At 32.8% G+C, this 65,596-nt stretch overlaps 2 protein-coding genes and 1 pseudogene across 3 annotated transcripts; 2 read left to right on the forward strand and 1 right to left on the reverse strand.

The window, feature by feature from the left end:
- Positions 1-11,118: 11,118 nt before the first annotated feature.
- On the forward strand, positions 11,119-13,588 carry LOC148550259 (protein FAR1-RELATED SEQUENCE 5-like; annotated as a pseudogene).
- Positions 13,589-40,032: 26,444 nt separating this feature from the next.
- Positions 40,033-44,447, forward strand: LOC107609211 (zinc finger CCCH domain-containing protein 3). 2 transcript variants are annotated; one of them, XM_016311084.3, is made up of 7 exons: positions 40,033-40,535; positions 41,140-41,309; positions 41,496-41,549; positions 42,020-42,136; positions 42,269-42,535; positions 42,996-43,247; positions 43,644-44,447. In XM_016311084.3, exons 1-7 carry the CDS (start codon positions 40,472-40,474, stop codon positions 43,980-43,982), a joined length of 1,263 nt encoding a protein of 420 aa, XP_016166570.1. In that variant the 5' UTR covers positions 40,033-40,471; the 3' UTR covers positions 43,983-44,447. The 2 variants fall into 2 exon arrangements, with proteins under 2 accessions (XP_016166570.1, XP_020962854.1); XM_021107195.2 differs by having other exon boundaries at positions 40,034-40,535; positions 43,737-44,447.
- Positions 44,448-50,983: 6,536 nt separating this feature from the next.
- Positions 50,984-52,528, reverse strand: LOC107606704 (uncharacterized). The gene has a single exon (XM_088494400.1). The coding sequence runs from the start codon at positions 52,526-52,528 to the stop codon at positions 50,984-50,986; it is 1,545 nt and encodes a 514-aa protein (XP_088350526.1).
- Positions 52,529-65,596: the final 13,068 nt, after the last annotated feature.

The following is a 65,596-nucleotide window of genomic DNA, read 5'->3' on the forward strand; positions in this document are numbered from 1 at the left end:
TTCAATCGGTGAGTCACTGGTCGAACCGGTTAATTCGGTATAATTAAATAATTATATAAAATTTAATTATCTTTTTATTATTAGTATTTTTATAAAAATAATTATCATTTTTAAATTTTAATATTTTATTAATTAGTTTATATTTATTTTATTATTATATTATTATAGGTGAAAAGTCACATACAATTGTTTTTTGTGAAGTTGATATTTAAGAACCGTTGACTAGTTTAACTAAATATCATCTAGCGATTTTCAACTATCAACTTCATATGAAGACAAAATAAAATAATATATAAAAAAAAATAATATTAATAAGATATCAATTATCATATAATCATGAAAAAAAAATAAATTGTGATTAATTAAATTTTTTGTTTATCTTTTTAATTTGTATATATTTAATAAAATTTATAGTTAAATAAAATGTAATTGATTTAAAAATGAGTGACTTTGAAATTAAAATAAATTGAATATAAGTGAAAAGAAAGAATGCTATATGTATTATAATTTGTATATTAGTTGATGAGAATCACTTTAGCTTGGTGGTAGAAGCATGCTTGCTTTATCCTGGAGGAAGGGGTTTGAACCCCACTGGAAGCATTTTGGAAAATTTTTCGCTGGAGGGTTTAGAGCACGGTGGAGTTGCAGATCGATAGTCCATTGTAGATTCACCTTCAAACCGAGCGGCTCGAATCGGTCCGATTTTCACCGGTTCGTACCGATTCTCTACCTTAAACGGTTAGAAGCTTAGACCGGAGCAGTATTGGATTCGGTTTACCAGTTTTTCGGTCAAACCGACCGGTCCAGTCCGGTTCTGACAACTATGCGTACTAGGATATAGAATTTATCAATAGATTAACTAAGGATCTCGCTAGAGAGGAGTTAAACCTCAAAATGTCCTTGAGATTGGCGTCATGCACTAAAATCGTCCTTGAGATTCTAATTGCACCAATTACGTCCCTGAGATTGAAAAAAATATACCATATTAGTCCCTGACCTATTTTCCATTAACGATGTGATGACATGGCATAATAACGTGGACTGTAAGTGAAACGTGTCACTTCATGATTTGGCCACGTGTAATGGTATGATGATGTGGTGGCCAGTGACACGTGGCATGTTGACGTGGATTGTTGTGCCACGTGTCACAATGTTATTTGGCCACGTGTCTGTTTGTGCCACGTGTCGCAACCGTATTCGTCCATGTGTCATCCATTATGTCATCGTTGTATATGCACCAAATTAGTCCCTCACTTTGCATTAAGTAACTCATTTTAGTCCCTGAAATTGAATGTCGTGCACCAAACTAGTCCCTTCACCAATTTTTTCTCATTTTTTTTAAATTTAAAATTTTAATATCTTGAATACACTAATTTCAATTTTATTTTTTCATATATCATTTAAATACAAGTGCTTTCATAAAAATTTTTAAGATTTTACTTTTTAGTTTTAATTATATAATTTTTTTAATAATTTAACATTGGTAAATTTTGTAATATATAAGTATGTTATTATAAAAAAAATTATTTGATTGATTAGACACATTTTTCTCATAAAAAAATATGTGTTTTTAACAATAAATTAATAATTAAAATAAATATTTTTTTTTTATGAAATACACTTCTCGTTATGTGTAAATGAGTTAGATTGAAAGCACTTCAACCACCCTCACTACCATCTTTGACCTCTACAGTCTAGACGAAAGAGGTCGGAAATGGTAATGAGGGAAGCTTGAAATGCCTTCACGTCAACTCCAAGACGGCGGTTATTAGGGGTATCCGCAAGAAAATTTTTTTTTATAAAAGTACTGAAAGAGGTCGGAGATGGTAGTGAAGGTGCTTGAAAAGCCTTCACGTCAGCTCTAAGTAGGCGGTTAGGGTATTCGCAAGAGAAAAAATATTTTATAAAAACACTTTTATTTGAAGAACATGTGAAAAAATAGAATTGAAATTAATGCATTTAAAAATATTGAGAATTTTGAATTTATAGAAAAAAATGAGAAAAAACTGGTGAAGGGACTAGTTTGGTGCACGACATTCAATTTCAGGGACTAAAATGAGTCACTTAATGCAAAGTGAGGGACTAATTTGGTGCATATACAACGATGACATAATGGATGACACGTGGACGAATACGGTTGCGACACGTGGCCAAATAACATTGTGACACGTGGCACAACCATCCACGTCAGCATGCCACGTGTCACTGGTCACCACATAATCATACCATTACACGTGGTCAAATCATGAAGTGACACGTGTCACTTACAATCCACGTCATTATGCTATGTCATCACGTCGTTAATGGAAAATAGGTCAGGGACTAATATGGTGCACTTTTTTCAATCTCAGGGACGTAATTGGTGCAATTGGAATCTCAGGGACGATTTTAGTGCATGACGCCAATCTCAGGGACCATTTTGGGGTTTAACTCCGCTAGAGAGACTATTTGTACAATGTGTACAATGGGCTATTGAGTTACAAAATGAACATCCTTCATACTATCTAGAATAACCATTCGAGTACTAAGGATAATAAACATCTTCTCAAAAGTTCACTAAAGATCGAACTCTTGACCTTTTGAATCTAGAGCTCTAATACCATGTCATGATACCACTCATCCCAAAAGTAACACTAATTATTATATCTCTAATACTCACTAAACTTCCATTGTACACATTGTAAAAAATTTCATTAGCTCCTCATACTTTTCCGTTAAGCAATAGTAAATCTGACAAAAAATATAAATATATTTTTTTAATTTGTTGGAACATGATAATCAATAATTAATAGTCAAATCTCAATTAGTGAAAGCAAATAGTATTTTTAAAGAAAATAATCAGTTATATATAATGTGAAATATCAAGTGTATAGAATAAAAACTTAAAAAAAATAAAATATTGTCAAACAAAGCAAAATAAAACCTTAATCACTACGGATCCGGATTGTTATCGTCGTCGTCATCCCCATAATCCTGTTGAGGTGACGGTCTAGGTGGTGGTGTCGGTGCCTATCTTGGCTCCTATATAGGGGTAGCAAGCGGGTCTAAATTCGCTGGGTCAACTCGTGTAACCCGTCAAAAAAGACGAGCCGGACTGAAAAATTAGGACTGCCAAATAGCAAAAGTCCGCCTAACCCACACCGCTTAAACCGCGGGTTTTGCCAGAGCGGGGTGGGCTTCCCTGCCGGGCTTAGTGTTTTTTTGGCATTGGAGTATTTTTGCAAATTTTTTACCAAAAATCCAACTTCCCCCAACCTAACTTATAAGAGAATGGAGATGAAAATTGAATGTTTTGTATTATGTTTATTTTGCTTTGAAGACAATATTTATAATTATGTTTTGGATTATATTTATTTTGCTTTGGAGACAATATTTATAATTATATTTTGGATGAAAACTTGGTTTATAATTATGTTTATTAGATACTTATAATTACAAAGACTTCAATGTTTGTGAATATAAAAATTATATTTTTTTATGTTTTTAGAAATTATAAATTTATTAAAATGATTGTAAAATTATTATATTATTTAATAGTTAATAGTAAAAAAAAGAGGAGATTTGGCGAGTTTAACCCGTCAGCCCACAGTTAGGGGGGGCGGGATGAGATTTTAAGACCGTCTCACTAGGAGGGGCGGGGCGGGACGAGGCGGACTTCCCCGATTGCCACCCCTACTCCAGTACTCCTATGCAAAGGACGAGGAACCCTAATCAATATACGTGCATCTATTCATAGGACACCGCCATCTGTTGTTGTATCTACTGAATCTGCTCGAGCTCCTGCCTCATGAGTACCAAAGAATTTAGCAGCGGATATTAACTTTTAACACTACAAAAAAAAGAATTCAAAGAAGAACTATATAAAGGTGATGACTAATAATTTTGAGTTTTATTTTGTTATCCTTGAGCCAGTAGCTACTTATACAAGGTTCTTTCCCTATATAAAGAAGAACTATGACTATGGCATAATCATATTCCTCTTGACCTTCAACTTGATTACGGTGTCAAGCTATAGGGTTGACAATGTATTGAAGATTGCACATGACAGAATCTACACCATTGCTATAGGTTGTGGCATTTTCCTCCTCATGAGTTTGCTCATATTCCCAATTGGTCAGGGGAAGATCTCTATAATTCAATAGTTTACAAGCTTGAAGGCCTAGAAAAATCACTAGAAGGTGATATATATATATATATATATATATATATATATATATATATATATATATATATATACAATCAATTGATAATTTGCCATAATTAGCACTTAACCATGTTGAGATATGTTACAGCTTGTGTGAATGAATACTTTCATGGAGAAATTGAAGCCTCTGGAGAGGATAAATCATCTGAGGATCCAATATACAAAGGCTACAAATCATTCCTTGGTTCATTATTTCAATGAAGTATTGATGATAGAAGATCTTCTAGTAATTTAGATAGGCATTACATTTAAGTTGGGAGCCAAGGCATTCATGTCACAGATTTCCATGGCAGCAGTATGTTAAAGTTGGAGCTGTTCTTCGCCAATTCGGATACACTGTGGTTGCTTTAATGGCTGTTTGAGAACAGAAATTCAGGTAATGCATCAGTAATTTCATAAGTTTGAGCTTTAAATCTCACTGATAGAGTGATATTGACAGTTTAAGGGAGTTGCTCCTGCCATAAACTTTTTTGCATATCGTGTTGTATTGTTAATATTGGGTATTACTCTAATGAGCTTGGCATCCTTAAGCAAATAAGCACTCTAGAAGCAAATAATTAAAATGAACATGATTTTCTTTCAGGAGGCAAAAATTGGGCATGAAAATAAGCACTCTAGAAGCAAATAATCAAGACAAAAGAAGGATTGGAGTGAGGACAGAGATTATCATGACAAAGTACACCAAAAACTATGATTGAGATTTTATGTATTAAGAGCTATATGTTAAGACATTTATAATTAAAAAATTATGTTATGTTAGATACTTTATTTGTATAGAGGTTATTACTTTTTATTTTTAATACTAAAAAATAATATATTATGTTTAATATATTGTTTATGAGTTATATAATATTTTGTTTATGAATATTGATTTTTTGTTGTTGAAAAAATTTAATAAAAAAATTATTTGTTTAATTCAATAAAAATGACGGTTAAAATTTGTCTTTGTAAATGATAAAAATGTCACTTTTATTCAGTAAAAAGGGCAGTTTGTAACTATTATTTTAAACAATGTAAAATGCCATTTTAATTCGGTAAAAATGGCAGTTTCAAATGCCATTTTAACCAACTAAAAATACTGTTTTAACCAATCAAAACGCTGTTTTGTGAGGGTAAAAACGGCGGTTTTAACTAATCAAAAATGCCATTTTTTCTGGAAATAACGGCAGTTTGAACCGCCATTTTAACCAACTAAAACCGTCGTTTTAACCCTGAAAATAACGACGGTTTGAACCGCCGTTTTAACTAACCAAAAATGCTGTTTTATTTGGAAATAACGGCGGTTTGAACCGCCGTTTTAACCTATTCAAAAACCGCCGTTTTAACCCAGGGTATTGTGGCGGTTTTCTAAAAACCGCCGTAATAACTAGAATGGCGCCCAGAATTACGTCGTTTTCTAAAATCGCCGTTTCTGGTAATAATGGCAGTTCAAACCGCCGTAAATACCAAAAAAACCGCCATTTTAACCAAATTTTTTTGTAGTGTAATTTGCAAAATTCTAGAGCTTGTTACCGTCAAATTTATCTCTCGGTAAATCCGACAATAATCTTAATTTTTTTATTTGTTTAAAAATTTAATATATAATTTTAAATGGTTAAATTCAATAATTTTTAAACTAATAAAATTTAAAATTTTATAATTTTTTATAATAATTTGTCTATAATTTTTCATAAAAAGTTTACAAATAAGTTCACACATCAAAGTTTAAGAATAAAGAAGAAAAATAATAATTACTCGTGTATGGAAAAAGTAGCACTATAAACATATACTTTAAATCCAGAAAAAATGAACTTACATAAAGTTTGATATAAAAAATAAGATATCTCATGGTGGCTAAGTAAATTATATAGTTAAAACTCTCTAGACAATAAAATATTGAAAAGAAAAATTAATTATGCAAATGGTATATCTATTTAAAATTCTAAGTAATCCACTATAGTGCATATATATGACTCTCAAATAGTATATCTATTAACTTGCATATCTATAGGAGTATTTTCTGGAATAGAAAGTTCTACATCTTCAATTACAAGCTATAAACATAATCAACACACAAATTATAATTAAACAAACAAATCAAAGTTCCTATATTCAATTGCAACAAACTTAGTAAAATTAGCAACAATCAACTCAGCAAAATTAATTCAGAAAATAATTAACTCAAACAACAAAAAACTCAGAAAATTAACAACAATCAATAATAAGTCAATAATTAACTTAAAAAATTAACAAGTTAAAATTAGTTCAGAGAATTAACAACAATCAACACTAATTAACTCATCAGAAAATTAACAACAATCTAACACTAATTAACTCAGAAAACAATTAACTCAAACAACAATAAACTCATATAAACAATCAACAATAAGTCAATAATTAACTTAAAAATTAACAAGATAAAATTAATTCAGAGAATTAACAACAATCAACACTAATTAACTTAGAAAACAAACAACTCAAACAAAAATAAACTCAGAAAATTAATAACAATCAACAACAAGTCAATAATTAACTTAAAAAATTAATAAGCTAAAATTAACTCAGAGAATTAACAACAATCAACACTAATTAACTCAGAAAATAATTAACTCAAAAAATTAACAATAATCCAAAACACTATCAACTCAAAACAAACCCTAAATTACACGCTACCTAACCTAATATTATTTAATTTCTAAGTACACTGAATTAATATAACAAACCCTAGTCACACATTTCATTAAAAGTTTTAATTAATAATTAATAAAATACCTAACAAAATCCTAAACAAAAAAATATGAAAAAATATAAAAACTATAAGAAAATTATCTCTGATGGTGGTTGTAAAATAGTGGAAGCGTGGTGGTGACAAGATGCAGCAGTGAAATCTACAGTGATGGAGCTAGAATTTAGTAACATAACAAACAACCAAAAGAAAAAATGGAGAACAACCTTACCTTGGCACGGTGGACCTCAGCCACGGTTATGGCGACGACCTCCAATTGACGGTATGGAACACCAATAACGACAGCACGGCAGAGACTTTACACGGAAATTCCAGCAGCAGTGACAACGACGATCTGCGACGACAATGTTGCTTGCCGGTGGCGACGGCAACTCCAGGTGATGGTGGTGCACCCTTTTTCATTGGACCAGAGGGAGGGAGGGAGGGAGGGAGAGAGAGAGAGAGAGTGTTTGCAGAGGTGAGGGAGAAGGATTTCGCGTTTGAATTCCATCCAAAATTTACCGTCAAATTTACTGGCGGAAAAATTCAATGGTAAAGGGTTCGTCGTTGCCTAAGCGGTGCGTTTCACTAAATCCTGTTACCGTCGGAATTTTTCGACGGAAAATTCCAAGGTAAATTTGCGCTAATAAAATTAATTTTCACGCCTCTATTTACCGTCGGAATTTTAAATCCGACGATAACTTATTTGAGGGATGAATTTTCATTCATATCCGTCGAAAAATCTGTCACTAAATCCGACGGTAACATCCGTTACTAAATCTGACGATACTCAGCGTTTTTCTTGTAGTATCAGAAATTCTGTCTCTACACCATGAGCATCCCTCACTGTCATGCGTGCAAGTAGCTCATTGTACCTCTCCTCTGTCAGATGCAGTTGATGACTCTGGTCCTGAAAGTTCTGGGTGAGGCTCTGAACCTGTTCCCACAAATCGACGTCTTTGAAATTTGTAGGACTGGTGGCTGAGGTAGACGAAACTCTCAAGCTGGAGGTGCGAAGATTGTTAGCAAAGAACGACCACATCCCGTAGACACGATTCTTGTACATCTCGTATGTGATCTCGTGCCATATTGAAATAATAGGTTAAATAAAGTGATAATTAATTTAAAAAACAAAGATAAAATGAACTTAACATACTAAAACAAGTTACATACCAGTCTGCTTTTTGTTTTTATGAAGGTCGCTGACCCACCAGTATATTTGGACGACCTGGTCGATGTCCTGTTGGCTCTATTTGTGGCTCAGTGATGCCCAAACCCCTCATCAGTCTCCCAGTAGAGGGTCTTCTTGACCCAAAATAATTTACAATTTTTTTTATTTTAAGATAGATAATAAAAATTTTACTAAGGAAAGATATGATACAATTTTCGCTTACTAGTTATACATAAACATCATTGTATATAATTAATCATGATCCCTACAAAAAGAGAAGTAAGCTAAAAAGACAAAGAAAAAGAAGACGCACAACAACCTTCATCGATGTTATTTTATCACTCAATCTCCTAAATTAGAAATCAAATTAAGTACTAAGGAATATAATTTAAATATTTAAAAATTCAACATGTGAAAAGTTATGATAAATTAATTTATATGGGATAAAATGATAAATTTTATAATAAAAAATTATAAAAACTTAAATAAACAGAAAAAAAATAAAAAAATAGAAAAAATAGAGTTTAATAACAAATAACAATATTTTATCATTTATAAAAAGATATAATGTAGAAATAATACATTATAGGAGAAAAAGAGTATTACAAAATAAAAGACTAATTGATAAAAAAATGAGATTCTCTTATAGCATATATGATTTTTTTAATAATAAATAAGTTATAAAATATAAAAACAAATATAAATAAATAAAAAGGAATAAAATTATAATTTTTTAGTAAATTAAAGAAATAACTATTAGACAATTAATTGAAAGGAAATATTAATCAAAATATTAGATTTGATATTAAAATATAAAAATATAAACAATGAATAAAAATTTAAAATTTAAAATTAAAATATTTAAGATAAAAAAAGGAAATGAAGAATTTTTGGTCAACAATGATTCAAATATTAACGTGACAATAAACTAAATCAAATAGCATATATTTAAATTAATTAAATTAAGTAATTAATATAATGAATTAATTATAAGTATTTGGCTCAATAAAGTAAGTTAAATAAATAAATAATATTTTATATATATATCATGTAAAAATTATAACACTTTTAAAAATTATTAATTAAAATATATAAGACAAAAAAATTAATATAAATTAAAATAAAATTAATTTATTTTAATCAAATTAAATAATTAATAGAATTGATTGAATATAATTAATATAATTAATATGATCAAATAAAATATTAAATAATTTAATATTTATCTCAATCAAGTTAAATAAATAATTAATTATAACACTTTTAAAAATATTAATCAAAATACATAAGACAAAAAATTTAATACAAATTAAAACAAAATTAATTGATTTATTCAAGTCAAATAAAATTATTAATGCAATTGATTAGTTATAATTAATATGGTCAAATAAAATTTAAATAATTTGATATTTATTTCAATCAAATTAAATACATACATAATTAATTAAGATATTTAAATTAATCAATTAAAATAAATTAAAATTTTTTTTAAAAATATGTCACATCAGCTATGTTATTAATTGAAGAAATTTAATTTTAATAATAAATAGATTTTATTTTCATGTGTTGAATACTTGAATGTAAATAAAGTACTACAATGTGTCAAATTTTCAAATTCACTACTCGAAAAAACTGTTAAATGCATGAATTTTATTAGTTAAACACTTTATAATTATGTTAATATATTAGAATTAAACTCAACTAATTATAATTAAATAATAGAAATGTCTGTTTTGTCAATTTTAGCTATAATTTCCCTTGTAAAATGGGTTACCTAATAATATATGGATTTATTTGGGTGAATTTCTAAAAAATATTTATTTATTTTTTTATAAAATATTTTTAAAAAAATAAAAATAATTTTATATTTAAATATTTTATATAATTTTTTTTATTTATTAATTAAATTTGTGTACAATAATATAAAAATATTTATTTATTTATTATATGAAAAATATTTTTTTAAATAAAAAATATTTTTTAAAAAATATACATTATAGCTTTTTAATACTTCATTTTTATTGTTAAAAATTTGGTAAATATGTTAAAAAAAAAAAAATCAATAACTTAATGGCACCAAACGAGCTTCGTATATATATGCCACTTATTTCACGGGAGGTTTCTGGGTTAGAAATCCGAAATTTTGGTTGATGTAAGTTTCGAATCCACTCCCATCTGATTGATGGAAGAATCATCCAACAATGTATGTAGTAATTCATTCATAATTTTGGTTAGATTTAAAATCAAATAAGAAATTACCACCGTACGTGTTTTCTGGCTGAAAACGTGATTCATATGAAAAAGCATTCGTAGGATATATAGAGGTAGTGGTAACTGGGGAGATAGATGTTTCACACACAAACCAATTAAGTCTTTGTGCGTTTGCTAATCACTTCTTTATTTTTTTGCAAAGTCTTATGAATTGCACCAACTTTTACTGTGCAAGTGTGCAACGTTGTATCTGAAAATAAGGTGCTCCACTTTGATATTGGGTCGGTAAATCAAGGTTTTACTTTTACATCATCATCACTTAATTTGTTTTTCAATGGTTAAAAAAAAGGGGAAAAAAGAAAAGAAAGTGAGATCAGAGAAGTATCTATATAGTTTTATAGTTTGGTCTAAGGACGTTTCTACGGTGGGGAAAGTATATTCAAGACCTTGGTGGATCAGGTAATGAATTCAATTTTTGAAAAAGATTGGGGCCGGTTCACAAATAATCAAAAGTAGTGGTTGGGGATAGAATTAAGAAACAACCAAAAGGAGGGGGAGGAGACGAGAATCCGTTATTAACCTAAAGCCCCAAACTCCATTAATAGGTAGGTGAAAGCTGTGTTGGAGTCAGTGTGAAGGTTCGTTTGGTCGACCTGCACGGAGACGGCGGTGCACGGCGGAGGAGAACGCGGTATTGAACGGCGCGGAAGCACAGATCGAGATCTGGCTGTCTCGAGGTTCACAATAAGGGAAGAAAATGGACCACAGAGGGCAACGAGATTCACAGGTACGCTTTGTCAATGTCAATGAGGTCTTTACCGTCCGATAATGCCGCGGGGGGGAGGGGGGGTTTGCACCGAAATTGATTTCAATTGTGGGGCTCGTGAGTCACCGGTTTCCCCAACAGTTTTAACCGTTTGATTGTTGGAGGTTGCCGTTTATTATGGCACATAGCCGAATTTGATTTGTTAGTTTTTAATTTGTGTACCGAAAATCGGGGTTGGTCCTTATGGTTGAATGAGTTTTAGTTGGGTTATTTTAGGATGCCTGGGATTATAGCTACGTGTTCATAGTTACGGTTGATAACGCCGATGTTCTGCTTGCTCACTGCGTTTGTTTGAACTGTGACAGCCGAATGGATTTGTGGAGCCTAGCTACGAGTTTTCATCTAATTTTGACCGAGTCCATGCGTCGCAGGTGTGTTTGTTGCTCCTGTTATGAGTTTTTGTTGACCGGTTTATGTTGATGTGGCCCACCGCCTGTTGTAACACATGCCGCATGTTGTTCGTTGCAGGATGGTGACGATGGAATGAGCGGCGAAACCGTGCCGGTAGAGGACGCAGAAGCGATGGACTCGTCCGCCGCAGATGCAGACATAGATGCAGAAGCAGGAGTGAGGATTGTTGAAGGGATAGGATCCTTTGGCGTGATTGAATTTTCTTCCCTCACAGCCAAGGACGTCCTTACAACGGAGTTCACAAGCCTACAGGAAGCTTATGACTACTACAACGAATTCGGTCGCATCAAGGGATTCTCGGTCAGGAGGTCCAAAGTGGGTCGCAGAACAAAGCAGGGGGCGGAGGGCGAAATAATTTGGCAGATATTCGTGTGCTCGAGGGAAGGGGAGCGAGACGGGAAACACATGCAGCGGAAAGACAGGAATAAGGATCCTCGACCGATCACGCGGTGCGGGTGTGAAGCCCGAATTAAGGTCCACGCTGATGATGCCAGCGGGCGATGGTTTGTTGAATAATTCTGCGACAACCACAATCATCCCATGCTAGATGCAAGGTTTAGGGGTCTGTCGCAGTCACACAGAGCAGTCAAGGAAGGGGATTTGCACCAAATCAATTCCATGAGAAAATCTGGGTTGTGGGTGCCTACGATTTTCCTCGCGTTTGCCAATCAATCAGGAGGATTCGAGACTGTCGGGTTCGAGATAAAGGACATATATAATGCGATAGAGAAGAAAAGGCGGGCATGCGCGACAGATGCGGAGTTCACGTTGAAGTTCTTGGGAACTTTAAGGACGACTGATTCCGGGATATTCTGGAGGTACTCGCTGGATGTTGACAAGAGGCTGGAAAATCTCTTCTGGTGCGATGGTACAAGTCGTTATGACTACAGCGTGTTCGGGGATGTCCTGGGTTTTGATGCAACTTACGGTCGTAACAAATACAAGTGCCCTTTGGTAATATTCTCAAGGGTGGACCATCATATGAGGACGGTGGTGTTCGGCTGCGCCATATTGAGCAACGAGAGCGAAGCAAGCTATGTGTGGTTGCTGCGGTCATTCCTTGAGGCAATGAAGGGAAAACAGCCAAAGTCTGTCATCACGGACGGTGACCTCGCCATGAAGAGTGCGGTTAGCACAGTTTTTCCCGGTGCACATCACAGGTTGTGTAGCTGGCATTTGTTAAGGAACGCCACTGCTAGAGTTGGACGGCCGGGTTTTCTCAGGAAATTCCGTCTGTGCCTCATGGGAGATCTAGAGGTTGACGAATTTGAGACAATATGGACGGATAACGTGGCGGACCACGGGTTGGAGGATCATCCGTAGATAGTGGAGATGTATGCCAAGAAGCATTCCTGGTCCAATGCCCATATCCGATGGAAATTCTTTGCAGGTCTGAAGACGACATCCAGGTGCGAGGCTTTGAATATGCAGCTTGGAAAATTTATACACAACGGGTACAATCTGAGGGAGTTTGTGGAGCACTTCCAACACTATTTGGAGTTCATGAGGAGGAGAGAACTAGTGGCAGACTACAAGTCTGCGTATGGCGAGCCTATTGTGAAGACGAAACTCGAGGCCATTGAGCAATTCGCTGCAACGGTTTATACAAGAGAGGTTTTCGAACTGTTTCGGGAGGTGCTGATGCTAGCCAGCAACGTTAGAGTTGTGTCCACCAAGAGGACGAGCGCTTGTGTTTTGTTCGAGGTTGCAATGTACTGCAAGCAGAGATCATGGGCCGTGTCTTGGGCCGAGAAAGACGACGAATTCAGCTGTTCTTGTCAGCGGATGGAGTCCTTTGGGCTTCCTTGTGTCCACATGGTTGGGGTTCTGGTTTATCTGAACATGACAGCTATCCCCAAAGGCCTAATACTTGACCGGTGGACAAAGAGGGCAAAGCAGCCGCGTGCACCCTGCGACGGAACTCGTGTTGGGGAGATCCCAGACGCGGCATACATGAGCATGCACGCGGCGATTTCTCCATTACATTACGCTGACTATTACTGCTTTACTTTAGTGGATTTCTCCATTATTAGTTATCTGCATTCACTATGCTGTAATTAAAACGGCTTAATAAGGACCACCAAATATTTCTCACACACCAACTCCCACGTTAAGGTAAATCTTCAAATCTCTTGCGATAGATTAGCACAACATTTGCATCTGCATCAAGGTTTTACAGGTAGATGTCGATGATGTAGAAGTGCTACTTTTTTTTTGGGTACTTTGTACAAGTACTACTTGACCAGTTCTGCAGGAGGAGTTGGGGTAGCATTATTAAAGTAACGGCATAGAATGTGGCTATTTTTTTTCTCGGCACGAGTCCGGGCCTATTTTGACATCGAACCCAAAACCAACAACTTCCCTATCACCCAATTCGTATCCACCTATCGACCAAACAAAAAAAAAGGGTTCCCTCCTACACGCCGGCCAGGAATCTTTGTTTCCACCTCCATTGCCACTGTCCATTACCGACGACCATTACAAACTTCTTCTTGCCATCACCGTTTCGCGAGATAGCATCTTCATAATGTTGCTATGTCTTGCGAGTGGCCGTGTTCTGTTTCCTATCTCCCATACCAGACCCATTTCCTTCTCCATTCAGGATTTCCATCCAAGATTTGCAACGCTAACTAGTTGCCCTCGTCGGCCACTGTTGAAGACCATCAGGCACCTCCTCCATTCAATCTCCCAATATCGAACTCTCCTCCAGTCAGCCAGGTATATGGAGCTCTCCCTTAGTCGCTGCCGTTGGGATTGCAGACTCACCAAACCTCGTCTCCATTTCATCAAACCTTCTCGTCGGCATCGTTTCTTTCGCTGGGCATATGCGGTTCTCCGTCACTCGCCGTCATTGCGATAGAGACCCTTCCAAACTTTTCCCCATTCGATTGCCGGACTCAGGGTGGTGACCGTCCGAAGAATTTTGAGATGTGGGTTTTGTATTACATAGTTTTTTTGGTGGAACGATGGTGGCCCACACACCTCCTAAAACCCATGGTGAAAAAAAAAAACTAACCCATTTCCAACAAAAAAAAATAAATAAACCGGAGATTATAACTCAAACCGAAAAAACCATAGTGTACCGGTTCACAAATAAACTAAGTTTTGGGCCAAATATATAATTTTCAACAAATGCTGTACGGATCTCATCCTAACCATCCAAACGGAATCTTTCCACTTGGTCCATCATGGTCCTGATTATACTTTCTCCACCAAAGACAAAGCCTTGGTCTAAAACTATATGATTACGTTTGAAAATGTTAAAAATGATAGATGGGAATGACTCATAATTAAATTGAAAGGAAAAAAGAAAAAGTTCGAAATGGAATGGTATAGAATTATTTCGTATATGGATATGTAAAATATTTAATAAAGAAACAAGAAAATTATATAACAGGCTAAACTATTCAACCCCATATATACCTGGTATATATGCTAACCTTTCAAACCCATATTATTATGTGATACATTTAGTATAATATATTAGTAAACTATTGATTATCACATACTAATTTTCAGTTAAGACCTAAAATGACTTTAAATATAAATTAGTTTTCAAAGATTTTAGAGATCAAAACAAATGATATGCTATACGCTGTTTTAATTTAATGCTAAATTGAACCTTCACAGTCCTTATGAATGTGACCCTTGATGCTTGAAAAGTTGCTCATTTTCTTGACCTTCGAATTCATGTTGGCAATGATAATAATTTACCTCAACTTAAAAAGTTCATTGACTTATTGCCAACTGCCTTATTTAAAACAAATAAATAAAAGGATCTAACTTTTTTTTTATATATTTTTATATTTTTTATAGTTGTTTACGATATTTTTTAGTCTGCTTGACTAAAGACTAATTTGTTATGAATCTGAACCTATTTAAAGATATGTTACTGTCTAATAAATTACTAAATACACATAAAGAAATTTGAACCACTCCACACTTGTTCAAGCAGACGAGTGAATTGATCAGTACACAAACTCAAATTGATTTTCTATTTTCATACTTTAATTTTAGTCATCTCGTACATGCATGGGCCTCAATGTCGGCTTCTTCACTATTTTAGGACTCTATTTCAACTGTTGACCAAAAGCAACTAAGAAAGAAACTATAAAAAGTCATTGATGATAACCGGTAGCTAAGTGGTACAGCCAAGGATTACAACTGAATGTGAATGCTTATTATTCTTTTTATTTTCTCTATATTTTTATCTATGCACAAATAATACTCTAACTAAATTCATAAATTAAAAGATAATAATAATTATTTAGTACTATGTTTTTCAAAGACATACTTTGCAGTTTAGAACATGGCGTGGATGGTGTTTTGTTTATGATGATGAGCATTTTGGCAATGAGATGCTATATCCAAAGTGAGATGGCTTTCCTGAGGAAGAAATGTTAAAAGTGATAATCTTTGTGGGATTAGATAGAATGAATGCAAGAGATTTTAGAAATATGAATGAAGTGCATTGAATAAAAACAATAAAATATTTCCTAAAAAGGATAGATCTTTGACTAGCTACAGCCTCATCTTGATAGTATATTTGGTTAAACTTTATGATTATATATAGTTTCATTTGTCTGATTTTGACCAATAAATATGTTCCAACATTATTCTTTTAGTTAAGTATTTGATTTTCACAGAAATAATATTCGACAGGAATAGAACAAGAGATCTAGAGTTAGTTATTAGTAACATCATTGACAAGCAATCTATAGTAGAATCAATTATTCGTTTGTTAGGCTATATTTGTTGTTTAATGTTGATATGGTTTAATATATTACATTATTGTTGTGTTGTTCATCATCTGCTGAGATATGTGACGCCCGCTTAAATTTAATATGAACCCAGTATAAAATTGATCGACTCGAATGGTTAAAAAAATTATTGGGTCTAAAATCGAAAAAGAATTTAAAAAATGAATCCAGGCATAATTTAGGATTGAATTTAAGTTGAGTCAAAATTAATTTTACTTGACCTATGAACACTTCTATGATAGACAACACAAAAAAAAAAAAAAAAAGAAGAGAAGATACGAAAAGACAGAGACAAATATAAATATAAAAAGAATAAAAAATAGAATAAAATCAACCATCATAAAAAATTACATAAAATTTATAAAACTACTATTATATATTATACGAAAACTTTAAAGTGTATCGATACATTGGGATTTTAGTAAATTTTAATCGTTGATCTTAATTATAAAAAATATATAATATATATAATTAAAATTAATAATTAAAAATTACTGAAACATCAATATACTTATATATTTGAAAGATTTCCTATATTATATTAGTAAAGTATATGACATGACAATATACATTTAATGTAAATATAAAACTATATGTATATTAACAACGAATAAAAGTTAAATTCTTAATGTATATGTCCAATTAGAATAATTTTTGAAAATTTTTAAAAAATAAAAAATTGTTAAAAAATTAGAGTACCCCACTTAAAATTTGAGACTCAATTTAAATATGAGGAATGCTAGGGCCAGTAATTTTTGTGATTTGTAGCCATTAAATAGTCATCAATAATGATTTTAATGGTATGAGATTAGTGTGAAATTTCATTCAATGACTCATTTTTCTTTGCTGGTTACATGCTGGCCAAAATTTAATAAAATTGCTGGTCCTCTAGACTTTTCCATTAAATATTTACTCAATTGTATTATTTGCGTCATTTAATGTACAAGACTACAAGCTAATTGTTTGTTTTGTAAGTTAAAGCCTTTTAACATATTATTAAGGGCCGTTTGGGAAACTCTAGAAGTAGCTTTTTTTAACTTTTGACTTATGAAAAGTAATAGTATTAATGTCGGGTGCAATTTTCAAAACCAAATTGCAACTTTCTAAGAAGTTATTTTGGAGCTTATAGAGAAGTTAAAAAAAATGATTTCTCTCATAATACTTCTACTTTTCATTACATTTCTTTAAAATAAGCACTTTTAGAGTTAAAAATCCAAACACAAAATAACTTATTTATAAGTTACTTTTAACAGAGTCATTTATTATTTAAGTTATTTTATCAAAAGGAGCTTAATTAAGTTAGTTACCCAAACTGGACCTAAGAGTAGTTTAGCTCATAAAATAGAGTTTAGTTAGTTCCAAGCCTATGAAGCAAAGAAAAGCACATGGAACCTATAGATTGTAGTAGCGAATGTATGTAGCTAAAACTGAATAGGGTCATCATATTTGTTGACTTTCCAGCCCTTCCACTGTTGCGCGAGTCCACCTGATGCCTCCCGTGGATCCAATCAAATCTTACTCTTTTTGAAGAGTAGGCCATCTGAACACGTGTCTAGACACTAGTGGTCAAATTGGAACTGTTACTACGTAACGCAGGACCACGAAATCTTACGTTGTCTGTGTCGTGAGAGTGAGAGTTACATGACACTGCATTCGCCTCGATCGCCGTACCGCATTGGCTGCGTATCAGACGCTAATTTCTCATGGGACCCACTCAATCCCTACAACATTTTCTTTTTCCTATTTTTTTCTTTTTCTTCTTCTTTTTGTAGACCGGAATTTTTATGATACACTTGTTAGAAATATTTGCTAGCATATGTATTTGAGGTAAGTTTCAAAGTGGTTTTTTAAATTATACTTAAATTTTATGGTAGTTCAATAAATTAATAGTTATTCATATACATTTTTAAAATTGTATTTTAAGGCTTAAGATTATCTTTTAAATATTTTTCGTCAACTAAGTGACATCAGAAATTGAAGTAGACTTTCTTTTAATATGTTGGCAAGTTTAAAATGATACAATATTTGGTTTAGTGTTTAATTTGGATCAAATGATATTGTTTTATGGACAGAAGATTATGAATCATTTATTCAGCATTTTTTTTCTTTCAAACTAGAAACACAAATTTCTTCCTTCAAAATTTTCTCTTCAATAGCGCTGTTCTAAATGACGTTGCTATAGCATGTACTTTTAAAACTCAACTGATTTTTATACTTAGCTTTTTTGTCGTCGTCGTCGTTTGTGAAAAAAAAAATCAGATAAAACACCTATACTTATCGTTAGTGCCTATATTTTTTTATTTTTACAATTGATTTATAGATTCATCTTAATATCAATAGCGATTCTTATGCATCTTCCCCTATATTTTTACAGTTGCAAGTTTTCGAATTCAATAAATATTATATTGTTAGGATTGGGAGTGGCTGTTGTGGAATTGGTACCTTGGGTTCTATTATTGTTGTTATTATTGTTGCCACTAGTATTGTGTCCTCCACTTTCATCATAGCTTCTGGTCCATTATCATTGCCTCTTCTACCTCCTATATAGCCGTTGCTACAAATCTCCTCCAGTTTCAAGTCAGCATCACTTGATCATCTGTAAAACTCATGGAGTTTTGATTAGAGCGTGAATTTTTTAAGTTCCCAGCTACGTTGCTCGCACTAGCTAGCCATAGCCATTTAAATTTGAAGATGAAGAGGAGAAGGTCTGCGAGGTTAGAGAAGAGAGAAAAATGGATGTAGATAGTGATCTTTAATTTTGGGAATTACGGTTTTTAAAATTGATTCAGGGACTAAATTGCCATCAAAATATTTTTTCTTCCACATCACTTATCCGTTATTTTGTCAATGTGTCAAAAGGGAGTTCACTTCACCTTTCTGATGGCGTCTAGTTGACGAACAATGTTTGAAGGACAACTTTGAGTCTTAGAGTGCAACTTCAAGAATACATATGGGTAATTATTAATTTCAGAAACTATTATGAGACTCGAATGTAATTTGAGGGACTACTTTGAGACTTACCTCAATTTGTTTTGATATTGCGAAATATTGTCTGAAATATATATACATTGTATTTTGAGAATTGACAATATATTTTTTGTAATTGATAATACCTATATGTAGATTATATTTTTACGAATAAAAAATATTTTTTATAATATACTTTCTATAAATTAAAATACTTTCTGCAGATTGTATTTTATAAATAATATTTTTTATAAATTTATTAAATACCAAATCATTAAATATTTAAGTGATTCATCGATATTAAAATAATATATAAAAAATTAGCCTTATTTGTTCTACTTCTTGCGTTTAAATAATATTTTTTCTAGGTATTGAATAAATTTGATAAGATTGAGAATACTTATTGTTGATACCAATATTATGCATAAACAAACGAAATTCTTAAAAAAAAAAAAAGACAAAAAGAACAAAATCACATATATATAATCAATATTCTATTAATTCTATTACGGAAACATTTAAGAGAATAATAATTTATGAATATTAACAGTGTTGGAGGGGTGAAAATAAATCTTCTAGTGCGAACAAATTATTTTGAAATTAATTAAAAGGAATTATTACAAATATATTTATTTTTGATAAATTTAATTAAGTTAAATTTTTATTAGGGGTATAATAAAAATAATAATATTAGAAAAATTATCTAAGTAGATTATTTTCCTTTCAATTTTGTTAACAGGATGTTTGAGGGTTAAAAATAAAAAATTTATATTTATATTAAAAAATAGATAAATATTTATATTTATTTTTTAAATTTAAATATTACTTTTTTCATTTTAACCAAGCAACTATTTTGAGTAAGTGTTTAGTGTCCTAAGTAAAGCAACATTAATAAATTCATCATTAAATATACCTATTAATTAGAATAAGGAGATTGGATGAGAGAAGAGGGTAATAATTTTTTGTGACAAGAGAACAACAATAAAACAAAACAAACAAAAAAGAAAAAAAATAAAGAGATGTGGATATCTCCTCTGATACTAGAATGTTGAGACTATTTCAGGGTTGGAGCCATTAACTGTAGTAGTGTTTGTTCTTTGCCACAATTTGAGCCATGTGACCTGCTACAGAGTTTGTGGCGCGCTGAATGAGACTAACATTCACCATCCAATTCGTATTAAGGATTTTGATACTTTTCATGATAATATTTTTGTCCTCCTTATCAATTATGCATAAACCTTATTTGGCCAAGCAAAATACCTCAAGACAGTCAGTGTCACAGATTACTTCTTTACAGCCACATTTTCAAGTCAGAACTAGACCTCGCCAAATTACAAATAATTCGCAGCAATATATACTCATCTTAGGAATGGTTCTAGTACATCTCTTTATCCACTCACCTCTGCTGGTTCTCTGCAAACAATCAAAGCCCGCAAAATCATCGTTAGGGAGGAGGCTAGCATCACAGTTGACCTTAACGATAGTGCTTGGAGGAAGTTCCCATAAGAAGCTCAAGATGGTAGATGTTAAGTTCTTTTTATTTGACAAAATATTACAAAACTTCCGAGTTGTATGACGTGCGAGCATAACTATTTTTCACGTAGTCCAAGGGTCATTACTATTAAAAATGTCATTGTTTCTATCACGCTAAATGCACCACAAAGTACTTGCAAAGAGAAATTCATTTTTCTTAGCATTTTCTCGAATACAACCATACAGGTCTAAGTTCAAATTATTCATAAAGGAGTTACCATCTAAGTGATGCCACACTTGAAGAGCTTTGAAACATGTTTTAAGACAATGTTCTATGCCTTGAATACTAAAATTGCACCACTAACAAAGAGGGGAGGAAGTGAGTCCTCTTCGAAAAAGGAAGTCATGAGTAGGCAGCCCATTTTGAAAAAGCCACCAAATTAGAAGCTTGATTTCTCAAGGATTCTCCAGAGTAAGTTCGAGACGAGGAAGCTTCCCAAAACCAAGAAGGATCTTCGCTCGCCGAATGATTAACTAGGTTAAAGAGTTTCAACAAATTGCAAATATAATCCGAAACAATAGTGGAAATAGTGTGCTATTGCCACTAACCGTTAACCCAAACACCATTGATAGTTAATTGTGTGTCAGAAATGTGAACAAAAGAAACCAGATTGATTAAAGGGTCATAAGGAAGCTAATTGCTATACCAAAAGCTCTGGTCCAAAGCTCTGGTCCAAGCTTTCCATACACCAACCAAAATCATCTTTGATTTTTGACATAGCTTTTGAGATATCCTTATAAATACTAGAAGCATTAGAATTTGCTTTGAAGTTTGGATTTAACTCTCCTTTTAGATATTTAGCTAACATGATCCGAACCCAGAGCTTATCTTGATTTCAAAAGAGGTTCCAAACAAGTTTTTTCATCAAAGCCAAATTAGAATACATAGTATGCCTAATTCCAAGACCCCCAAGCTTCTTCAGTAACAAAACTATATTCCAATGAACCAGATTTAGACATCTCTTTCCAACCTTATCTTTCCAAAGAAATTGCCCATGAACATAATGAGTCTTCTTACAAAAAAATAAGGGAAATAAAAATACCGGCATTTGGTAAATAGGAAGGAAAAAAACAACCGACTTGATAAGGCACACTCTCCCTGCTTTATTTAGCAGTCTCCTTTTTCAGTTTGCAAGTCCGCTCTTAATCTTTTCCAAGAATTCATTAAAGGTAGCTCGGGAGGATTTTGATGGCCAAGGTTGACCCCAAATACTTACCAATATCATGAGTGAAACAAATATGCGAAACACCAGATAAGACACCCTTCTTCTATTAGAAATATTTACAGAACAAACAGCTTTTGAATTATCAACGTTGACTTTTATCCCTGATGCTTTAGAAAAAAGGAGCATAGTGTGCATGACATTTTGGACCTAGCTTTTAGTAGCTTTACAAAAGTGTAGAAGGTCATCAGCAAACATCAAATACGACACTCTAGGACCTCTCCTCGAAACTGCCACCGCCTCCCAAGCACCCTTTTCCACCTGGTTTTGAATGAAGCAAGCCAACCTCTCCATACAAAGAACGAAAAGATACAACGATATGGGATCTCCTTGCCGCAACCCTCTCTTTGGGTGAAAGCTACGCAATTTATTCCCATTCTATAAGATAGACAAATTGGACGCCTAAACACAATTCATGATAAGAGCAATGGTTCTTGAAGGGAAGCCAAACAAGGAAAGGGTGTGGGCTAAAAACTTCCAATCGACTCTATCATAAGTCTTTTCTAAATCGATCTTGAAAGCCAAGACCCCTTTCTTAGACTTAGTTTTCTTGAGAAAATGAATCATTTCCTGAACAACAATAATATTGTCTGGAGCTCCCCTGCCATGTATGAAACCCCCTTGAGTTGGGCTTACAATGTAAGGGAAAAGTCTATTAACAAGTACCTTAGTCACAACCTTGTAAATCACATTGCAAAGGCTTATGGGCCGAAACTCCTTAAGAGTATTTGGAGAATCACATTTCGGAATGAGAACGATCAACCTTTCTACCAGGACACTACTTAAAGGCTCCCCGCTTAAAGCTTGCTAAGCTATTTTTCAGACATCTCGACCCACCATATTCAAAAACTCTTTAAAGAAGAAGACTTGAAAACCGTCAGGGCCCGGTGCTTTAAGCGGGCTGTTGATTTAACTTGAAGTAGAGAAACGGGACTGGTGAGAGAATCGCAAGCTTCTGTATTGAGAATTGGCATGGGATAATTACTCATACAATTAATATCCTCCTGTTCAGTAGAACAAAATAAATCTTTATAAAAAGAAAGCACTTCTTGTTCAAGACTTCAGCATCGTAAAACTAGCTCCCATCACTAATCAATAAACCATGCACTTTATTAGCTTTTTTTTTTAATAATTATTTGCATATGGAAAAACTTAGTGTTCTTGTCACCAAAATGAACCCACTGCTCTCGAGATTATTGATACTAAAGCATCTCCTCTTGAGATAACACAATATCATAATCTACCTTAGTTCATCTGCTCAATTAAATATGGGTCATTGAAAAATTCTAGCTTCCTTTGGAGCTTATCAAGTCGGCCTTCCATCTCTCTCTTGCGTAAGAAAATGTTACCAAAGGTTTTGGAATTAAAATTCAAGGATGCTTGTTGAACCTTTAGCAACCTTGTTTAAATGTAAGGTTCTGATTGGCACCATATTCTGTTTATAGTCAGGGTGCGTTGTTCATACTGCCTGCAATCTAAATAGTCTCGACCCCTTCCTCATAGGAGCTCCCTTGCAGCGAATTAATAAACAGCAATAATCAGAGTGGAGGTGGCAGAGAACTTCCACAAAGGCTTCAGGAAACAATAACCTCCATTCCCCATTATTGCAAGCTCTATCAAGCTTTTTAGCCACGTCCCTATTCCCTTGAACCCACCGAAACCAAGTAAATCTTCTTCCATTGGTAATCAAATCAAACAGACCACAAGAGTTCAGAGTAAGAGAAAAATTTTGTGCGAGAAGTGTAGAATTTACCACCTTTAACCTCTTGATTACTTATGATCTCATTAAAATTACCTAAAATAAGCCATGGATCCCGAATTGACAAGGAGATTTCCATCAAATGATTTCAAAAATCATCCCTGGTCTTAGGTTGCGGACTCCCATAAACAACACTACACACTCAAGATTTACCGCTACCATTAATCTCCACTGTTAAACATTAGTGAAAGCTCCACAAAATAGAACAAGAAAATTACGGAGAGGACAGGAACCAAATCCCCCCGTTGTGACCATCATCTTCTACAATCCCAATAGAGTGAAAACCCAAATTCTCCAAAAATCTCTTCATTGAATCATAAGTGACATGAGTTTCAATGAGAATGAAAAAAAAGGTTTATACTTCTTTATTAGCTACGGGACATTTTATTCGATGCCTTTCTTACATTCCAACATAAAATATTTAAAGGCACACAATACAAAAAAAAACTTAAAATGTTGGAATGTAGCATACATTGACTTTACGCCGTAGGTCTCTTATCTCTGGGATGGTACTCCTCGCTTTCCTTGGCCTCATCTTCATAACTTTTGTTGCTTTTTTGAACTTTAGTACAGTAATCATTAGGTGAGCTCTGAAGAGAAGCTAGTCTCCTTCTCTTATGATTAGAAGTCACATATGGAGTTACTTGCACTTTTTTAAAACCATTCTTCCTCTCCGCAAATCCAACGGAGAATAAAACTCCATTCTTGTTAGAAGGAGTAAGTGCGGGCTGGGTTTGGGACGAAATGACCCACATTGATGTTTTTTGTGGCCCAAGTACTTTTCTTAGGTGTACTGATTTCTTTGAAATCGATCCCACTTGCTTATCCTCGGCCCACGTTCCTTTTTCTTTCCTGGTCATGTGAGTCCAACCTTAATCCCCTGTATGATTCTCTCTCTCTCTCTCTCTCTCTCCATAACACCTCCATGCAACATTTCTTCCGCGATTTTCTTTCCTTCCGTTTTGGAAGAGAATCCCGCGTTAACACCATATTCAGAAAATGAATTCCCCGGCGTTGGCTCTTCCACCGCCCCTGATATCGGCGTCGGCTCTTCCACTCGCCTCATGTTCTCTAAAGATGCTTTCTCTTAGTTTTCCTGATTAATAAAAGCCAAAGTCACCTTGTTACATTCTCTAATGACATGACCAAAGCAATGACACTTGCCACAAACTAAGTTTAAGTGCTCATATTCAATAGAATAGATTACTCCATCCATTTTGATTTTAGAAATCACAGGTAGTCCAACATTGATTGTCACACAGACTCTTGCATACTTGCCCCACTTTGTAGATTTAGTTGCTAGATCAACTCGAATCGGAATGCCCATTGCTACCGCAATTCTCATCATGGCCTCTTCTTAATAGAATTTGATATTTAAAACTGAGATTCTTATCCATAGCGATGTACATCCAAAAGATTTCCCACATTTTACAAACTCAGGACTCCAAGGTTTCACCGCCACATGTGATTTGCAATCATTCATAGTCCACCGAGAAGGACTCTCTCTCCCTATCTTTTCACAGGTCGAACTTAACAAAAAAATACACAAAACCAACATCTAAAACTTCATAACCTCCCTTCGTCCTCCAAACACCCTTGAGCTTATGAACTATAGCCGTGTAACTAAAGTTTTTGTCCAAAACCTTAATTACAGTGGCATCTAAATACGACATTGCCAACGCCTCTCTCGTTTCAGGCGTGAAGGTAATACATGGTATATCTGCATCACCTTACTTTCCTACAACTGTTCCATCTTCTCTCCCACAAGGCTTTCAAACACCCACAACTCTTTGGCCGTAGATGTACCCACCACATTGTCTCTAAAAGAGATCCTTGAGGGTACCTTGTCATGAATCTTTGATGATCCCTCACCTGCTATAGCCCGTGTGATACTTTACATGTTCCTTCCGCCGCCATAATCTACGATTCTCTCCAATTCTACCTCTCTGTTGTCTCCCCGTTCTCTCCACTTGCCCCCATTAGTCCCATCACCTAAAAAAAATTAATAACTATAGTTAAAAGAGAGTAACAATTAACAACAGAGTAATCAATAAATGTAATTATTACATTTATTTTATTTATTTTAATTTATTGTTTTGTTCCATAATATCAAGCACCTATTTTACTAATTATTTTTTAACTAATAAAAAAATTGTTTAATGATTTTTAAATCTTAAATTTTTTATAATAGACTCATCTTTAGACATTTTTTATTAAGTAAAGAATACTGTAATTTTTTAATTAGCAAATCTTAACATTTTATTTATTATATTTTATATCAATGACTCATGTTTAAAGTTTAAAATTTACAGTTTAAAGTTTAAAAAGAATGGTATTTTGTATGTTTTTAAAGTGTATTTAAAAAATAATTTAAAATTAAAAATAAAATTTATTCTTCTGATTCTTAGTTTTATTTTAATTAAAATTTTATATTTATTTTAATTATTTTATTAATATAATTATACAAATAATACAATTTTATTAGTTTTTTATTAAAATAATATTTTATTTTTAAAATAATATTAATTTTATTTTATTAATCAATTTTAATACAAATTTTAATTTTAAATTAAGTTATTTTTTTTAAAATATTAAAAATAATATTTTAAAAATATTCTATTAGAAATACTCTAACATTTTTTTATGAAAGTTATGCAATTTCATTATTAAAAATTGGTCTAATTTAGACTACAGGCAGAATTGTAATAAAGAGAATAGAAAATTTCAACTTTAATAAAATGACTTAAACATAAGAAAACTAAAGAGGTAAAGTATAAATTTAAAGATCTCATCTTCTCTCACGCACGTTTTTTCTGGCCATCTCCACCATAATTCTTAAAGAGGTAATTTTATCTTCAAATAGACAAAAATACTCTAACATTCACCGAGATTTAGTCTACAATAATAATAATAATTTATTATTAAGTATGCTAATTGATTTTGTATTAAATTATAAATATTTGATGAGTGAGATGGCAGTCTGCAGAAGATCTAAAATTAATTTTAATTTTTTTTGTTGTTAAAAAGAATGGAATACATGAATTGTGTTGATATTGTTGCGTCATTGATGATGCAAAAAATAGGCATTGGTAATGTAGCTTTGAAAATTTGCCGACAAGTTAAAAATGGGACCACAACTGACTTTTTAATCCAACGGCTGATTTTCTTCCACGTTATCACCGATAGAACCTCCCAATAGTCCGCTTTAACGGCGACGATTTTTTGCAACATCCATACTTTTCGAATTTCGATGCTGCAATTTTTGAATATTTTCAGATATCTTAACAGGCAACAGTATTTCAAAATGACATTACTACGGCAAATTTTTTTACGCATTGTTCGGATATATTTGAAAAAAAAAAATATTATGTATTATTTGGATAAAAAAAAATGAATTTTATTTGAATAAAATAAATAAATAAATAAAAATTATAATAAAATAAAATTACATTAATATCTTTATTTATATTATATATAAATTATAATTTATTAATATATTTAAATCATTTTTCAAAAAAAATAATCATCTAAATTAGTTTTTAAAATTTTAATATATTATCTTTATTAACAAAAAATATCTTTTTAAAAACTAAAGAATAAGAGAGATGTATTTTGAGATTTCAAAATTGATAAATTTAAAAATTTTACTATCTCTATTAAATAAAGGATAAAGTTATAATTTTGACACGTTGGCACATTTTTTATTCATTTTCATTTTATGTATGAATAGAAAATAATTAAATAGACCCCACATCACTTTTTTTCTTTTTTTTTTATTTTTTCTGTTCTCTCTTAAATCAAACAATAAAAAATTTAATTTTTCATTTATTTTCTTTTTCTACATTTTCTTTCCACTTATATTCCTTCAAACTAAACAATGTGTTAATGTTGAGATGCGATGTGTATTTTTTAAAAATATGGAATATTTTTATAAATGTAATAAATATAAAAATTATTAGTAGATAAAACAAATTATTATTAACGTTCATAATATAAAAAAATCGTAAATAATGATTCCATATATTTAAAATTGAAAATTTTTTTGTATATACAAATTGTGAATAATGTTTTCAAATTTTATTTATTTATTTTATTTTATTTTATTTTATTTTTTTGCAAAATTATTCATTAACCTTATGACCATGAACCTTTACTATGCTTTTATAATTCTAGAGTATTTTTACACTAATTCAACTAGGTATCCTTTAAAAGTTGTACAATATTTAGTCTTTTATTATAATAATTAAAAAATAATTAAAACAAACATATCTAAAAATTATAAATAGATTTAGTGTCTTTTTAAAATTAAATACATATTCAAAATACAAACTAAATAAAATTAAAATTTTAAATTTAAATTTCAATTTTAAATTTCTTTTTTAGATTTAATATATTTAATTATTAATATATTACAATTTAAATATACATAAAAAAATCAAATTAGTTAGAATTCAAATTTTCGAATTTAAAATTCTAAAATAAATCTTAAACCATCTTAAATCATTAGTAAAATCTTCGCTCCATAAAGATCCAGAGCTGCAGCGCCTCCCCCTCCTCATCTGTGGCCGCTTTTGTCTTCTCCCGCGATACGCACTCCTCTGCGATGATCTCTGCAATGATCTCCTCCTTTGGCGACGCGCTCCTCCCCGCAACGCGCACTTCCCCGGCGCACACCCCCACGCCTCCTCCATCGATGGGCTCCTCCCTATCCCTGGTCTCCTCCCTCGCGCCACGCACAACCGCCCCCTTCTCCCGTGCTTCCCCCTGTCTCCTCCCCCAGGTCGCACTTCCTTTGTCTTTGGTAGTTCTGCTTGCAAAATTTTAAAAAAATTTAGTTGAGTTTATTCATAAAGATATGTTATCCCTTTTTTTCCCGCTTAATAAAAAATTCTATTTTTTAAAATTTATGTATAATATTAGAAGTGTCTGTATTTTATTTTTCTTTTTAATGTATTTGTAATTTTTTTTTGCACTCATATATTTGATTTGGGAGTTGTAATGTTAACCTAATTTGGATGTGTCAATACTTAATTTTGGATGTGTTTATGTTGTTCATTATGTTCTTATGTACATATATAAGTTTTTTACATAAATTTTGGATGTGTTGATAAAATATTTAGAATGCATTCTTATAATCTTGGATGTGTATTTGAGTTTAATTTTTTCTGTGTTTAACATGTAATTTAGAACTACAATGACAATAATTTATATGTGTTAATACATAATTTGAATGTGTTTATGTTGTTTATTTAATTTTAGATGTGTTTTTGACATGAATTTTGAATGTTTTGAATAAAAAAATAATTGAAGTGAGTTTAATTGATTTTGAAAACTTCACTGATTTTTTTAAAATGGGTACACGAAAAGTTGTTATGAGTTTTATAATTTGGTTTGCAAAAAATTAATGCATTGTAAGTGGTTACAAATTTTACGGCGATAAGTATTCACAATAAAAGTAATTCCTTACAAATAGAAAATATGATTAATTAAAAAATTAAAATAATAAAATATTAAATTTAAAGATTGAATAAAGACTAAATTTTGTTGTACAAATAGCATTTTTCTTTCTACACTAGTATTACTAATTTACTACACAGTCTACACTATACGGTATACAGCTATCCCTCGCTCTACACGAGGTGTGAACTAAAGAACGATGACGACGAATTTTGTGCATATATCGAGATTATCGTGAGATTAAAAATAATTTTACGTAGTGTAAATGCATTTAAATACTAATTCTAATATTTTAAAATTTAAAATTAAATAATTAATTAATAATTAAATTTTTTATTTCAATTTATTGTTCACAATTAACATTGTTTTTTTATACTTTCTCTTAAACAATTTATTATTATTTTTTAAACAAATCGTTACTTACAATTTATACTAAAATTACTTGTTAGATTCACTTGATTTTGAATTTTCTGTTGTTCAAAGTCATTAATACCAAATTGGGAGTGACGAATTGATGTGCACAGCAACAAAAATTAATTGTTAGTCACGAATCACGATTTGTATTAATTAAAGCCACTTTTTAGAATCATACATACGTATACGTATTACATTATTTTTAGCCAATATCTCGGTATTATATTTATACCGAGTATACGCCCATATATAAAATAAAAAATTTAAATTCTCTAAATTTTAAATTTATATTTTAAAGAATAAAGTATGATATTTTATTTTTGAATAATTTCTCTCCCATATTTATTATTGATCCCACCTACAAAATAAATAATGAAAAATCACATTTTATTCTTTAAAATAAAATTTAAACTTTAAAAAATCCAAACCTAATAAAAAATGTGCGCTTTAAATACCCTCATAACCAGCCCTAAGCAACAAACTTCAGCCTCAGTATGAACACAAATGCATGGCAGACCCACCCATAATAATTGCTTGGTTCATTTATCATTTATTTTTTTGGAGGTACAATTTTTTATCTCTTCTTTTTCCGATTAATTCTATATAAAATTTGAATTTTTTTAAAATTAAAAATAACATATAATTATACTTTACAAAATAATAGATTATATTTATAAAATATATAATCAAAAATTAAATATATTATTTTTTAAATTACATAATATATAAATATAGTTGATCATTTTATATAAAGTATAACTATATGTTATTTTTAATTCTAAAAAGATTCAAGTTTTAATCCTATGACACTTTAGAGGACTATATTTTATATTAACTTTTCAATATCAAAAATTACGGTAATGATTCTTTAGATGCCAATAAATCAAAAAATTATTTTTAATGAATTTTTAGAAATAGTTTATTATTTCATTTTAAATTTATAAATTTATAAAAATGTCGATTTTTTTAAATTTGAACTAAAACACAAAAGTTGAATTTCTATTCTTATTCGTTTTTATTTTTTTATATTTTATTTGAATCAAAATTAAGATATTTTTTTTATTGATATTTATATTTTAAAGTTAAACAATTAACTTAAAAATAATAAATATCAATACTTTGTACAAGTAGTAAATCGAATCAAGTCGATTTGATTTATAAATTATATATATGTTTGATTTACTACTACTACAATATATACATGTTAATTGATTCGATTTATTACTTAAATTTATAAATTAAATTTAATTGATTAGATTTATATAGAATTATTCAAGATATGTATGTAAATTATTTTGTTTTAGGATATTAGTATAATATTAGAGGCTATTTAATTTGTTTATGTTATTTTACCTAAATGATAATTGAAAACGTTTATATTTTAATGAGCAATTTAACCTCTTTTTTTTCTCAAAGATAGATATTATTTTATTATTATAAAATAATAATATTTCCATAAGGAAGTACAAAAGAAGTTGAGTATTCCCAATTATCACCATATGTGATTGGAAGACAACTAACTTAAGAAAGAGTAAAGTAAGAATAAAGAGAAATTATTAGCATTAATCAGGTATGGCTATTGAGTTTACGCACTAAACTGCTGGCTTCTTGTACTATCTCCGGTGCTGGGCTTATTAGCTTCTCAAAGACACACCTATTCCTCGCTTTCCAAGTGTTCCAACACAGCGCCGTAATGAAAAAGATCTTTTGTCTACCTTCGATTTGAGCCGCTGCCCAAGATAAGGCTCGTTGCCACCAATTGATGAAGGTCTCCTCTTCTCTCGGCCATAAGTCAGGGATTATTAAACTTAAACTCCAGATTATTGAAGACAGAGGGCATTGGAACAAGGCATGAGAAATTGATTAATCTTCCAGCATGCATCTTAGGCAAGTGGCAGCGGTGGATGCAAACTGGCTATGGATTTGTTGCAAAATCGGAAGCTTTTCATGAAAACTCTTCCATAAAAAAATCTTAATTTTATGAGGTAATTTCAATTCCCAAATGCTATTCCATACTCTGTTGTTTTGTATGTTCTGAGGCATCAATGAAGTAGGAGAATAAAAGAATTAAAGAACCCATAAGCAACTTTGTATCCTGACCCAACTTCGTATATACCAGATTTTGTCAAGCACCAATTAACTTCATCTTCCTCCTCTATTGGTTTGTTGGAAAAAATTTTATTGCATATATCAACTGAAAAAACTGACTCAATCAGGTTTCTGTTCCAGCTTCTATCAGGATTTAGTAGCGCACTAACATAATACACTTGCAGATTCGGTGGGATTGTCACTGCAGCTTGAAGGACATTAAAGGGCAATGGTGGTGGGAGTCAGGGATCATGGAAGATGCAGACATTAGCACCAGAGCCTATTTTCCATAACAAGCCTTTCTCAATCACCTTGCGGTCTTCAAGAACACTTCTCCAGCCCCACGACGGTATGCTTCCTATCTTTGCATATAAGAAATCTGTATATCTGAAATATTTAGCTTTGAACATTCTTGAGAGTGTAGAATTGGGGTATTTCATTAGACACCAACATTGCTTGTCCAATAAAGCCAAATTTTGTGCCATTAGATCTTTGATCTCCAACCCTCTATCTTTCTTCGGTCTCGTCATTGTGTCTTATTTAATCCAAATCATTCTTCGTTTTGTGTCTTTTTGATCCCACCAAAATTACGAGAGCATGCTATAAATCTCAGTTAACAGCGTGTCCGAAAGTTTGAAACAAGAGAGTATGTAAATAAGAATCACTTCCTCCACCACTCTTAATAGCGTGTGTCTGCCACTTGAGGACAATAAATTTCTTTTTCAATTCATAATCTTCTTATGAACTTTATCTTTAATAACTTCAAAGGTTACTTTCTTTAATTTCTGAACCTTAAAAATGTACCATGTCAACATATTAGACATTATGATTATTTGAATAAAATAGTTGTTTATAATCAAAATGCCAGTTAGACATTTCTCCTATTTTGCTACAAAATCTCGGAATAAACTTTAAACTATTAGAAAATAAAATTTCACAAGGTACAAGTTATGATAGACAATTATTGTTGTAGCAGGTAATATAATTATTTAGGATATAAATTAAATCCTTAATCTATATATAGTTATATAATAGTAACCAAAAATAAAAACGTTACTTAAAAGACATTTCAATGACTACGTCATGGTATTAATAAAGTAACCAACTAATACTCCATTTATGTGGCTAAGAGTAGAGATCAGATATCTTTTATTTGTTAAAGAAAAAAGATATATCTTCGATGTATAATAATATATAGACTATAATTTTTTAAGTAAATATTCAATTCGATCATTCAAATGATTTGTATGCATCGATTTGGTTATTGAAAACTAAAGTATCTAACTAAATCTCCGAAATTAAAAATCATGAACCCGGCTCATCAGTGAAGCTTTAAGAAGTGCATGTATGAACTTTAACCCTACATACATCAGCATCACGTAGACACGAACAGTAATAATAGAGTGAAGACTGAAGACTACAAAACGGACAAAAACTAATGGAATGGAATTTATGTTTTTAACTTTTGATCAACTTAATTAGAGATTTTAAAATTTATTATATATTATTAATTTTATAATTAAAATGTATCCTATGTTTTTTTATTGTATTTAAAATTAAATATTTTCTCTAAAATAAAAAAAAATTCCTCTCTCTTTTTTTATCTTTTTCATTTTTTTATTCACTCTATTTTTTTATATCATTATTAATGACTAATTACAAATTTGATAATCAAAATATACAACATAACATTCTCTAATTACATTAAATTAAATTAAAATTAAAATATAACTATATTATATATTAGATTAAAATAATAAATTGGTTCCTATGTTTGGACCTAATCCTATTTTAGTCCTTAAGATTTAAAGTGTCCTATTATTTTTGTGACTATTTAAGGTGTCATATTTGAATCCAAAAAAATTTCATTTAACTTTAATGTGATCTTTCCGTGAAGTCAATGTTAAATAATTAACGAAACTCAGTTTTTAAATATGAAAAATTTATATAACCAAACTCTTCGGTTGCTAAGAAGAGTTTTCCGTGGTAGAGATGACGATGCCCTTGTCCTTGTCGCCACCGACGAACTTCTCTGCGAAAAGCGAGTTTTCGAAGATGCTCTCCATGTGCTTGAACCAAGGCCAGTGGCTCGCAGTGATACATCCGTTGTTGATCCTGTGCCTGTCGAGTTTGTACCTCCTCAGGAAAAGACATTAAGGTTTAGTAGAACGATAACGTTAATTATTTAACATTGACTTTTTTAGCAGGACTACATTAAAACTGAATAAAACTTTTTGGATTCAAATAGGACATTTTAAACTTTAGGGACTAAATTAGGATTAGGTCCAAACATATGGGACCAATTTAGTACTTTACCGTATATATTATACATTACTAACTAATTTAATAACCAAAATGTATTACATTACACTCTCTTATTAAAATTAAAAAAAATTATTTCTCGCTAAAATTAATAAACTACATTCCTACATTCTCTCATCTACCTCTCTTTCTTTTTCTATTTCTCTCTATCCTTCTTACTATATTTATATTTTATATTAATAATTTGTTAAATTAAAATGTGTCACCAGATATTTTTTATTACAATTAAAATATATTTTTTTTTTTAAATTAACAAACTCTCTTTCTTATTCTTCTTTTTCTTTATTTTTCTCTATCTTTTTTCTCATTCTTTATTTTTTTTCTACCTTTCTGTTCTAAAAAAAATTAACAAAATAATATAATTCAAATAAAATAAATTATTATATACATATTTTTTATTTTGTTTTAAAATTTTACTGTTTATCTTTTTAATTTATATTTTTACTTCTCTTCCTTTAAATATTTATTATATATAATTTGGAGAAAATATTAATGTTGTGAATAAAAGTTAGAATCAAAATTCAATTATTTAAAAAAAATTAATTTTGAGTTAATTTTATAACTATTAATATAAAATTTTTTTATGCTAATATCTAATTATATTTTTATATACATAGAAAAAAATATTATTTTTAAATAGAAAGCATAAAAATTAATTATTTTTATTTGTGCAACAGATTTAACACGTAATCAAATATAAAAGTATACACGTTAAATTGTTTCAAATTTTAGATATCGGATGTTAAATTTAATTATTAGTAAAAAATTAAACTCCTTCACATGAAAATAATAACTAAAAATCTTATTATTTATTTTTTTATCTAGGAATACCCTAGTCTTTTTAGCCGATGAAGACTTTTATCCCCTAAAACTTTTTTATAAAGTTATTTGATTCTATAAATTTTTTATACAATAATCTATAATATCATATGACAAAATCAATATAATTTTAAAAGGTTTATATTCTTATAAGGTGATTACTCCCATATCCCAAAATTTGTGAAAGAATTCATACCCTATTTATGTAGACCAATACAATATAAACATGTGGTATCATTAATCCCAATTAATTAATAATTAAATAATTTTAAAAAATAAAATTTAAAGTATTTTAAAGGGTTAAGTATGATTTTGGTCCCTAACGCTGAGGCCAAAAATTTATTTCCTCCCCAATTTTTTTTCACTACAAAATAGTCCCAAAAGTTTAACTTAGTTTTAAAATCGTCTTTTCGGACCAAAATGCCCATTTTTCTTCTCCCCCAAAATCAAGCACAAGCAGAAGCAGCAACACAAGCAGAAGCACAAGCACAAGCAGAAATAGAACCAGAAGCAACAACAATAATGAATCAACAATGTAATCAAGCAGAAGCAGGAGCAGGACAACAACAAGAACAACAATGAATCAACAATAGAATCAAGTAGAAGCAGGAGCAGGAGCAGAAACAGAAACAAAAGCAGAACAACAACAACAACAACAACAACAACAACAACAATGAAACAATATAATCAATCAGAAGCAGAAGCAACCAAAAGCAACAATAATAAAAAATCAATATAATAGAAGCAAAAGCATAATAGAAGCAGAAGCAGGAGAAGAATGAGAGCAGAAGCAGAAGCCCGTGAGCCACCCGAAACCGCCATCACAGCGCCGCAACCCTTTTCTTCTTCTCTCTTCGCGCTACCCTAGCGCCACCGTCACATATAGCGCGACCTCTTCTCCTCCCTCAACCATCGAGCACAAGTAGAAGCAGAACCCACCGCCATCGAACACCTTCGCCGAGCCCAGAAGAGCAGCGGCGAGATCCAGCCACCGAACGACACGAGCAGCGGCGGTCCTGTTCTTGCCTCGAACCAAAACCCACCGCCATCGAGCACCTCCGCTAATCCCGGAGGAGCAACGGCGAGATCCAGCCACCGAACGATGACGTGCAGTGGCGGCGGATTGGAGCAGCGGCCGTCGATTGGAGCGGCGAGATCCTCCCCCCGGCAAATCCCTTTCCCCTTCCCCTCTTCTCCCTTATTCAACGTTTTTGTTTTTGTTTTGTTTTTTTTTATAGTTAAGGTTATTTTTGGAATAAAAATTAAAATTTTGATAAAAAATGACGATTTTAAAACAAAGTGAAACCTTTGGAACCATTTTATAGCGAAAAAATGCTAAAAATAAAATAAATTTTCGACCTCTACGTTAGGACCAAAATCGTACTTAACCCTATTTTAAAAGTATATATATATATTAAATATTATTTGTATACTAATTTTAAAGATTAAACCAAAGTACGCGTAAAATTCAAGAATCAATTTCGATAATTTCTCGTATTTTCTTACTATGAATAATTATCACTAGTTGTGACTTATGAGATTAAACAATAAATATTAATTAGTAGTATAATATTTACTTAGTCTAAACGTTAAATAAATATGATATAATCTAATTCACACAAAATTTTAAAAAACATTGACCTTCTATCTCTTAAAACAAATCTAGAAACAGATTAATTAGTCATTAATTTTTTCAACAGACAATAAATTAGTCTTGTAATGAAAATTTTCTGTTATCACCATAGCTAACAAAATAATAAAAATGGAGAATAATTTTAAAAAATTTATAAAAGATAAGTGACAATATCAAATTTAAAAATGGAAGTATTAATATTCTTAAATATTATTTTAAAATACCCAAAAAAAAAAACCAACACTAATTGAATGGTCAAGTCTTGTTTACTTCCTCTCATTGACCAAATAAGAGATCAAAGTCTTTGTTCAATTTTTACGAACTAATTAATTTTGCTACATATTTCTTTTAATTCATACTTTTGCTTTATTTGGTTATGGTCAATGGCAACTTGGGAATTATATATAGTCGTGGTAGTGCTATCGAATATTGGGGTTTAACCTAACCACACACAATTTATAAAAGGTCCCACTAACTGGCAACAAAATCCCCTGGTCAAAATGCCACTATAAAGGGTTATTAAATTTTTACAACTTATATTCCAAGTACGGGGCCATAAATTTATGGTAATGCTATGTACCAGCCTTGCATCTATATTTAGTAGTTTATTGGGGCATAATTTTTTTTTTCAAATTAAAGCAAATAATAATACGATTACAAAATGGTCTAAAAATGTTGGTTTAGTTACTCCTTGATTGAAAACAATATATTTTTTTTTCACAAGTAACCAGTATTTTTCCTTTATATGTATCATATATTTAAATTAATACTAAGTATTTATTTATTTACAAATTAAAGATGTTGACTCCTTAGTATTTTTGTACTTTTATACTTATTTTAATATAAATGAAATCTCCTAGATAGGAGTTCATGAATAAAACTACTAAATACTAATATATATATATATATATATATACATATATATAACAAACAAATTTATTGAGAGACATAGTTGTGATGATATCTCTAGATATATTCTGACAAAACAAGGTTGTAATGTGTTTGTTTCACTACTAGAAATCATCTTTTTAGCAATATTATTTTTTCAATGACAATTTTTTTGTTAGCAATAATATTTATGTAGTTGGAATTTTCCACAATTGTTACTATTTTTGATTAATCTCATATTTATGGTAATAACAAGGGCTATTACTATATAATGTGACATATATATATATATATATATATATATATATATATATATATATATATATATAACAATAAAAAATATTAAAATATATTCATATTTATAATATAATAACGAGATTAAACATTGTAAGTTTTTATTTTTTTTTTTGTCTCTTAAACATTGTAAGTATAACTTAACCTCAATAATAACAAATCATGCTGTCCCTTCTTTCGGGTCATACTGGGAGATAATAATTAAAAGGCAAAATATTTTTGAAGTCATGTAATGATTTAGGTTCAGTTTTGGTAAATATCTTAATTAAATTTAAAAAAAATAGTTTAAATAATAAATATTTATATTAAAAGTAGTTTATGAATAAGTTATTTTATATTTAATTTTTTAGTTCTAAAAATACTTATTTTAAAAGAAATATGATAAAAAAATTTTATTACGAGAGAAGTTATTTTTTTTAACTTCTCTATAAACACTTAAATAATTTTTTAAAAAACTATAATTTGATTTTAAAAATTACACCAAACATTAATACTATTATTTTTTATAAATAAAAAATTCAAAAAGTTAATTTTTAAAACTTCCCAGACAAGTTTTTAGTACATATATAAAAAATTTATTATTTAATTAGGAGAAACATTGTGATGAAAATAATAATTTTATCTTGTTATTTGATTTGCATTTGATGTATTTTTTGGCTTATATAAATGTTATTGGAGAACTATTATATATATATATATATATATATATATATATATATATATATATATATATATATATATATATATATATATATATATATATATAATGAGTACCGTTACAGATTTGGTATATAATTTGTTTTTTCAAAAATACTCTTCTTCATTTATGTTTTTATAAAAAAAAAAAATGTAAAGACATGATAATCTCATTCCTAATTTTTATAATGCCACTTTTTTATATTTTTTGCATTGTACTTTGTATAAATTTGTGAAAAAAAGAAATGACATTATCAATATAGGAATAAATTTGTCACTTCTCAAAAATTATCATTTTTAAAATTTAATTACAAAACTTTTAATATAAATCATTGCAGGTAAATTACGTTTAAAAAATATTAAATACTAAGAATTATCTTTTATCTACTAGATTAGTCATAATTTATTTTTATATATTTACATATTATTCTAACAAAGTACTAATCACTAAAATAATTAAATATGTCATAATAAAATAATTAATTAATAATTAATTTTTTGTGCCTATATAATATGATTGATATACTATATATTTTTTTAATAGACAATCTATTAGTAACTTAAGTCTTAAACTATAATCTATAGTATCTATGGTCAACTAGGGGAGAATCTAGTGAGTGCTTTAAAATAAATAAAAATTGAATGACAATGTGGTATTAACGATTATATTACATGTATATTAAAATTAGTCACTAAAATTAGTCATTAATATAAAATATATATTAAAATATAAATATATATTAAAAATAAATATATTAATAATTAATTTTAGTGACTAATTTTAATGTACCATAACATTTTTTGTGGTAGTTTATCATAATTAATATCTTACCTTTTTTTAATTCTTATCTCCTATTATCACTGCTATTTTGTTTTCCTTAAAATATGGATCTCTATTTTTGAAATAAAAGTAAAATTCAGCTAAAATATATTTTAAAGATATATAATATAATAATAGATTTTTTTTATGTATTCAACATATAAAAAATGTAAAAGCTTATAGTCAAATATTCTTTTATAATATTTAAAAAAAATTTAATTTTGATATACTGACTTTATAAAGTGTTTTATACGATCGTATAATTATATCTATTTTTTTAGATGATTATTCATCCGATCAATATAAAAAATCATTATTTTTACTGATGTGATGTTATATAATTAAATATACGTGTAAAACTACTTTATTAGCAATACATCAAAATTAAATTCTATTTTTAATATGTATCCTCAACAAATATTAAAAATAAATAAATAAAAGCAATCAAGGGGTTTAAATGAATCTCATGGTGATCATGCCTGAGAATAAAATCAACGGTTGAAATTCTACCTACCCCTCTTGTTCCCATCTACTTCTCAGGCCAATTAATTTTCCTAAGCACTCCAAACATTGAAAATTGCAAAATAAAATAAAATAAAATAAAAGTGGAAAAGGGAAGTGATTGTAATGCACGCGCTGTGGTATTAGTAAGCAACGATAAATCACGATTCACGTAAACTTGTTGAGAAGCAGCCACGTGGAGGGTAATATTGTACATTGAATTTATTATTCGTACACGCGCGCAAGAACCTTACTTTAGAGTATTTAGTATTATTATTTATTTATTAATTATTATTATTATTAACTTGTCGGGTTTCACATTTCAAAGATCCGAAATGTTCCAAAGATTGCGAAGGCAGAACCAGGAAACTCTAATTTGACGGGAATTTTCATCCAATGCGAATATTATTACCATAATCTCTTTCCAGATTTCACATTTGATTCTTCACAATTTCATCTCCGATTCTCTCACTTTTTGTTACACACATATTAATAATATTATATTAGTTATTATTATTATATATTATATTGTACTTTTTTTCCCCCTTAGGGAAATTGTGTTGTCACTTTGGTCAATTTTTCACTTTGTGTTGTTGTTGATGATGATCAATTTTACCATCTGCGAGTGAGTGAAATTGTGAGTGTTGTTTCCTTGATTTTTTCTTTCTCCCTTAAAGGATTAAAAGGGTGTTCTTAGATTGATTGTTGAAACGAGAAGAAGAAGAAGGAACGGTAGCAGAAAGATTGTACCTTTGTTTCAAAAGCCAGATATGCCAGAAAACAGGCAGGTTCTGAGGAATGCTGCTTCTAATCAATCCGGTGACAACATTGAAGGTAGCTTCAGATTCTATTTGTTGTGATCATGATTCATGCTATTGTTGGTCCTGATCATTGTTTTTGTGATGATGCCTGTGTGGTGTTTGTGTTTTTGTTTGTGTGAAGTTTTCCTGTTGTGGAGCTTTGGAATGTTGTATTGTTTGTGTTAGCTTAATCATCGGTTCTGGTTTTCATTATGATGGATGATGATGATGGTACGGTGATCTTGATTTGGAGAATTTCGATGATCCATTGAATTGAATGCGTTATGATTCTTTTTTCTGAATGAGTTTCTTGGAACAATAGCTTCCTATAGCAAGAGGATATAGAGGTTCCGACAAATCCCTATATTCTGAATTCAATTTTTTGTTGCCTGAATTTGAGTGATCGTACAAGGCTTTGGGAAATTGTGTTCCTTTGCTTGATCATGCAACAAAGGATTGAATGCATGTTTTGATCTTTAAGTCTTTTATGAGGTGGAGTTGGAACCTTGTAAGGTTCTGATCTAGTTAGTTTTTACGGGAGTAGTCATTGCTGGTAAATTTTTTTTTGGAATGCATGTTGAGACTTTCGTGGAATTGTGAATTAAATTGGATGATTCCTGTTTTGATCTATATTGCAGAAGCAATTCGGCGATTGAAAATCAATGACAATCGAGATAGAGATACTGCGGGTCAAACTAGCCCGTATCCGGATCGTCCTGGTGAACCTGATTGCTTATATTTTCTGAGGACTGGAATGTGTGGTTATGGGACTAACTGTCGCTACAATCACCCCGCTAATGTTTCACTGGTAATGCAACTCTTTCTTTTGTTTCCTTTTTTGCTTGTAAAAACTTTCAGGTGTAGATGAATCAGTTCTTTCTTAAAATGAAATCTGTGTACAATTTTATAATCATTAAGTTGGCGTCTGATTGATTCGTTAGTTTTAATCATATGTAAGTAAACCGTGGGTTCTCATCCTTTGTTAGAATTTCAGGGTACTCATTATGGTGAAGAGCTCCCTGAGAGAAACGGGCAACCTGATTGTGAGGTATGATTCTGTTTTTTTTTTTTAATCAAAAGTACATTTGTTTTTCAATTGTCTTTTTTATGATGTTTTTTTAACAATAGCTTCGTGGCTTACCTGAAATTATAGCCATAGTGTTTGCCTTAGTTGATTTTTTTTTCCTATAAAAGGTGTAACGTCTATTAGTTTCATGAGCTGTTTGATAATTTTATTGGACATTTTATGAGTTTTGTCTTGCAGAAATTAATTTTCTAAATTTTTTATGACGAAGAATGTGAGATTAATTTAGAATATAGTTATCATTCTTGAACTTTCCTTTAACACGAGTTAGATAAATATAATTGAAAGTTTTTGTAATGCATTAATAGGAGATACTATATAGTTCACTTCCTTGGTAGTTTCACTGCTATCCACCTGCATTTAAATATATTGGGCTATATCACCCACAAAATATACCAATAACTTATAACCTTGTTTGAAAATATGCATTGCAGTATTTTCTTAAGACAGGGACATGTAAGTATGGATCATCGTGTAAATATCATCATCCACGGGACAGGCGAGGGGCTGCTCCTGTATCATTCAATGCTTTAGGCCTTCCAATGCGTCAGGTCCATATACAAATTTTCACTTGTCACGCCATCTTTTACGACATTATTGTGTGATTTGTGTTAGAAGAACATAATCGTATATGGAAAGCTATTTCATTCATTGCTTCAAAGGTTTTAATTCTTTGCTTTTAGGAAGAAAAATCATGTCCCTATTACATGAGAACTGGGTCTTGTAAGTTTGGAGTAGCTTGCAAGTTTCATCATCCGCCGCATGCTACTTTTGGAGCTTCTGGAGTGGCTGCATCTCCTACCTCAATGATCCCCACATCTGGATATGTTGGTGGATATCCGTATTCCTTACCGAGAATGCCATATTTATCTGGACAGGGCCTTCAGTCTTATGTGCCTCCTTTCTTTTCTTCTCCACAAGGAATTATACAGGGTTGGAACAGCTACATGGTTAGTTCAACCTATTTAATATCCTGCTTATATGAATTTATTGCATTTTTCGATCTTTTGTTACGTACCAAACAGGGGTTATTGTGTCACTAACAATGATTGCAAGGACACTAGGAAACACACTGAATTTTGTTGTCTATACATGTAAATGCGTGAATCTTAGAAAATATTGATTATCATAATTTAATGCCATATTTCATAACAAGGCAATGAATTTCAAACAAAGTGATAGTGCATGATGATCCTCATAACAATGTAATGAACTTCAAACAAAGTGATTTGTGCATGATGATCCTGTTATTCTTAAACCATATTCATTCTATTTACAAATTTTAACGCACATTTGAAATTCATACACCGATTGATACCTCGAGCAGAATTTGATTTACTACTTACTGGTGCAAATTCCATTGAGATTTAACTATTTTTGGGTTTTGACTGATTTTGTTTCTCAAATCAGGGAAGTATGAACCCTGCAATGTCTACTGGTTTTCTTGGATCTAATCTTGTTTACGACTCTGTGAATCCGGGTGAGTCACTTTCTGGTGGGCAGGTAGTAAGTCTTAATCTCCCAGATAGGCCTGATCAGCCAGAATGCAGATACTATATGAACACAGGGACTTGCAAGTATGGATCTGATTGTAAGTTCCACCACCCGAAAGAAAGAATCGCCCAGTCATTCATAAATCCACTCGGCCTTCCTGTGCGACCTGTAAGTTCACCTATCCTACTTGATCGTTGGGGTACTTCAAAATAATCGTATTCCATATACTAACAATCTAAACTATTTTACATTGTCAACCAATAAAATTTGTATAATTTGTAAACAGTTATCATGGTGAATAGTTAGGCACCATGATATGGCAATTCATCTTGACTTTTCATTAGCAGGCAGTGCATAAGAATTATTCTCTTGTTCATTTTAGATTAGCTTTTTACTTTTGTTGACGTGCCAATACATGATTAAATGTCTATGTAAAACTTTTTACTACTGACAATGTATGGAAATTAAGTCCAAAGATATCTTTGCATCCCATATTGTCATATTAGCTATAACAAGACCTCTAATTATATTTTGATTCCTAATTCCTGACTTGGTTGTTTTTAGGGGCAAGCTATATGTTCTTATTATAGAATTTATGGAATATGCAAGTATGGCCCAACATGCAAATTTGATCATCCAGTTTTGGCAATCTCACAGAACTATCGCTTGGCCACACCTACTGCTTTATCTGCACTGGACACCCCTCTCGACGGAAATCGAAGAGGGACTTTCCAACCACCCGAGACATCACCATCTAAATTATCGAGTGACGAGCATCAGCATTCGGATAACAATATCAATAATTCACAGGCCGCTGAAGATTCATCCAAACAAGCTGATCATACTACCTCAAATTCCTTTGAAGTGGCCTCGGAATCCTCCTTACATGACCAAGATGCTTGATCTTTTTTCTCTTTTCGAGGGACAAAATTTTCCTTGTTTTAAGGAGAAATATATTATCATACACACACACCTTCTGTTCCCCCTTTCTCTCTTTTTTTCACCTGCGATTTCTGTGGAGTGGGATAGTTTGTTCAGAGGTTGTTGTGACACTCACTAGCTTGTGGGGGATGAAGGGGCATTTTTTGTGGTGAATAAGATGCAGGTTGAAAGTTTGTGACCTTTTTTTCCGTTTATTTTCAATTTTATCTTTATTTTTTTGTTTCTGTGTCAGTTTGGTAGACACTAAAAATGGGACTGAAATTTAGAGATTTGTGAATCACTAGTCACTGAATTGTTTACCCCATTTTATAAGGGCATACCAAACTATGGTCTTTTTTTTTTTTAAATTATTATTTAGAGATCAGAATACTTCCATTTGGGGATAATATCAATTTGAAGTTCATCAGAACTGACCAGATTCTCAAATGTCGAGTTCTTATGTTTGAGAAGTTATGCCAGATTAAAGTATTTTTAAGACCATACATTTCTCTTCTCTAAAATGCACTTAAGATAACAATATGAACCATAAAATCTACTGAACGAGTAATCTTAAAATTGAAGGGATTTTATTTGTTTGATTTTGAAATTAAGTATTAGTTTCAGAGAGAATTCATAACAAGGCAAATAAATTCTGTTTAATTGTAAAATATGTTTTTACTATATTAAAGGTTGAATATTGTTGACCTAATTACTAATACGTTATTGTGTTTTATAAGGACACTTTTCATTCCTACTATGTATAGGTTGATTTATTACAAGATTTATAATTATTTTTATAAGCATTAGAAATGCAAGTCAAGGTGAAGCATAGCATCTGGCCATGCTATTTATTTATTATTTTTGGCGAATGGTGGCTGCATGAAGTTTAAAGGGTTAATAGTTAAATTAGTTCTTAAAAGATAAGACACTTTTTAAATTCATATTTGAAAGATTTTTTAATTAAATTGATCTTTCAAAGATTATGAATTAATCATATCTGTCATTCAGTTACTTTATTCACAATTTTTGTCAACGATTAATGATGTGAAATATTAACTGATATCATACATGACACATAACATGTTTAATTAGAGACTAAATATGTTTACGAAAATCTATCAATTTAGTCACTATGTCATATTAAAAATAGGATTTGTATAATTGGAAAAAATGACTAAATTAATAAATTTTTATAAACATATTTGATCAATATCTAATTAGACATATAAGGTATTATATATATTATCAATTAATCTTTTACAACATCAATCTTTGAAAAAAATTATTAATGAAGTAACTGGAGTACAAATATGATTAATTAACAATCTTTGAAGGACTAATTTAATTAAAAAATTTTTCAAAGATGAATTTAAAAAATATCTTATTTTTTAGGAACTAATTTAACTATTAATTCGAAGTTTAAAGTTGTATAGTGATATATAGGGTGGTTTGCAAATAGGGTCCACAAAGGAGATTTTCCACAGGGAAAGGAATAGATAAAAATCATGAAACCTGGAAAAAGACAATTGGCAAGAATCCATGAGCATTGCTTGGATACCTGTTTTTCTTCATCATTTGTATTTTAATCAAGCTTTTTGTAATATTGTTTTGAGACCAAACTATCTATAAGTCTCTGTTGCTAACTAGTAATCTATGACATTGAAATTTGTTAATGGAGTAAAATCCGAGCACCTAGCTAAATCACCTTTGAATTTAAAATAAAGGATTTTGTTAGAGACAAAGAATTATATACAAAGTTTAAGCTACGGATTCGTTACTTCCACTTTTATGTGGCAGTATCTTTAATCACTATAAAAATATTTATAAATAGAATTCTATTTTTTTGTTTTTGAAAAAATCAATAATTAAAATTTGTCTCTTTGTTTCTTTCTTTTTTTTACACATTTTCTTTCTCTTTTAATCAAAATTTTAAAGAAATGAATAAGTTGCTTCTGTTAGGATTTATCATTCATTCTTCACCTTTTTTCAAGATGAGACATTTTTCGCATTCCTCTTTTCCTTTTTACATATTGCCATTTTGTTCTTCTTCCTCACTATTAACTCTAATCTCGGTCCTTCTCCCTCTGCCCCTGCGAAATACTCTTGTAAGGTTTTATTTTTATTTTTATTTTATTTTATTTTATTGTTTTTTTATGAAAATTATGTGAATTTGAATGCTCTTATTCTGGTAGGATTTTACGATAAATTTGAGACTTGATGTAAGTATAACTTGTACCTAACTCAGTATTTCTATCTATTTACTGATATATGTAAATAGACAATGCTTGTCCAGTCAACTGTAGCAAAAGTGGAATCTTTCAATGGATTTTGCAATAATTTTTTAATATCCAAGAACAAATGTTTTTGACCAGTAAAGAGTGATGAAATATTTAAAATTGTTTCTATTTAGTTGACAATGGCATAAAATGGTAAGCATTTATGAGGAATGCATTTCATGACTTTCACTTGGCCCGTGAAGCATCCACCCTTATATACGGAACATGAAATTTATCATGTAACATTTTAACTGGCGTTTAAAGTTTCGATAATATATGGAACAAATGTTCTAGGAGTACTAGTTTGAAAAAATCTTGAAAACGAAGTGTGAATTGTAGCAAGAGACCTAAGTTGCTTGTAAAATTTGTCAAAATTTAGATGTTAGTAAAACGAGGATGATGTTAATATTTTACCTTTAAGATGGTGTAAGATGGTGTTCCTTGTTATAAACTTGTGTCTATTATAATGAAGTGCATGAAGAGGCTAGGTTGCAATTCCTATATTCTCTAATTGTAAGAAAGTATCGAGTAGCACTTTGTTTCTTGTTTGCATTCCGGAACTTGTACTGTGATTTATTCCATCATTATTTTCTTTTTGTGCCTAATTTGTGACATGCTGTGATTTTTAGGATTGTTGATTTTGAAGTACTAAAGCAAAAAAAGTGATTCACGGTAAGAATAGTCTCACAATCTGAATTATAAAACAAAATTTATTTATCGGGTAAAAAACTTAAATGAGCCAAGGCTAGCTCATATTTACCCAAATCCGCCAAATCAAATTTTGCTACAACAATCCACCAGATCAAATTTTTATGTAATTCGAATCGAAATGATTCGAAATAGATTTGCAAGTAATTCGAGTTGATTGAATTCGAATTACTCCCTATCACTTTTACCACGTAATTCGAATCAAACTGTGCCAAATTATGCTTGAAAATTGTCACGTAATTCGAGTGGAGTTCATTCGAATTATTAAGGAGTAGTTCGAATTATATTACTTCGAATTACATGGAGAGGGACACACGAGAGTAGTTTGAATCATATTGATTCGAATTACTTGATTTTGGCTAGACTTAGTAATTCGAGTCGACTTGTTTCGAATTACAATGGATTCGCCTATATAAGGAGTTCGAACTAAGTTCATTCGAATCACTATCTCATTCTCATACCCCACCAAATCCCAGAGAAAACGACCAACATTCGGGCCGAGTAAGACCGGAGCGGCATATTCAGGCGATGGGGGACGATCCGGGGAGGCTTTATCGTTTGGATGGAGTTGCTCATATCGCCGGGCTGATCAACGACGAGGTTAGTGGTCGCTGATGTTGCGCTGTTTATAGTGTTTTCTGTTAAGATAGCGGTTTTATGATAGTGGTTTTATGATAGTGGTTTTATGATAGTGGTTTTATTATCGTGGTTTTATGATAGTGGTTTTATGATATTGGTTTTATGATAGTGGTTTTATGATAGTGGTTTTTGTTAACGATTTTTGATAGCGGTTTGAAAATAGTGGTTTAGGAAAGTGGTGTTGGCCTGTGGTTTTTGTTAATGGTTTTTGATAGTGGTTTATGTTATTGTTAGTGGTTTAGGATAGTGGTTTGAAAATAGTGGTTTAGGAAAGTGGTGTTGGCCAGTGGTTTTTGTTAATGGTTTTTGATAGTGGGTTATGTTAGTGTTAGCGGTTTAGGACAGTGGTATAGGCTAGTGGTTTTTGTCACCGGTTTTTGTTAGTTATTTTTGTTAGTAGATTTTGTTAATGGTTTTTGATAGTGGTTTTAGTGTCTGATAGCGGTTTAGGGAAGTGGTTTAGGGTAGAGGAATGGGCTAGCGGTTTTTGTTTACTTTTTTTAGGGTTTAATGTTTGTTGTTTTTTGTTAATGGTTTTTGCATCGAACGATTAATTTTTTATTTCTTTATGAAATGAATTGAATATGATAGTGGTTTGTGAAAATATTCTAATTATGCGGTTCATCTACTGTCCAGCCTCGGCGTTGCATATCCAGCGTTAGGCGGCAGCAGGGGATGCGTCTTGATGAGAGGTACGTTCCGTACCTGCAGATGGCCGGCTTGTACCATCTTGCGAGACTGAACGACAGATGGTTCCGACTAGACGAGCCGCTAGTCAGTGCATTCGTGGAGAGGTGGCGGCCTGAGACGCACACCTTTCACATGCCGTTCGGAGAGTGCACCATCACGCTTCAGGACGTCGCATACCAGCTGGGGTTGCCGGTGGACGGTCATTACGTTAGTGGTTGCCTCACAGACTTCCACCTATACATTGAGGGTGGGAGGCCTGCTTGGACGTGGTTCCATGAGTTGCTTGGTGTCTTACCTCCTGAAAACCAAATTCAGAAATTCGCAGTCAACTGCACATGGTTCCAGGAGACATTTGGCGAGTGTCCCGTCGGGGCCGACGATGAGACAGTTAGGCGCTTTGCCCGTGCCTATATCATGATGTTGTTGGGGACGCAGCTGTTTGCCGACAAGTCCGGCAATCGTATACACATCAGATGGCTACCCTTTGTTGCTAGACTTGAGGAGATGGGTGGCTACAGTTGGGGGTCGGCGGCACTAGCATGGTTGTACCGATGCATGTGCCGAGTCGCCAACAGACATGTGGTAAAGTTAGCTGGGCCGTTACAGTTACTGCAGTCTTGGATCTTTTGGAGGTTTCCTTCTTTTAGGCCTCCTGGGTATGATGCGTTTAGCTGGCCCCTTGCCTCGAGGTACCTTTATTGTTTTGTATTATGTATCGTTTTGGTATTCACTTTCAATTATGCAAGCAATTTGATGTCCGTTAGAGTGACTCACCAATGCATTAACAAGTTTAACTTATTAAGCAGGTGGTCTGGTTACAATCCTGGGATTAGCAACAAGGGACCTCGGGTGCAGATGGCTCGCCTGAAGATCGACTTGTTATAGCCTCGGGATGTAAGTTCACTGAGCCCATATCTATATCTAGTCATTCTTTCAGTTTATGTTTTCTAAAAGAGGCCTCTTATTGATTTTATATGGTGTTTTCAGTTCATATGGATGCCATATAGTGCACTCGACGTCATCCAGGTTGTCCATCCGGAGGTCTTGGAGCCTCGGCATACGATGTTATGGTGGTGTGTGACGTCCCTGATATATTTTGCGGTTGTTGAGTGGCATCAGGTTGATAGAGTGTTACCCCAGTTTGGTGGCGTACAACCCCCACCGCATCCCCCCCTGAACATCGACTTCTTGATGTCGAAGGACGGGAGAGGAGGTGACCGTTGGTTCCCGGCGCACTTACCTGACTGGCATCTTCACTGGCAGCAGCGTACGGAGCACATTTTACAGTTCGACATTGTGGCCGACCCTGGTCCCTCGCATGATTTCTTGGCATGGTGGCATCAGCATGGGAAGAGATTCCTGTCGCCAGAGATGTACTTGGGGGATCCACGAGGTATTCCTATTCCGGAGGAGGCGACTCAGAGGGGTGCAGGCCGAGTTCCTGAGATGGACCGAGTCCAGGATGTTCCTGATAGACGTCGTGTAGAGAGGAGAGCTCGAGTCGGGACACGTCGTAGCCAGCGTGAGCATGCCTGGCTCGATCATGCTATGGAGGAGGTTGAGGACGCAGGTAGGGGTCGCGGGAGACGACGTGGGCGTGGAGGCAGGAGGAGGGGGGCTGATGGTAGAGATGATGCACATCAAGCTGGGAGGGTTGCAGCTGGAGGAGGTGAGGCAGTCGGGGTTGAAAGGCCCCATCAGGGGGGGCATGATAGTGAGTGGTATGGATCAGGTATGGGAGATCCCTCTACTCACACTGACGCTGGGCTTGGAGATTATTTCGTCGGTGTTCCCGGTGACGATCAGACACTTCAGGACAGTACTCCATGGGTTAGTCCGGGCTCCATGTTTCCAGACTTCCTTGGTAGTGACAGGATTGTGGCAGAGTTCGGTGGACCGCATTTCCTTGAGGATATCCGGACCATCATGCAGGAGGATGATGCTGCACGAGGACGTGCTCAGACGACAGCGACACAGGCACCGTTAGATGTAGATCTGAACGAGCCTGCCACGGTGCCTCCTGTGCAGACTTTTGCGCTGGGTGGGACGCCAGCATCCGCACATACTCTAGGGTCACATTCAGTTGTCGGCCCGTCATCATCCAGACCAGTACATGTCTCGCCCAGGACATCGACAGAGGATGCAGAGGATGACGACCACGACTCGATTGAGGATGAGGAGCCGATGATTCGGAGAGGTCATAGGACACGGGAAATGAAGTGCTTGGAAGTATCCACAATCACAAGTCTGAGACCCTAGGGAGACCCTGTAGGTACCAAGTGAGAAGGAACCTGTCGGAGTCGTTTCAGCCACGGTGTACTCCGAGTTATCCCTGTCATAAACAGTCACCGTGAAGCACCTGGCCGTTTTCAGGTTTGCCTCGATACACTTTACCAGGTATTGACTGAATTATTGTCCGGTACCCATCTGAGCCTGGGCCTCCCTTCCCTTACGGACAAATAGTTCCGCAAGCCTTCCGTATGTGGCCTTCACCAGCGAGCACACAGGGAGGTTCCTTACCCCCTTCAGGATTGAATTCACACACTCAGATATGTTGGTCGTCATGTGCCCGAATCTCCGACCCTCATCACAGTACTGTGTCCACAATGAATACTTAATTCGGTTCGCCCACTCACACATTGCCGGATTCTCAGACCGCAGGATGTCAAACTAGTAGTCGAACTCCACCTCGGTCTTCGCATATGCCGCGCTCACAAGAAGCCTCCGAGCATCTTTTCCTTTGAAGGTGAGGGCGAAATTTGCTGCAACGTGTCGAATGCAGAATGCCCGGTATGCAGCCGGAGGTAGCCATCCCCCATCGGGTGCCTCGAGTGCTGCCTTTATGCCGTTATGCCTATCTGAAATAACTAACAGACCTGGCTGAGGTGTCACGTGCTGACGGAGGTGGGAGAGAAAGAAGGACCATGACTCAGCATTCTCACCCTCAACTAGTGCGAATGCCACGGGGAGTATGTTGGAATTCCCGTCCTGTGCAATCGCCACAAGCAACGTTCCACCATACTTGCCATATAGATGGGTGCCGTCAATACTCACCAACGGCTTACAGTGACGAAATGCCTCGATACAAGGGTGAAAAGTCCAGAACATCCTATGAAAATAAGCCTGGGACTCGTCCACCTGTCCCCCAACTCGAACAGGGCAAGTCCTGATGACAGCTATAGTACCAGGCATCGTCAACTGAACTCCTAACACCCAACGAGGGAGCTCCTTGTACGACTCATCCCAGTCCCCATAGATGATTGCAACCGCCTTCTGCTTCGCCATCCAAACCCTCCTATATGTAGGCCTGAAGCCAAACTGTGCAGCCGTGGCATTTAGAAGCACCTTGATGTTGACAGATGCGTCAGGCCTAACCATTGGCATAATGAATATCGCTATCACATGGTAGTCCAAACTCCTATGGTCGCTGGAGATGGAGGTGGCGAGACAGGTATGCGGTCCGTTGTACCGCTTAACTTCCCAGATGCCCTTGCGTTGCCGGAGACTCAACCGAATCAACCATGTGCACCCATTCCCAAACTCAGAACACTTTCCCACGTACCTGCGATAGTCAGACTCAACTACCTTGTACTGTACCCCTCGGCGGATGCTGTACGTCTTCACACTCAACAGCGCCTCATCTTTATCCTTAAATTGTTGACCAACCTGGAACTCTGTCATACCGGCAGACCCTTCCGTATCTCTAGCGCCAAATCCAGTAAGCTGCCCAGGATATTCGTCCTGCCTCATGGCATCCAGGTCCAAAGATGAAAAATGGGGTGGGTACTGCTGTGTGCCAGAACTTGATCTACCAGTAGCCCTTATCGGATCACTCGTTCCAACATCATCGCTGCTTTCATCAGCGATCGTATCAGGCTTGACATCATCGTCATCTGGATCATCAAACAATCCCTCTCCAACACCAGCCGGTGTAGGACACTGTACTTCGGTCGGAAGATGTTCCCCATATCCAACCTCGTCTCCAACGTTGCCGCTGAGATCAACAGCAAACGATGGGGAGGCGGCAAATTGGATCGCTGGCTCATACACTGGGACGGAGGATGAAGCAACCGCAGGTCTCGAGCTTGAACCGGCCACCGCGGCTATAGTGTTGGCATTCCGGTTCGACCCACCCGAGCTGGATACGACGTCAACCAACTTTACCAACAGCTCTGGTGTCCTGACCTCGGGAAACTGCCTACGAGAAATAAACATGACCTGCAAGTCCTCATCACTCCCGATCGTGAAACAATCATACTTCACCGTATCATGGAGCACCGTGATTGGAATGCGATAGAAAAACTTCTTAACCCTTTTCACTCCTTCCAGACCAAGCTTCACCAGCACGGAGCTAACGAGAGCATCATAGCTGGTCGTAGGGCTCATGATAATACATAGAGGATCCTTATCAGTGAACTTCACGCCAGACCGAGTTTTTCTCTTAATCGATCCTCTGTGGTGTACTAGCACTAGAAAACTATCCTCACTAGCCATCTCACCTCTTTGATGAGAGCAACGTGAGTTCACAGCATATATATAGAGCTCCGGTTCACAGTAATTCGAATTAACTTCATTCGCACCATATATATATATAATTCGAATCAATTCCATTCGAATTACCAAGTATTAGTAATTCGAATCTATATGTCTCGAAATATGCAATTCGTCACCATTTCATACTAATTCGAATTAATATAGTACGATTTAGCTTTGTATAATTCGAGTCTTATTGATTCGAATTACGTGACAATTTTCCATGCATAATTCGGCACAATTTGATTCGAATTACGTGGTAATAGTGATAGGGAGTAATTCGAATTCAATCAACTCGAATTACTTGCAAATCTATTTCGAATCATTTCGATTCGAATTACATAAAAATTTGATCTGGTGGATTGTTGTAGCAAAATTTGATTTGGCGGATTTAGGTAAATATGAACTAGCCTTGGCTCATTTAAGTTTTTTACCCTTATTTATCTGTTAGTGCTTTTTCATTTTGAATCCATTTATCTAGTGAGTGAGCTAAATATTATTTTACTGCATTGGACTTCATCTTATCCCCTTTATTTGTTCTTTTGTTTGCAGGAAAAAAGTTTTGTATCTTTACAAGTGCAAGATGAAAACAAGAGTGATTATTCAACCAAAAATAGATAATTATATTCTAAATATAAAGCTTTAGAGTATTTAAGTAAAATGGTATTGAAAAATAAGTTTATTCATAATTTCTTTATGAACTTGAAGTTCACCGGCACAGAATGACTTTTATTATGTTGGTTGCTTAAAATTGGAAGTGATTAGAAAATGCTCTAGGCATTGAAGTAGTAGGAGAAAGTGCATATTGGTTCTCAAAATTGGAGTAATATCCTGATATAATAATTATTTGACTTTATTTTATGATTAATGTTGTATTTTTTAGCTTTACATGATTACATGTATTAAACTTTGATCGTATTATCTAAAAAGAAAAGAAAGATTAACTATATTAAAATAGTTCATCATTCTAGAGATGTAATATAAAAGCGCTTTTTTTTTTAACTAAGATCCATGAAGTTTATCCAGATGTATGAGAGTGACAATTTTGAGAAAATAAGGGTGCACTTTAAGACAAATATGCTAAGCAATTTTCAATATATAATCAGTTACTTAAAAAAAAAGACAAAATATATTTATATACTTGATGGTTCACTTTAAATCAGTGTGCAACTAAATTTTAAAAATTTCTATCAAAGATGACAATTTTTCAATAAATCATGTTTGGGTCTAATTTATTAAGCCTTAACATAAGAATCAAGAGATAAAAGAATAATTATTTTAATAAAATAATATGAGCAAGAGGAAAAGATACTCTTAAGAAATATATATAATTTACAAGTCAAAATTAGCAAGTATAAAATAGGGACTACCATATCAACTTAATATTTACAGGATTTTAGTATATACAGTCCCTTAACATTTTTTTTTCATTAGCCGATTTTAACCAACACCTTTTGCAACTTTTGGAGTTGGCTTTGACACTATTGATTGCATTCACGTTTTTTCTTGTTTTTATATTTCCATCGCTAAGATACGACATGCCGTTCGATTCTTTTGTAGGTATCAACCACCATGGGATGTCTACGTTTTTTGGATGTGCGTTATTGTAGAATGAGGATACTAGTTTATTCCAATAGCTTTTACAGACTTGGGTGAAGTGCATGAGAAAGCCCCCGTTTGTGTTATAAGTTATAACAGACCAATGCCTTCATATGCATTCTGCATTAGCGGCCACCTTGCCGAACACACGCCATAAATGGTGCACATGGCATAGCTTGAAGAAGATATCATAGAAGCTGTTAGGTTTCTGTCGTTTCGATGAGCTAGGCGTGTGCATGAAGAGATTGTATGGGAATCCATATCTAAAGATTCATTTGAGAGAGATTGACATAATTTTATCCAAGAGTATGAGCTCCACAATTCTAGGTGGCTAAATGATAACATAATCTCCCAATCTATTGTATCTCTATTATTCTTTTTCTAAATGAAATTTTGAAAAAACTTTGTTAAAATCTTTTAAACTAGGAGATGTACGTGTTCTAAATAAGTTGACTTCAGATATGATGAATGATGTCATGCTTTTAGGTTCTAAAGGGATCATTAACATAATTTTGTCACCTTTGTTATTTATTTATTATCATTATTATTTTTTTTGTGTGTTATCAAGGAAATTAATGTTTAAATTCTTGTGTCATATATATATATATATATATATATATATATATATATATATATATATATATATATATATATATATATATATATATATATATAATATGTCTACACTCATGTCAATCCTAACAAGAACACTACGTCATAGTCCCAATAAAGTGACATAACTCATAGATAAATTTCTCTTAAATACATGTTACCTTCTAGTAGACATGGATGTTGCAATTATTTGTTAACATATGATGTTGAATTTTTGTTTTATTTATTTATTAGCAAATATTTTTCTCGACCGACACATGTGGGTGTCAGTATTTTTCCAAGATGAATTTTGGGCTGACATGAGGAGCACACAGCGTAGTGAGAGCATGCATGCATTTTTCGATAAATTTTTAACTAGCAAGAGCTCCCTTGCAATTTGTTCACCAATACCAAAACTATCTTATAGACAAAAAGCAAAAGAAACTTGAGCGTGATGTTGCTGATTTAAGGAGACTTATCCCTTGTGTTTCCAGCTCTCCAATAGAGAAGTAGTTTTAGAGAGAATACATGAACTCTCTGTTTCGAGATGTTCAGAAATAATTTATAAAGAAGGCGAGTTGCATCCTCTCCTCAATCAACCATCATGGCACAAATATAGAATGTGAGGTTGACTAACAAAAGATGGTGTCTGATAGGTTAGTGTATAGCAGATACTGAGTCGTATATTGCGTGCATTTATAAGAAGTTCGATGTGATTACTTCATGTTCCAATCGGATGGTATTCTATGTTGCCACATTCTTGCTGTGCTTTTGCATTTTTGTGTAACAGTGGTGTCCTCACAGTACATTCTATCCGGATGGAGTAAGAATATCAGTCGCATACACACATACATCAAGACTAGCCATGACATGGACCGCTCTGACTACAGCATGATCATTTTTAGGAAATTGTGTTCTCATTTTTACAATGTTGCTCAGGATTTCATGGCTGATGCAGAAGAGGCTGCTATATTGCGTGATACCATTGACAGTGCCCCGCCCAAGCTCAAAGAATATAAGGAATCCAAGCATCAAGCTGCTAATATAATAAGTGCATTTAATTTGCACACGCATGATGAGTGCCCTTTTCTCATTGAACCAGCGTTGCCTGCGACCAATGTACTAACTAAGAATAGGAACTAATTCCTTGTTCGGGCCGACATACCGTTCAATATTCTTATCAGTCAGTATTACCCCCTACAAATCCACTTTTTGATTATTTAAACACTTAAAATGATATCTGCAAAAGTCCACTACGTCACACACTTGTTTAGATTTATTATAGCATAAATAATGCTAATTTACCACTAAGTAAGTAACAACCAAGGATCATCAGAACCTGGGAATAACATCCTTATCATACCAAAAACTCGTAATTAAAGATTTATCAAATTGTCAAATTTTTTCACTAACCATTAATCTTGGAGAAAGACAGTAAAAATCTTTGTAGAATCTCGTAATGCTCGAAGCATTGAACATGGCACAACAGTAATTAACAACCTGAATATAATAGCATGATGCATTTTATAGAATTTTAATGCACAATATATATTTAGCAAATTTTGATGCCATTTTGTTTTGTCTTACCGTATCCCTCACTCTTCTCCGCAAACCCAGTGATTGCAAGTCTGCTCATTGCAACTCAACATCATCACCATTCCGAATCCACGCCATCGTGGTATGTTGTTTTGCCCTGCAATCCGTCGCCCATCTGTATATCATGTTTATATCAGCACCAATAGGCCTTGGAACATCCCCTGATGGCATCAGTGTTTTCACCGCATCTTCCGGTTTCCTGATATTTTCTGGTGTTTTGGGTTCCAGTGTCACACATGGCCCGTTTATTACTGGAGATCCGGGTGGTGAGTCTGGTATGTGCATCTGAGTGATGCCAAGTGAGAATGATGGGATTGGAAATTTAACGTGAACTGGATCCTTTGGCGCAACATACACTACCATTGCATTTTCTCTAGAATCGCTACATGTAAACAACTACAATTTATTCGTTTAACATCCTTAAAGTAATTGCATTTTTATTAACGACAAATGCAATTAACTTGCCTTTTCCTAGAAGGACCTTCATCAAATTTACCATCCACTTCCTCTTCAGCCATTGTTTTGGGGATAGACTCATCTGTCATGGGTGTTTTCTCACAAATCTTCTTCTCATAACTGGAATTCCTCTCAATGCATCCTTTTCTTGCTGTGCGATTGTGCTTCCTATTTAAATAATTTTGAGCTTAAGTAGATGCGAGTGATAAAGAGGAAGTGTAACACTCGTAAGTTCAATCATTTAACATCCAATAGGTTATTCAGCTATCATCTTATGTTAAATGTACATAACATCCGAATTTAAAATAAAAATTATTGAAGCAAAAGGCTGATTCTGAACATGAATATTAAAAATCACTGACAAAATTATTATTGATCCTTAGAGGCGAGTCAAAAATAACAATATTAGCTAATCTAGTTCATATTAATGCTAGAATACCATTAATTTGCCTTTTATCTGAAGGACCTTCATCAAAGTCATTTCTTCTACTTTTCCAGCTGGTGTGTGGTTCCAAAACTCGTCCTTTGTGGGCATTTCCTTACAATTATTTCTCATACAGTTAAGATTCTTCCCAATGAGTCCCTTCCTTGATACGTGATTGCGCTTTTTATTTAGAAAATAAAAATACACAAAATCAATTTTATTTTCACATGATTAAAAAGATATCTAAAAATTTAATATAAATATTATTTTTCTTCAACCTTTTTTTTGTGTGACTTATTTTTCACATAGCAAGTTTGTGGTTTAGGTGTATCTATTATATTGAAAGAGAAATTATTACTGTATATCAAATCATATGGACACTCATTTTATGATGTATGTGACTCATGTTTTCAACACTCAGTTATCATTTTCTTCTAAATTGTATTTATTATTACACACCCAAATATTATCTATTAATTATAGAAAAATATGAGTTTGAGTAAATACACATAACATCCTTGTAGTTTCGTACGTTTAACATCCACAAGTTTAACCTGTTAACCTTCTTTCTTAAATACCTATAACATCCGAGTGTAAATAAAATAAATAAATACAAAAAAATCAATATCAACTCACTATCAAACCAGTACTGACAAATTACAAAATATTTTTAAAGATAAAAAGAAGAATATTATAATAAAAATATATTTCAACAGTTGTGTGTATTCAGGGATAGACTCATTCCTCATGGGTGTTTCCTCACAAATCCTCTTATCACATTCCTTGATGCGCAACTGCGCTTCCTATTTAAATAAATTTGAGCTTAGTAGAAACAGGTAATAAAGAGGAAGCATAACACTCGTAGTTCTATAGGTTTAACATTCATAAGATTATCCATCTAACATCCTAAGTTAAATACACATAACATCCGAGTATAAAAAAAAATAATGTATACAAAAAATCAATAGCAACTCATACTCAAGCAAAAAATGGCCAATAAAAAAAGAAGAATATTAGACATTCTAATCACTTTATAAAAGTCAGAATACCAATAATTTGCCTCTTATCCGAGCGACCATCATCAGAGTTATCATCTATTGCCTCTCCAGTGGGTGTGTCGGTCATAGACTCATCCCTTGTGGGCATTTCCTTCCCGGCCTTCTCCTTACACCTTTGATTCTGTCCGACACATCCTTTCTTGGATGCGCGACTCTGCTTTCTTGCTGGAGCAGTCTTCATTCCATTGAATTTTAAGAGATCCTGCAATAGACACTATTTAAGCTCTATTTCATTAGATCATTAAAGACGTGAATGAATTAACAAATCTTTTATAATTATCACTATTAAAATATTGTACATTAAAACATTGTACTTAATTGGACCATATATCTTAAATATAACATCCAAAAAAATTTTCCAGCATGACCAACATAATATCTCGACTTAATATAACTAGCATAACATTCCTAATAATGTAAAATGTACAAAGTGGTAATACTTCACCAATGGAAGGATCATATAGAGCAATTCACAAATACATTTGATCTTATTTCACCAAGAATCATAATTATACATAGGAAGTTAACAGATCCAATACAAATAAATTATTCAACTAATGCGTAATTTTTTATCAACCTGACCCAGTGGCAATTTTTCAATTTTTTAACTAAAAATTACTAATTTTTAGATAATGTTCAGTTAACTTAGCAACACCTGTCCATGAGAAATATCGATATAAACTAAATTGGACCACATAACTTAATCATAACATCCAACCTTTTTTCCAGTATGACAAGCATAACATCTATACTTAATATAACTAGCATAACATCCCTAATGTAAAATATACAAAATGAAAGTACTTCACCAATACAAAGATCGTTTAGAACAAGTAACAAATAGAACTAATCTTATTTCACCAAGAATTATGATCATACACATGAGATTAAAAAATCCAATACATGTAAAATAATGAACTAATGCATAATTTTTTATCAACTTGAACCCAGTCGCATTTTTTCTAATTTTATAGTTTAACATTATTAAATTCTAAAATATGAATTTAATCGTAACTAAATTCAATCCGCAAAAAATGGTTAAAATAAGATAAAATGAATTAGAAATTCTAATATATATATATATATATATATATATATATATATATATATATATATATATATATATATATATATTTATCTCTCTATATAATAAGAGAATAGTAAATGTTTTTTTGTTCGACAAGTGTTGAGTCTTATAAAATAACAAGTGTCCAGACTCATTGTTTGACAAGTGGCAAATGAAGAAAAATTGATAAAATAATTTGAATTAAAAGTTCAGTCAACAAAGAAAAGAGTTGGGCGGAAGTTTAAATGAAATTCAAAATCACTGTACCAACTGTAGATAATTTCCAATTTTTTTCTCTCTTATTCCATATATATATATATATATATATATATATATATATATTGTTCACCTGTTTCATCAAAAAATTAGAAAACTGAAAAGACAAACGAGACAAAGAAATTCAGTTCTCGGTATGAAGGAGTAGGTGGCGCCGGCAGGGAGAAGACTTCTTCCGACGACATCGCGAGAAGAGAGGATTAAGGGTGAAAGAGAGAAAGACAAAACGAAGCAGAGAAAAAGAAAACATGACGGTAAAGAAAGGAAACACGACGGAAGAAGGAGAAGATGATGGCGACAAACCGGCATCCACAGTAGAACAGCCTCGCAAACAATCCATTGCCGACGGCGACAGGTGTTGCATGCAACGAACTAGTTCATTACGACGTCATTGTACATTGGGATTGGAGCTTGAGGTTGATGAGAGGCACCTCCACGATTTGTTCAACTAGATCCGACAAGTGGTTTCGGTTCAACTAGGAATGAGGTACTTAAAATTATTCATGATTCCGTTCTATTTCTTCCTTCTTATGTCGAGAAAAATAGGCGACTCTTTTATTTTTGTTTTTGTTTTGATTTTCTGAAATTTTTATTTATGCTAAAAAAGTTTGTAACTTATGTAATTGTGATTTAGAGTATAAGTGTATAATGATATTAATAAAAGTGAGAACTTTGGTTTGGTTGTGAAGGGACTATGTGATTGGGTTTCACAAGCTCAAGAAGAAGAGGAGAAAGGTGGCACAGAAGCAATTCTAAGGAAGAAACACATGGGGATACACATTTGATTACTAACCTTTGCACTTATATATATATTTATTTTGCAATGATGAAGTTGTTTTCACTAACTGAAATTTGGTTACTCTAAATGGATTTAATTTGATGTATCAGTTGTTCAAATACTTCCCTAAAAAAATGAAAAAGAAATTTGTTTCAAACTTGTTTAGTTTGCTTATTGTGGGTCCATCTTGAGAATGTTTGCATTATAATTTTGGTATGTTTGAAATAAAATATCAAAGAGCATCCTAAGTTTTGGCTTTCTTTTGATCTAATGCATTCCCTTTTTTAAAAAATGCCAATTGCAATTCAAAAAATGACAATTGAAATGAAAATTTTGGTAAAAAGCTTTATGTGAAGAACTCATCGAATGAAATATTCATCACCAAGATTTAAAGAGATACATGACTTTATTATTAGTTTTTCACTTTTGGAAGAAATATTTGGAAAATTTCAGCTTTTTCATTCAACCCAAACACATGCAACAACTGATAATGAAGCAATAAGGTGTAATTTTAACCAAAATATACAAATTGATAACATACCTCAAGACGATTAAATTTCTGGGAGAAGAGCGGAATAAGAAAATAATATTATATGTAAAGTTGTTGTGTTGAAGTTATTGTTACATGATACAAGAGTCACCCTATTTATAGGGATGTTACCAACTAACCTCATAAATATCTATCTACTAACTACCAGTCATTACTAACTTAACTCCCAACTACTAACAACTCTAATATGCCCCCCACAAGCTGGTGGATAGAAGATGTCAATAATCCCCATCTTGGATAAGTTTCAATGAGATGGTTGAGGAAGAGGCATGTAGCGCGATAACACAGAGGAAGAAGCGTGCAACACGGTAATGCAGAGGAAGAGGCGTGTGACGCGAGGGACAGAGGAAGACAAAGGAAGAGAGAGGTGCAGCATGGACTGCTATTCTGATAATGATAGAAAGAAGGAACATGGCTACTGCTCTTGTTAGGGGAAGACGTGAGCGGCGTGCGGTGAGCGGTGACGCAGAGGAGGACACGTCCGACCCGGTGACGCAGAGGAAGAAGGAAGATGCGTGTATTGTGCGCCGGCAATTCTGATTGTGACAGAAAGGAGGAATAAGGCTATTGCTCTGGTTTTGTGTTTGAGAGTGAGATGGGAGTGAGATAATCAGGGAAGAGTAGGAAGAAAAAAAAGAGAAGAAGAAAGGGGACGCTGGGGATGCCGCAAGGGCACAGGGTGGCCGGTGGTGGGCTGAACAGATAGATAAAGAGAGGGAGAAAAGGTGCGAACAGGGAGTGGTTCTTGACAGAGAAAGAAGAAAAAAGAGACGAACAAGAAGAGAAGAGAGAAGAAGATGAAGAGAAAAAGAAGAAGTGACAATAACAACAAACTCTGAAAGGCGCGTGAAGGCGCGTTTCAGCTCTCAAAGACCATAATTTTGGGTAAGGGAAGAAGAGAGTAAATGAAATAGTCAAGACAACACCAGGTTATTACAACGCTCCCATATTAGAAATAGAGGATCATCAGTTTAGAGGAGAAGGAATAGAGCAAGTGAGAAAGCCATATTTGTTTTTGGAGATAATGGCCATAGAAAAGGATCGACACCAAAAGTGATGGTTACTGCCAGTAAAGACAGGGGTGATAAGGATAGAGGTTAGATTTTTACTAGGATGAATATAGAAAAGTCCAGTGGGATCTTGTGCTACGTTAGAAGATGATTCTGCCATTAGAGAGGAAGAAGACAATGAGGACTGATTATTTGGGTTCGAAGAAGAAGCATAGTGATTTTTCATCAAAAAATTAATGGCATATCCTCTTCAAGGAGGATAACATTGCTCTGATACCGTGTTAAATTTCTGGGAGAAGAGCAGAATAAGAAGATAATATTATATGTGAAGTTGTTGTGTTGAAGTTGTTGTTACATGATACAGAGTCACCCTATTTATAGGGATATTACCAACTAACCTCATAAATATCCATCTACTAACTACTAGTCATTACTAACTTAACTCCAACTACTAACAACTCCAATAATCCGAATATACAGTTGTGGGGGTTTCTTTCTCTGCTGTTCGGTTCTCCTTTCTCGCTAGCTTCAGGTCGGAATGAGATTAAGAAATTTGAAATCTTTTGGTAGGTTGGTGTGCTAGATTTTTTGGATGCTCTTTGTTTGGTTTGAAATTACATGTTTTAATGAGTATGATGCTATTTGAGTGATTTTTGGAATGTGATTGAGATAAAATTAATGTTGAAGCTGAAACTGATTTTTGGAAAAAAAAAAAAAAAAGAGATCGTATTCAGTATCTCAAAAGTTAGGAGAGAGAGGATAGTGATAGGATAGTGATATTATTGGCTAGCATAACTCAAAAACTAATATTGAAAGAAACCTGAGTTTGAAATGGCTAAGAAAGAAGATGTACTTAATTTTTGTGGCGTACTTAAATGGGGAGTATGGGAAGAGTATATAAACTTTATGAGCTATGGATTCCTTATTCCCACTTTTGTGTGACAGTATCATTAACCCACCTAAAAATATTTATATTTTAATCCCCATTTTTTTATTTTTGAAAATATCCATAATTAGACATTTGTCCCTTTATCTTTTTGGTTTTCTAAATTGTTTCCCTTCCCTTCTAAACCTTCATTCCAATATCGAAGAGCAGAGAACCTCTGCTAGGGTTTCCTCCGCACTCAGCCAGCATCATCACGGTTGCTTTTACATTCGTTGCCACCGTCTAAACTCTAGGTCGTTGCCGCAGCTATGTTCATTTCATCTCTGTCTTATCTTTCTCAAAATTTTGCCTTTTCGGGACTGATAATGTTTTATGTTTATTCAGCAAGTATTTCATATGATTTTGCAGAAGTTTCTCTTGTGTTTATTCTTGGCATTATAGGAGGAATTTTCGAAAGCATATATAATTTTATGCTGAACAAAGTTCTTCATGTATACAATTTTATCAATGAGTAAGCATGACTATACTTAATTGTTTGCAACAAAATTATGCATTTTATAATATTGTATAGTGTATTATTCTAAACTACGTTAGAAGATGATTCTGTCATTAGAGACGAAGAAGACAATGGGACTAATTATTTTTGTTTGAAGAAGAAGCATGGTGATTTTTCATCGAAAAAATAATGGCATATCCCCTTCAAGGACGAGACCATGGCTCTGATACCATGGCTCTGATACCGTGATACCGTGTTAAATTTCTGGGAGAAAAATAGAATACAAAGATAATATTATAAGTGAAGTTGTTATGTTGAAGTTGTTGTTACATGATACAGAGTCACCCTATTTATAGGGATATTACCAACTAACCTCATAAATACCCATCTACTAACTTCTAGTTATTACTAACTTAACTCCAACTACTAACAACTCTAATAATCCGAATATACAGTTGTGGAGTTTCTTTCTCTGCTGTTCGGTTCTCCTTTCTTGCTGGCCTCAGATGGGATGAGATTAAGAAATTTGAAATGTTTTGGTAGGTTGGTGTGCTAGATTTTTTGGATGCTCTTTGTTTGGTTAGAAATTACATTTTTAATGAGCATGATGTTATTTGAGTGATTTTTGAAATGTGATTAGAGAGAAAATTAATGATGAAGCTGAAACTGATTTTTGAAAAAAAAATTGACCGTATTCAATATCTCAAAAGTTAAGAGAGAGAGGATAGTGATAGGATAGTGATATTATTGGCTAGCATAACTCAAAAACTAATATTGAAAGAAACCTGAGCTTGAAATGGCTAAGAAAGAAGGTGTACTTAATTTTTGTGGCGTACTTAAATAGGGAGTATAGGAAGAGTACATAAACTTTATGAGCTATGGATTCCTTTCTCCTACTTTTGTGTGGCAGTATCATTAACCCACCTAAAAATATTTATATTTTGAACCCCATTTTTTATTTTTAAAAATATCCATAATTAGACATTTACCCTTTTATCGTTTTGGTTTTCTAAATTGTTTCCCTTCCCTTCTAAACCTTCTTTCCAATATCGAAGAGCAGAGAACTTCTGCTAGGGTTTTCTCCTGCACTCAACCAGCATCATCACGGTTGCTTTTACACTTGCTGCTACCATCTAAACTCTGGGTCGTTGCCGCAGCTATGTTCATTTCATCTCTGTCTTATCTTTCTCAAAATTTTGACACTCCGAGATTGATAATGTTTGATGTTTATTTAGCAAGTATTTCATATGATTTAGCTGAAGTTTCTCTTGTATTTATTCTCGGCATTATAGGAGAAATTTTCGGAAGCATATATAATTTTATGCTGAACAAAGTTCTTCATGTACACAATTTTATTAATGAGTAAGCATGACTATACTTAATTGTTTGCAACAAAATTATACATTTTATAATATTGTATAGTGTATTATTCTAAACTACGTTAGAATATGATTCTGTCATTAGAGACGAAGAAGACAATGGGGATTGATTATTTGGGTTTGAAGAAGAAGCATGGTGATTTTTCATTGAAAAACTAATGGCATATCCTCTTCAAGGAGGATACCATGGCTCTGATACCGTGATACCATGTTAAATTTTTTGGAGAAGAACATAATAAGAAGATAATATTATATGTGAAGTTGTTGTGTTGAAGTTGTTATTACATGATACAGAGTCACCCTATTTATAGGGATATTACCAACTAACCTCATAAATATCCATCTACTAACTACTAGTCATTACTAACTTAACTCCAACTACTAACAACTCTAATAATCTGAATATACAGTTGTGGGTTTCTTTCTCTGCTGCTCAGTTCTCCTTTCTTGCTAGCTTCAGACCGGAATGAGATTAAGAAATTTGAAATATTTTGGTAGGTTGGTGTGCTAGATTTTTTGGATGCTCTTTGTTTGGGTTGAAATTACATGTTTTAATGAGTATGATGTTATTTGAGTTATTTTTGG

The sequence above is a fragment of the Arachis ipaensis genome, chromosome B7 (genome assembly GCF_059453495.1).
Source record: "Arachis ipaensis isolate K30076 ecotype BB chromosome B7, ASM5945349v1, whole genome shotgun sequence".
NCBI classification, from domain to species: Eukaryota; Viridiplantae; Streptophyta; class Magnoliopsida; order Fabales; family Fabaceae; genus Arachis; species Arachis ipaensis.

Coding starts and splice junctions, on each gene's coding strand:
- LOC107609211 (XM_016311084.3), top strand. CDS start 40,472: ATGCCAGAAAACAGGCAGGTTCTGAGGAATGCTGCTTCTAATCAATCC. Junction 41,310..41,495: donor ACCCCGCTAATGTTTCACTG/GTAATGCAACTC, acceptor TTAGAATTTCAG/GGTACTCATTATGGTGAAGA. Junction 43,248..43,643: donor TCGGCCTTCCTGTGCGACCT/GTAAGTTCACCT, acceptor GGTTGTTTTTAG/GGGCAAGCTATATGTTCTTA.
- LOC107606704 (XM_088494400.1), bottom strand. CDS start 52,528: ATGTTTATTTCTCGTAGGCAGTTTCCCGAGGTCAGGACACCAGAGCTG.